This window comes from Borostomias antarcticus (genome assembly GCF_949987555.1).
Source record: "Borostomias antarcticus genome assembly, chromosome: 13".
NCBI classification, from domain to species: domain Eukaryota; kingdom Metazoa; phylum Chordata; class Actinopteri; order Stomiiformes; family Stomiidae; genus Borostomias; species Borostomias antarcticus.
Window position 1 is genome coordinate 8,733,503 of NC_140246.1, and position 51,795 is coordinate 8,785,297.

Consider the following 51,795-nt stretch of genomic DNA (forward strand, 5'->3'; position numbering starts at 1 on the left):
CTTCATAGGGTTGGTGAAGGCCCTGACTCCACAAGGGGTTGTAGATGATTGTTAAGAAGGGATTATTCCTCTTTTTCATATGAATGTAGGATACCATGTCTATAGACATGACAGTAATCCATCTATTCACCTATGTTCTGTTGAGACTCCACAAATGAGACTTTGTTGCAGCTTCTCAAAATTGTGAGTCACCCTTGATCTTGGCTCTCTTGATGGGCTAATTGGATGAACCAAACTCAACAGGAGGCCTGAAACCACATTTGATTCTTTTGTTTAGATTTTTTAAATAAAAGGAACCATTGTGTAATCGACAGTATAAAGGGAACTGATAGACCGCAAAAAACTGTCATCGCAGGTGAGATCAACTTAGTCCACCATTACTGTCACTTGCAAGGACACGGACAGAACAAGACAACACCATGATCTCCTTTTACTCAGTCATGTTCACATTGGTGCTCTTCTCTGAGTTCAGCACCCACTCCGTATGCCTGGCCAAACTGGACGACGGCTGGACAGATCAAGAAAACTTGAATTTGATACTAGACGACACGGTGATGAACGAGCCTGCCCTCCACACCCCTGTGTTCAGACAGAGCCCCATCCTGGACAACAGAATGGGCGATGATGAAGACGGAACCCCTAAGATCATCATTCTCTCCGTAAGTATCTCCTTCCATGCTCGCCAGATATTCCAATCCTCATTTTGGCTCCCGTCATCGACAGCAGTTTGTGTGTGTGTGTGTGTGTGTGCGCGCTCCACATGCTTCATGTATGTCCCAACGTGCGTAATTCCTCTACATAACCTTGGGATTTGAGGGCATGTGAGGGACTTTACAAGACTATAATCAGTTGAAAAGATCAAGACGGGGCAATGTTTTACTAGATGGCACAGTGGCAAAATGTAGCTATGATAGCATCTTTGATCCCTCATGGGTCTGGCAGGCTGTGGAGAGTTAGTCCAGCAGCTGTGTGTCCTTTGTGTGTCATGGACATGGTGGTTATCGCTGCTGTAATGGAACAGCACTGGAAAAGGACGACGGGAGGAACAAAGACACTTGGGCAAATCAAGGCTTTAGAGAAATGGACCCACTGTGATATAGTTAATGTGGTTTAGGTGAGGCATGGGAAAGTTTTGACACATTTCTTCCATGTGGGATTTTTTATGAGTTGGCCCCGGTCCAGAAAAGGCTGGGGTTTGGGACCAAGAGGTTCGGTTCTGCTACTTGATGTGCACTGTTGGGCTCAAATTGATAATCTTGCAAAGCTGTTACAGATTTGCTGCGGCTTGGACTCACCAGAGGATCTCTTGACATTGTTGCAGAACACTGAAATCACAGTGTGCGTGATCCGACGTTGAAGCCGGGTTGATATGATGTAGTGGAAGTCTGCCACCTTTCACACATTGACCCGTCTCTCCCTCCCGACAGGACATGGGACAGACAAGACACAGCAGACGTGGACTGAATCTAGCGTTTGCCCAAGCCCTTCCACGCCTCACAGACCATAGTGCAGAACACACTCCTGCTGAACACAGCCTGAAAATAGAACGCAGGGAGGCTGACCTTGACAGTGAGTATCAATTGTTGGGCTACATCATTTAAGCTTATACACAGACGCTCCTTGATCAATCGTGAAGATATGTCATTGATAAAGCCTAATGCTTAATATTTGTAACTTGCTGTTGAAGATTGATGTTTCTGGTGTCAGTGCTAAAAAAGCAGTGTGTGTACAGTATTTCAGTTGTCTCATGTTCTCTCTAATGTTCCTCTACTTAGTGCTGCGATGTATGATCGGAAGAGTCTACCGGCCCTGCTGGTAGGCCTAGGAACATGAGGCCCCCGTGTCTCAGGCCACCATCTCCCTCAAGATTCCCATCTAAACGAACTCTCCTCTGTGTTGCATGTTGAGAAAAAAAAGAAAGAACAAACACGATCATGTATGAAATAAAAAAATCAAATAAATCTTTATTGAAATGTAAATACTGGCAGAACATATGCATTAGTGTGTGCCCTTCATATCCGAAATGGAAACAACTCCATGTGCAATGGGAACAACTGTAGAAGATCTGAGACAGTGGAGATAAGATGCATACAAACCAAGGAGAAGTAGCTGGCAGCATGCCCACAGCTAAGAAACTGCATGAACCCAGTCCAAGAACCCATTGATCTGGTACCAAACAGATCTACTCAGGTTTCAAGTGCTCAGATTTTCCACATAGCCTCATGGGTAGCAGCTCTATTTTTTACACTCAGTAAAAGATACACACGTTGTGCACTTATCTTTCAATGACTGAGACTGAGGCTAACATCACAACGAGGAGAGTGGAGCCTCAGGAATCAGTCCCAAAGAGAATAGAAAACAAACACAGGTGCATTGCAAGTTCAATCATATAAAATTAACATCACCATGACCCTCCCTCCTCTATAACACAAAACAGCAGTTTTTTACACTCTGAAGAAGCTAGTGAGCTTGCCCTGCCCAGAAATCAGCTTCTTCTTACTGGGGGCTTTGGGCCTGGTCTTCCCATACGTTTTGCTCAGGACAGCTGCGGGAGGTTTCTTCTGAGGGGGTTGGTTCTCTGAGCTGCCATCTTCATTCCCGCTCACCTGCTTCCTCTTGCAGGCCTTGCTTCCTGTCTGGCCGGCGGACTCCTTAGTGCCCGCCCCTGCAGTCCGCCGCCTGCCTGGGGCATTCCCGCACCTCTGCCCCAACGGGTTAGGGCCTGGGTGAACCTCCGAGGAGCTCACCTCTGCTGGGGAAAGAGGAACACACGGGGTAGAAGAAGCAGAGCTGAACAATCCGGGTGTAAAAAAGCCAAACAAACAAATAATACCAAAAGAGAAGGAAAAAGGGAGGGAGAAAAAGAGTTATGATGAAATTGCTGATGTTAGCCTGCAGCTTAACAGCCGGTGTGTTTATTCTAGAGCTGAAACTGAACATTTGTCATGTAGGGGGGATTGGGAGGGAAGGAGAGGGACGGAGGGAAGAGAGCTGGAAGAAAGTGTGTGTGTTCTTCAAGTCTTTACTACAGAGTCGGGGGCAGCCAGGTTTTATAGAATGGGGAATCATTTTAAAGGTTGATCTTAAGTACCAGTCCCAAGGCTGGGACGGGGCCGGGTTCGAGACCCAGGCTAAGAAGGTGGGGCCGGGCACCGGTCCCGTCCTGTGGCGTCAGAGGGAATAGAAGCCCATCCCAGAAGAGAGAGAGGGGTGGGGAGCGGGCAGGGGGACTGGGAGTGCACACACTGCACCGTTCTGTGATGAAATCTGGACCTGGTTCTCAGCACGCAGCGTACTACACACAGCTAGAGGTCTCTGGTGAAAATGGAGATGGATGTAACACAGCTAGAACTTGTACCTGTGCCCGCGTCCTCCACCGCAGCAGAGGTGGACTTTGGCTCGGAGGGCCCCACTTCTGGCGCAGAGACGGGGGTCCGTTTGGGGGCAGGGTGCACACAGGTGGGGACCTGGCTGGAGCTGGGGAACTCCAGCACTCGGCTGAGGGGCAGGTCCTCATCCCGATAGGTACAAGAAAACTGGGATCGGATGACCCTCTTACTGACCTGCTGCAACAGACAGGAATGTCATTGCATCCCTAAAACAAAGCTCGGTTTTGAAACACACAGGACACCCGACAATCCAACGGACAGAAGCCCCCCCGACTCTCGTAGCCTATTAAAAAGTGGGGTTCTGATCTCGGAACATCCTAGCTGAAGTCGACGATCTCCGGCGGCCTCGGTTCCAGCCCCGGGGGTGCACTGATCCCCTCCTTTCATCCCCTGTTTTGATCTACGCCTGCTCGGGATTACCAGGACCCACGGAGGAATCCGAGGGGGGGGGGGGGGAAATACAGTGGTGCAGAGCTGGGTGGGTCTGTAAAGCAGGGGAGGGGGGGATCAAAGCCCTGAGAAGAGGCTGTTCAAAGAACTTCTCAAAAGAGCACCTAAAACAACAGCAACCCTGCAATAGCGGGAGCTAGAACGCAGGCCTGGCCCGGCCCCGCATCATGCTAATGAAACACACCTCAGGCCCCCAGAAACGAGGAGAGACGGAGGCGAGAACATGGCGGAGCAACGCTGGATGGGGTTAGAACACCTAATCCAATTAGAGCAGGTGACCTGAGGTGGAACAGTGTGTTCAGTCCTCGAGGAGGAGGAGAGGATGGGGGCTGTACTGTCCCTACATAATCCCAGCAGACTGATCGACTACAACACTCAAAGCAACAAGTCTGTCCCACTGGCCACATTCCTCATTCCACATTACTGTCGTCTCGCCGAAGGTCAGATCTCCAAGTCATGTACACGGTGTTCCTGTACTGTTGAAATCAGCTCTGTACCTCCGCATTGGAAGAGACCTGAGACCAATTAGATGTGTATCGCAAATGTGGAAGTAGTGTTCAAGATTGCAGGAACCCCATGAACATGATTTAACGATCTCATAATCTGAGCAATGTAGGCAACCTGAAACTATGCCAGTAGTGATTCTGGAGACACCCTTCCTGATAATACCACTTCCAGCAATAGCAGGTGTAAGCAATTTCTCTGGTTTTGTTTTGAAAAGCACACACAGTCTCACATGGAAACGTTTTTTGACTGGCCAGAAACATGCATCTTGCAGCAGAGAGGTTTAACTACAATATACACAAATTACATTATAATATCCAGACATTCCATTTGCATTAAGAAATACAAAACATAATGAAGACCTTATGAATTTGCATAATGATCACACTGCTTTACTTGGTTTGATATTTTAAATAGCACGGAGAGAGCCACAACTCGGAAACTAAATCTGGCCATCTTTGTGTGTGCCAGTTGACGTCAGCGTATGATGAAATTGTTGGGAGAGGACTGAGATAAAGTCATTCAGCAGACAACAGGAAACAATAACCTTTCAAGTTTCCCTTGCTAGTCTAGTTACACGACTGATAGGGCATCTTCAAAGTGAAATTGATGCAGAGAGCTTCCGCCCGCCGAGTTCAGGAAGCGGGGAGCTGTCCAGGGACCATTACATCGCACTCAAACAAGGAGACGGGCAAGATTATGGGGAACTAAAGTGACATCTGCTAGCGCAATCAAATAAAGAAGCCATTTCGCAAAATCTGTTTAGCATACATGTCTGAAAGGGTTCAAGCAGTTTATTTCCATGTTGAAGGAACAGCTCAACCCCTTAAATCTAAAACTGCCATTGTTAATCATTTTTGGATGAGTCAGCAGTTTAGCGCCTGCATAATTGAATGTAGAAGTACAACTACTGTGGTTGAATTGATTAATGCACACACTTTAATGCAGCACCAGGTCTCTCTCTTTAAACCATTCTTCTCCAACCACATAGTGAAACAGTTAAAGCTTATACTGTACAGTGGGGCAAGTCTATATCCCACACAGCATCCCGTGGCTGCCAACACCAAAGGCATATTGATTCCATTTACATCTAGGGGTACATTAGACTGTGAAAATATTACTCAATCAATATGCAAATCTTTATTCTGTCCATTTATCAAATCAACAGGGTGGAGCCCTGCTAATCATTAGGATAACAATTGTTTTATCAGGAGGTTGATGGTTTAAATCCCCTGTAGATGAGTGGTTTTATACCTCCGATTCGAGCAACACACTAAACTAACACTGGGAGTGAAAACACAGCTGTGCAAATGTGAATGGTGGAAGCCAGTTAAGACGAGGGCGTCAGCTAAGCAAATAAATAACATAATACCAGAGAGAAATTACAGGACGAAAAGACATTATTTTCAATGTTTGTACATCTGATTCAATTTGGTTTAACTGATGTTTTGGATTTGTGTCTCTAGGTCCTGATCTCCAAGGGAGCTGGGGGTATGAATACCTTGGGTTTGAGGGAGTCTTGTCGATCCTGGACGCGGCTGGCCAGGGGTTTTGGAGAGGAACCAGAGGAAGCCTCCGGAGATCTGAGGACACACAAGCAATCAAGAGGGGGAGAGAGAGAGAGCGTTTATGTGCCTAGGGTCTAGAAAGCTGAGCAAAACCACTCATTTAGCAAATTAAGTCTGTAAACGTGATGAGACAAGCACAATCTCTCTTGCGGTACAAGGGTGTTCTTGACTTGGCAAGACGAAGCTCAGAGAGTTGTGTGGGTCGTATGATACTGCACCCAGCAATGAAGGCTACCTGAACAGTGCGAGTACAGAGGTCCCCTCCGCCCCACTGAGGACAGCCTGGTCCTCAGACAGCAGGTCTGCTGGGTTCCTGCACGGCGGGACGAGGGCCTCCTCGTCCAGCAGAGCCAGCAGGACCTTCACGGTCTCCCGGCCTCCGTATGCCGTGGCGTGGTTGATTGCATATGCTTTTGGCTGACAAAACACAAAGACAATCGTTTATGGTTCCATATACGTTATTGTAAATTGATAAATTCATTAAGAGGGTCACCAGAACGCGGCGGTGTAAATGGCACGCCGCACCGCACCGTAACATAATCAGGGCTGGTTCTAGGTAAAGGCATGTGGTCATGCCAGCGCTGGACATAACACAGGACATTCTACAGCACGGTACAAGCGGAGCCCACGCGGGGTTCAAGGCAGAGACTTGTGTCAGATACCCTGGCTGGACTGATCCCTGTTTCACTAGCCGCTGCCCCTTTCTGGGCCTGGTGGATCAGCTGTATTCTCTCCTTCAGGTTCCCGGCGGTCTCCTCTGCTTCAGCCTGCACCGGGTCCCCGCTGCTGCGGCCCTTCACCAGGGCCGCCCTGACGCTGCCCACCAGCCTCGCTCCCGCAACACTGGAGAAAGACATAAGACGGCCTTAAAGACTCACAGTCCCAATCGTCTCAAGTGTCTGATTGATTATCGTGTATTAATTACATGGTAAGGTACTGATTTAGCTGCCAGTGCATAGCGATTAGAGATGTAATGGTATGAACATTTCATACCACGTTTAGTGACCAAAATGATCATGGATATCAGTATTTTCACCATTTCAACAAGTTTTATATTGAAATAAAATTAGCAGCACTATGCACTTTTTGTTTGCATAAACATTAAAATTATGTTGCTAGTGCTAGTTGCTAGTTGCTAACGTGACTATTGCTAGCTTTGAAAAATTCACTGTAAATACTGTCCAGCATCAACCGAAGTTCAGAAATCAAACCCGGTTTTAATGGTAATTGTATTGCAATAAATGTAATCAAAATGTATCACGGTTCATCATTATGCTGGTTATTGTTACATCCCTAATAACGATAGGGTTAAAGTAATTACAGCCTGAACGCAGGCCAAAGTGCAAAGAGAAAGCGTGATCCAAAACAATAACACAGCGCCAACAATAGGATCTTAAAAGTGGACCTCTACTGTAAAACCACTTTTTCCCCCCAGTGGAAAACTGATGTTTTAGGCTCATTTATACTGACGCATGTCCATCCTGGTGTGCATTTCAACCATCTCAGGGGAGCGTCTCTGTACTGAAGTACACTGCTTTCTGATGGGGGGACAAGAAAAGGCTAGAATTGGGGGGAAAAAGTCCCCCTTTAAAAGTTCAGTGGCTATAAACGTAGTAAGGTGGAAAATAAGCCGAGCTGAGTCCCCCGACCTACGTAGCTCTTCTACGAGGGAGTGAGGCCCAGTAACAAAATCATCTGGGAAAACAGATGTTAGCTGAACAAGAGGCCCTGAACTCTCTGTTGAAGGTGTTTGTGTGTGGAAATACAGTACTCCACTGAGGGTGTGAGTGCGGGGTGCAGGCTGTTGAAAGAGCCATTCTGGCTCTGATCGCCCTCAGTGTCTCATTCGAGAGGGGCCACACAGCAGTGCAGAGAGAAAACCCTCAGCAACCCTCACAGTCATAAACACCCAGCAAGGGCCTGCTACGGGGAAACTGGGAAAATGTGTCCAGGTCTCTGTAGCCTACCGCCAAATGAATGCCATCATGCGTCAAGTCAGGACTAGTGCAGATATATCGAGGGCTAGGCACTACTACAGTGAATCATGTCACAAATCATTACCTCACTCATAGATTTACTTCAAAGATTTTCATCAAATGACCAAACAAACACTTTTGTTGCATTGCCAAATGCTTGATAAAGGATATCTGTGTGTGTGTGTGTTGTGCGTGTGCGCGCAATAACACACACATCAGGAAGGGGAATCAAGGGAATCTCAAAGTTTCATGATAATTCAACTGTTCAAGTGATCAGACCAAGGAAGGACCAAATGGATCTTTTTGAGCAAAATTTGACTTTGATGTAGCACAGATAAACAGGTTTTAGCAATTGAAATGTTATCATGAGAACCTGACTCAAGACTGAGATTAGGGTTTATTTGAAGAGAGGAAAATGAGATCTGGACACTGTGATGGGACAGGTGCGGTCTGATGACAAGGTTATGCAGATCACAGGCAGTCATCTCTGTGGGCGTTCTAGGATTCAACACCAGCTGGCCTCAAAACCCTCATCCGTCGCCATCAGATCGGTACTGATGTTACCTTCCAAGTACGGGTGAGACAGGGACAGAAGCCGGTACACAGATCAGACCAGGTGCGGTTTACCTGGGGTCAGGGTTGTCTCCCAGTAGCTCTTCCAGGTTGTCCATGAAATGGACAAAGTCAGACAGTCCTTTCAGGTGTTTCCTCAGGGGGTCGGACTCAGCTGGGGCATAGCCTTTTCCTCCAAGCTGGATGGCCCTCACAAATGATGTCACAGCCTGAAACACACACAGTATAAAATGAAACACAATCATGCCATTGGTGACTGATTAATTAAATGTTTGTACAAATTACCATACAGACTGTATGGAAAACAGACTACAAACAAGAAAGTCTCGGGGCGTATTTGTTTACCAAGAAGAGCGATGTGTTCTTGTTGCGCGCGGCATGTTTTAGCTCTGTAAAAGCTGTGCGTCCAAGCGAGCGGTTGGGTGTGTCCAGGGTGTGTGCCAAGGCCAAGTCATTCTTCGTATTGACAAGCAGATACAAATAGGAGCAGAATACCCTCATCATCACCCTTTGAACCTATTGGGGATTGAAAACAAACACAACCCTCAATAACAGCTGACAACCATGACGACAAGTCCCATTTAATGAGTTTGGGTGGAATCAAATTTTATTTAAGTGTTTTAAAGTGGGCACTTAACCACTCTCAAATTCATAATCAAAGGTTAAGACAGTTTTACTTATGCCCATAAAAGTGAGATTCCTCAAGAATCAATCGATATAATGGCCCCACTACTTCCAATGGCCATTGAACAGCAGGTAGGTTTATGAAACCAAAATTCAACTCATCACCCCAGCCGGTTGTACGGTAGCAACCGGTTTCTATCATAAAACTACAGCTGTCAGAACACCCGGTTGGGGGGGGAGACTGGGCTGCAGAAGCCCTTGTCCTAGCCCACATTGTGTTGTGTTTTAAAAACATCTGCCTGGTAATTGAATTCACATTTCACACATAAATCTTAGTGATATGATTTAAAGTTCCTGTTAATAAGAGCGAGACACATTCCAGACGGTAAACGAGTGCTCAGAAGACTGGGAAAGCAAAGATGAATTAATTCTTGCCAGAGGGGAAGAAAACGGAGAAAGAACACACAAAGTTCCTCCTGTGGTACAATGACACTTGCCAACGTAACATTTCATGCTCTGGACAAAACCACCTTCACTAACATGAGTGCGGAGAGGGGAAATGGTGTCTTAATGGGCCATTTGTAGACTGATGTATAGGCTACTGTACCTGCGTGTTGCATTGCCGCGACTTGCTGGATGGTGTTGATGGGACTTGGGAATCCCTCGCCTCATAGGCCTGTGTGTTAACGTTACCTGACAGAAACTGGAACAGCTGGACCTTGGCAAGAAAGTGAACAAAGATTTATCGGTTTACCTTAGCCGGCCTCTGTGAGGGTATAACACAAGGCTCCGTTTCGGGTTCTCTAACGTGAGTCCTTCCTCCCTCCTAACCTTACAGAAATCACTTATGTGACAGGAATAGACTGTAGCCAATGTAGAGATGCACTTTTTTTTACCCCTCCAATCAAAGATCATCAGAGATTACTGTACCTCATGGAAGGGAGAAAGTAAGGTAGCATTTGTAGAGAAGTCAAACGTGGCCAAAGTGAACCACCCCCAACCATTCAGTATTCCACTCATTCTGGTTTCAATCAGGCCTACTCACTGGACTCAGGGGCTCCTCTGGGTCCGAGTCAACCTTCAGCTGGATGTACAATGACTGTATATCAATCAGGTCCACAGTGTTGGTGCGTTTCAGAAAGGAGTCATATGCTTTCCGGATGAGGTCATAGTTTTCTGGGCGTGGGGAGTCATGGAGGGACAGGTGAAGCTTGTCATTTAGTAAGTATTTCCAGGCCATCAGCACGTCACTCAGAGCCACAGTGAACTCTCCATTCTCCTGTCAAAGACAGAGCAAAAACAGACATGACTATTACCATCCGAGATGGAATCAATCAAAGATCAAAAAAAGTTTTTCTTTATTTTCACAGTTTAATTAGGACCTTGAGTTACAATATGAAATGTTTAATAATGTCATTGCCTTGCGTGAACTTCAGTGTTGATGTCATTGAGGCCCAAATGAGAGAGGCTATGGTTCAGTGTGTGTGTGTGTGTGTGTGGTTGTGTGTGCGTGTGTAGCGCTGTGGTAAGACAATCGGTCAGATTTGATAATGGTGAAGTTGGGAGTGATTTTATTTTATTACCTGTTTGTTAACCTCTGCTATGGCGAGCTGTAAAACCATTAACATGGCATCTGATCCGTGAATAGTTGTCCTCTCTGACTCTAGAACCCGGTGACATTCTCTCCTGAAGATTCTCACCATTGTCTTCAGACTGTCCTCCAGAGTAGCCATTGTTTCTAAACAACACAAAACGCTTGCATTTCCAGTTCTTTCTCTATTATATAAGAAACATATTTTTATGTATCCGTTATATTCACAGTATATTAACAGAAAGTCCTAATTGTGTTTGGTGCGACCGCACGGATCACATTACAGCGACACACGTCGTATTCCATGGACACCTACCAAATATGTAACATTACATTGTAACACACAAAAGTTACCTTCAAATGTAACCAACGACCTCTTGGGAAAGTTCGCTCTAACATGCAGGTTCAAGGAGCACGTACCAAAACAAAACAGCCGACGTTTTGAAAATTTAAATCGCCTCCAACAGTATTCAACTGACCAATGAGATGCCTCAGATCACACCATGCCCACTGATAACGAGGTCTGCATCATCGCGCAACGAATGATTTTCTTTAAGAAAATAATTGCATTTTAGAGCGTAATTCACTTACAATCTCTATACTTTAAATACATCAAACTCAGCACTGACTGATAATATGAAACGTTTCTGAATCCTTTGTTTCATTTGTAGCAAGCGAGTGATCCCCCTTACAAATGGTACGTTCCACTTCCGACCGGGAAGAGGTTTTGAATTGGTTTTGAATGCCCGGGCCACTACGCGGTTCATCGGATTTTCGCTGGTACTGTTCTATTACGGATCGGCCGGGTTAATAAACGTCTCATCTGGGAATTATACCAAAACGAGTGGACAGACGAAAAAAAAAAACCACGTTAGCAGCATGAATGAAAGGCGCGCTTAGGTATGGTTACGAATACGACACATGAATTGCTATTTGTCAAAATATATCTTATCCATGAATCAAGGTCAGTCGGCAAAGTGTGATTCTAAGCCTTCTTATTACCTGTCTAATGTTTTAGCGCGGTAGTTAGCCAGTTTACGTTAGGACAAGCTTTTACTAACGGTATGCTGCTAGCTACTAGATAGCTAACGTTAGCCCAGCTAGAGCGGGGGAATTCACGGAATCGTGGATATTGATGATTGTGCCATGTGTGTGACAGCTGAGACACGACTATCCCAGGATACTCCCACTTCCTTCAATGCATAGCCATAGGCTATACTCACTGGTAATTAGCAATTTCGCTAGCCAGAGCTATACACCAATCTAGCCGAATACAGTATCAGTGTAGCTATCTTTCTAGCTTTCTAGCTAACTAGCTGGGATTATATGATAGGTACCTAGGTACTTGCTTTATAAAGGCGGTTGTAACAGTTTAATATAGATACGATTAATGGATTTCACCAAAGGCTGTTTTATCAGTTTAATATAGATACGATTAATGGGTTTCACCAAAAGCATCCCTTTAATGAATCTCCTGCCTGTGTGTGTTTTGGGGCTTGCGTGTGTTAAAATGTTCAGTAACTGTTAACGTATCCGCCTCAAGCGGGAGAGCGTGGGTTCGAATCCCGGCTGGGCAACTCCTTACATTGGTGCCGTGACCCGGATGCTCAGTGGTGTGGAATGACTTTAGAGGGGTGAGTGTAACCGAGTGGCAAAGTGTCCTTGTGAGTCCCAGGTAGTGGTAGCAAGTGGGAGTGCTAACAGTCCCTCCAAGAGGGGTGTTCCTATTGGCAGAACTGTTAGCATATCCGCCTCCCAAGCAGGAGAGCAGGGTACGAATCCCACCTTGGGCAAGTCATTAAAGGGGTAGTTCAGAATTTTGGATATAGAACCTAATTTACGACTTACCCATAATATTGTTGATTGATGGGGAACATTTTCCGCTGATTCCATGCTGTCTCTCGTTCCGGAATTAGCGGCATGCTAATGCTAGCGCAATGCAGTAGAAACGGATAGCATTCAAAGAAAACTCACTTAAACAATCCACAGTGCCCAAAATCAAATATGAGGGCAATCTGTTGGGGGCTCATTTGAGTTTTTATATTATCATTTTTGACATTCAATCCATTTGTTTGTTCAGACCTTCTGTAAGGGAGGCTTGAACACCTCCGGGCCAGTAAATAATGCTTTTCAATGGCCTGCACGGGCCAGTGCAAATATAACTTTGAGATCATATATATATAGATATACAAGCTTACAATTGTCTTCCCATAATAAAACAAATTTTTGAGAGATTCGCGACTTTCCACAAACAAGGCAGAGAGCACAGAGACACAATGATCACGGGTGAGTTCAGACCCTACAAAACGTTTATGTTTTGCTATGCTTTCCAAGTTGAACAACATGTTTTCTCTGTGTTACCCAATCAGCAGACAGTTCCAACACACCACCGTTTAACGTTTGATACATTTGTCTGGGCTGAAGTTCAACTCGCCCCAGCTGTATGCTTTGTGTGACAAAAAAACAAACCTCTGAGCCTTTACTCTGATTGGCCGTGGTAACGCGCCAGCGCAAGAACTTGAATGTGAAGAGGAGGCCGAATACCTTGTACATAGCCGCTAATAAAATGTTTCTGAAGGCACCTGCTGCCAGCCAAAAACCTGGCAAAAAACAGAAAAAAGAACCCACCTTTCACCAGAAGCACTGCGCAATAATGACACAAAAGCGATTTTTCCAGTCTCACTGGCCAGATCGCTGGCCTTGTCGAGGGTATAATGAGGAGAAGGGAGAAGTACTTTGCTAGCTTTGCCGATCTATGCTAGCGTATGCAGACAAGTGAGTGAAAACATTAGACAGATCTTACGTGAAATAGCTAGCTAACTAGCTAATGTGTTTGAAGGTTTAGTTCTTAGTAATTGCTGACTAGATCCCATCATCACCAGTTATGATGATTATGATCAACTACTTGTAGAAGCACTCTTCACTTGGAAAAATGCTCGCCATGTATGTCCTGTTTAAGCATTAGCAAAATTTGGCTATATCTTCCAGGCTAGTGATACAACATGGGAGCCAGTGATACAACGTTGGGGCCAGTAACTTTGAAAATCCACTGTCCCCTTTTAAAGGAGTAGTAAAGGGAAAATGCATGTTTAGCCCTGTTTTAAGGTTACTTATGATCATATACAATGGTTCAGATCAAAACGTTGACAAAACTAGCACTTTTGAGAAAGTCTGATGCCGAGTTCACACCGGGCGTGAATTTTTCCTGCGGTGCGGCGAGTTTACATAGAAAGTCAATACAATTTGCACGAACTGGGCGGCGGGCGGTGCGTATCGCCGAACTTGGCGGCCAGGATTCGCCGTGCGGCGACATTTGCAAAAGTTACATTTTTTTTAACTTTCTGCGGCGGATTCACGCAGCGACCCATTGATCCCGCGGCGAGATTGGGTGAACTGGGCGGCGCAAATTTTCTCACCGCGCCCGGTGTGAACACAGCATGATAATTGCTCTACCACCGTTTTGGTCATACAATGGATGTGGGTGGGCACCTTCTAAAATTTCTAAAAACATGTTTAACTCTCAATTCAAACATGTTTAACTCTCAATCAAGACAAAAAACTCACCGAGGTGTTAGTTGGCGTTCTGACATATAATTCGCCATAAAGTAAGATTCTAGTTCATATGCAAAGGCTTTTTTAAATATTTAGCATATAACTATTTAGTCGCAGCACATACGTGTGTAAACTTCCGCAAACTAGGTAGCCTAGCAACATAAACAATAACAATAGCTACCGTAAGTAGTTCCACTTCCTGAATCCTCTGCGGATTGATCTACACATCTACAACGGTCGATTCAATACAAGTCAATGGATTTCATAAAATTATCAATGAAATCCTACAGGATTCATTCTTTGCGGCGAATTTCATGTCAGAACACCAACGTACACCAATTACCCCCTCTGTGAGCTTCTTGTCTTTGAAATTGAGAGTTTAACATGTTTTTGAATGATTTTTCAAGGTGCCCACCCACATCCATTGTATGACCTAAACGTCTTTGAAATTGAGAGTTTAACATGTTTTTGAATGATTTTTCAAGGTGCCCACCCACATCCATTGTATGACCTAAACGGTGGTAGAGCAATTGTCAAACTTTCTCAAAAGTGCTAGTTTTGTCAACGTTTTGATCTGAACCATTGTATATGATCATAAGTAACCTTAAAACAGGGCTAAACATGCGTTTTCCCTTTACTACTCCTTTAAGTAACGACTTGCAGTAATTCTAAGATAATCCAAAAAATAAAATAATAATCAAAACCAAACTGAAGCCCTAATCTTATTAAAAGCACCAATTCTCCTTCCATAGTGTTAGAACTGGCGCGTGACATGTGGAAGTCCACACAACGTACACAGCTGAGCAGGCTGCCTGATACAAGCTAGCTAGCTAGCTACTGCAGCGTTTATGTAGCTATGAAATGAAAACTACTTTACACAGGCCATAGCTTTTACCGACACTCAAGATAGCTCAGCTGCCTGTGCTAAAGATTAATAGCCTTGTGAGACCATCCTGATGTTGCAAGCTCACGTTGTTAAGCAAACCATCTGGCGCGTCAGGGTAAAAGGTTAGCTGCTGTAACTTTATGCGTAATCAAGCCTAACTTTGACATTGTGGCCCCAGGCTCAGACTATCCATCAGCATCTATCTGTGATTCTCTTTCTTTGTGATGACGTCATTAAAAGATGGTGTTCCCCCACTAAAAAAAATCCCCACTACACCACTGTTTATAATTGAGTTTACTTTGAATGTTAGCCATTTCGGTTCGCTTGCGCTAGCATTAGCATGCTGCTAACACCCTAACGAGAGAGAGCATGGAATCAGATGAAAATGTTCTGCATCAATCAACAACAGTATGGGTAAGTCATAAATGAGGCTCTATGTTTAATAATTCTGAACTACCCCTTTAACATGGGTTACGCATAAACTATTCTTACAGCGGCAGTACAGAAGTACCACTTAAAAACATTTTAACCATAGATTCCTTATATTTGGGTATTATGATTAGGGTTGATTAAGGTTTTGAGAGCAGAATTTCCCAAAAACAGGATGCAGAGTCATAAGAAGAGCGGGCGTGTCTATTCTTATGGCCGCCGCGATTGTGAGACTAGATAGGGCGGCGTAAGAATAGACTGTGCCCTATTATACATTTATTAATAACTTTATAAAAAGTGAAATTGCACTGTTACACCAGCAACATTCAACATTATTTCACATTATGTGTTCATCATACCAGCTGTCAACTATGCCCTTTTTCACACATTTATAAAGCTTCAATCTCTATAACCCCTTCCCAGAAATATTTTGGGTGTGAAAGGGGTATTGCATACCACTACTACCACTCCCTGGTAAGATCGGATGTCTGTCTGTCTGGTCAATCCCTTGTGGAATTGCAGCGTTTTGAGCTTAGTTTGTAATGACCTCTGTCCTCCTTGGAAACGCTGTCGTTGTAGATGTCATGAATCCCCATGACTGGTCTTGTCCAGAGACTGGTAAACCAGGTTGTGTCACAGTGCATGGCCAGCCCCCTACTTAACTTTGGCTCTAGATAATGTTAGTACTTTGTCCATAAATATGACCTCCATTATTTGTGGTTAACCTTAAAAAAGGCAGTGACTATTTTCAGTAGTAGAAGTAAATATTTCAAGCATTTTAGTCATGAATACCTTATATTTGGGTTAGGGTTAGAGTTAGGTATAGACTTAGAGCTGAAAGTGAGGCGGTAGATAGGGCGCCGTAAGAATAGCGGGCAAGTCTATTCTTACGACCGCCGAAAGACTAGACAGTGCCTAAAACATGTTTTTTGAAAAGTATCTAAACCAACTATAACTTTCTTCCTGATGTAGGTGGTAAAGAGAATCCGTTGATTTGACCAAAGTTTTCTGCCGGAGGTACCATGCAGGAGGACATGAGTCGCGGTGCCAGCTACACTGTGCCGTGTGAAGGTTACGTGAACGTAGTGGAATTCAGCCCCTTTGACAACGGCACGGCTGCCTCCCTCCTGGCCTACGGAGGGAAGGAGATGGTGGCAGTGGGCGCTTGCAGATTCCAGGTTAGAGTTGGTGCTCCCAGATTATGATGTCCATTTTGCAGAACGTTATCACTTCACTTGGCTTTTTTTTTGCCTTTTAATAGTGAACATTTACATTGTGTGTGTATGTGTGCGCGTGTTTGCTTTTGCAGGAAGAGGACCTGGAGGTTGAGGGGGTCGAATTTACGACACTGCGTATTTTCAGTCACATGTCGCGCACAGACGCCCTTGCCTGGAGTCCTGAGTCCCGCCTGGATAGGCTGCCCCAGCTCATAAGGTAGGCTACCGTGTTACACCGAAGCTCTGACGCAGCACACTAGAAAAGCCATTCTCTGATACCCAATACACGTTGTCTAAACGTTCTCTAAACGTGTATCGGATTCAGCTTCATTCAGCATGCATCTATTTTTTTCCATCATTTCATTCATTAGTATTCATACAGTGTATCGGATAGCAGCTGGGGTGGTTTATAGAGAAACCACTTCCTTCCACAGTTCTAGACAGACCGAGAGTGCATTGTTACAGAAGCAGACATAGCCCACATATACTGCATTAGCCCAGTCATCGTAGTCTCACAGTGTCACTCTGTAGCTGCCAGCCAAGTTATTTCAGGTGGTTAGTTTGGAAGTGGGGGGGGGGGTTGGGGAAGGTTTCCGTCCTAATTGGAAAGGTGGATGGGAGCGCCAGGATCCCTTGGGTGGTGTTCCAGGTTGCTGCGATTGAAAGGGAAAAAGCAGTGATACTTCCTGGCCCATCGGCGGTCAGGTCTGGAGGGGCCCTGGGGGACGGCCCTGTGACGTGCGCACATGTTATTGCACCGATGGCTCCCCCCGCTCAGGTTCCAGCCCTCCCCTTGTTTCGCACGTAGCCGTGCCTTCCAGGAAAAGTCAGCATTCTCACGGGCGTGCCTTAGGCTGGGGCCTGGACAGGGAGAGCCGGGGGGGGGGAGCAGAGAGAGAGGGTGGGGGGAGAGGGGCACAGTGAGAGAGGTGGGAGGTGGACAGAGAGAGAAGGGGGCAGAGAAAGAGAGAGGTGGGGGGAGAAGGGGCCAGAGAGAGAAGGGGGGGGGGGCAGAGAGAGAGAGAGAGAGAGAGGTGGGCAGAGAGAGAGAGGCGGGGGCAGAGAGAGGGGGAGGGGAGCTGAATGAGAGAGAGTTGGGTGGGAGGTGAGAGGGCAGAATGAGAGAGTTGGGTGGGGGGTGAGAGGGCAGAATGAGAGAGTTGGGTGGAGAGTGAGAGGGCAGAATGAGAGAGTTGGGTGGAGGGTGAGAGGGCAGAATGAGAGAGTTGGGTGGAGGGTTAGAGGGCAGAATGAGAGAGTTGGGTGGGAGGTGAGAGGGCAGAATGAGAGAGTTGGGTGGAGGGTGAGAGGGCAGAATGAGAGAGTTGGGTGGAGGGTTAGAGGGCAGAATGAGAGAGTTGGGTGGAGGGTGAGAGGGCAGAATGAGAGAGTTGGGTGGAGGGTGAGAGGGCAGAATGAGAGAGTTGGGTGGGGGGTGAGAGGGCAGAATGAGAGAGTTGGGTGGGGGTTGCCATGTTCTACCTGGCCAGTATCAGCTTGGGCGAGGTTTGTAAGACAAGAACCACCGGTCTGCCTTTGATCTCTCATCAAAATGGCCGTGTGAGGATAATGGTCTCACTTGGATAAAAGCACTATACTGCAAAGTGCAGTCCATTTACCATTTACTTAGCATATGCTCTCACAATACATTTCTAAAAGTAAAGCGATACAAGAAGATAGTGAGATTTATTCGGCCTATAAGCCTAGATGTTGAATTGAAGGGTTAGGGATCTTTGAAGGGTCACTGCAAAGGCTATAGGGAAACAACAGGGTTAGAAGCAGTGTGGAATGTCTTAACGTCCGTAGGTCTCTCTTGTGGGTTAATTGTCGGACACTGTAACCTACTGTACTGGTACGTACGATCAGGAGAATATTTCTCGGGTGTGTCGTGACATCATGCCAAATCCATCCATTGCTGCGACTGAAAATGTGTGAAACCCGCTGTGTGTTTTTCTTGTGTTATGTGTGTGTTTTTCTTGTCATGAGTGAGTTAGTGTAATTGTGTGAATAATTGCAGGCGCTGGTGTATACTGCGGCTGATTAGAAGGGAAGTCCCTGCCTCTCTGCTTTGGTTTCGAACAGAGAAATGCTCAAATGGCATGAGGATCCTTGATGTATTTCTCTGTGTTTAACTTTGCCGTGCAATTAGAATCTCCCTGGCAGTGTTTCCCTTGATCGATGTCCAGCTCCTCACCGCGCACGCGCGCTCACACACACACACACACACACACATACACACACACACACACACACACACACACACACACACACACACACACACACACACACACACACACACACACTCACTCATCCAAAGGTGTCAGACCGGCTGTGCAGTGTACTGTAGACACACACATGGACATGGGTGTGTTTCTAGAGTAAGACATGCTCGGTAGTTTAGGCTTTGTTTTGATGTTCTCTTCCATTGTTTATTTTTTTCTACATCTCTCTCTTTCTCTCCCTCCCTCTCTCTCTTTCTCTCTATCTCTCTCTTTCTCTCCCTCCCTCCCTCTTTCTCTCTCTCTCTCTCTTTTTCTCTCCCCCCCTCCCTCTCTTTCTCTCTCTCTCTTTCTCTCCCTCCCTCCCTCTCTCTCTTTCTCTCTCTCTCTCTTTCTCTCTCTCTCTCTCTCCCTCCCTCTCTCTCTCTCTCTCTCCCAGATTTTGCACTGCAGCAGCCGACTTCCAGCTAAGGGTGTTGTCTTCTGACCTTCAGAATAAACATGAAGTCAAGGTACAGGATCTTAAGTTGTGCATTATATTGACAAAGCCATGTCCTATCAGTTTGCATATAGTGATGCTATTTAAGTATTAAAGCAATCAGTATTGACATAGTACTTGGTGTACTTGCAGTGCAGGAGTAATGTAACTGTGGACAATTAGTAGAAGGCATTCTAATACAATTAAGATTTTTTTTTCTGTTGTTTGTACAGTATGTGGCCATTTATGTTTACTTAAATATGTACATCCCTGTATCGTCTAGGTGATTGGAGGCCACACCAGTTACATTAATCACCTGGTGTTTGAGCCCACGAAGGGGCAACAAATAGCTTCCGTCAGTGATGACCACACTTGCAGGTCAGGACCCCCCCGACCCCCCCCCCCCACACACACACACACACCTCTTGTTCATGGGCTGAAATATGGCTGAGACTGTGTGTATGTGTGTGTGCGTGCGTCAGTGTGTGAGTTCCCTGCTCTTGATTCTGTGTTCTGTTCTATGTTAATGGTGCAGAAAGTCCTGACTGTGTTTCCACAGTGAAACCCAACGCTAAGCACAACACGCCCCAGCGTTGCTGTGCGTAAGAGCACCACTGCTTCTCCGCTTTTCCAACTAATTGGTTAAATATGGAAATCCAATTAGCTGCCGTGTTTTTCCCCCTCCTGGGGGGAGGGAGGGAGAGGGGGGGGGGGGGTCTTAACAAAGTCGCCTAATCAGTAGTGGAAGAGGGAGAGAGAGTGTCAGTAGCCAGGGGTTGCCTCAGGGACACCCTGTGATCACACACACACACCTGCTATGTCTTACTGGAGGTCTGAGCTCTCCCTAAAGAATAACCTACTGTAAAATATTAATAATATGGGCTTTTCATCTCCATTCAGTAGTGTAATAATACCTGGCCGGAGGAGGTTAGATATGCATCTATTATGACTAAAACGACTGTTGCTCCTAGAGATCCTGGATTCTGTATCCTTGCTCCGGCGCAAACGTGAAGACGCACTGGTCCAATACCGCCACACAAACCAAGAAAGGCCGTTGACTTGAGGGGTTTCGGGGGCGCCATGGTAACGGCACTCTTCTGGGCCACGGCCACCACTCCGTTCCCCTACCTGTAATCTGAGTACCCAGAAGCCCTCGCTGCGGCGAGAACTTCTGGGAACAAGCTAGGATATTCGTTGACACCAATGGGAAGACCCTTGGATTTTGTGCACTGAGGATGAGGGGAGGCTGATTGTTCTTTATGATTGGCTGTTCGAAGGCAGCTGGATTTTACGATTGGCTGTTCAGATGCAGCTGGATTTGAAAGGAATGTGCCGGCTCCGCCCCTTTGTCCATGTTTTGTGGCGCTTGACTCCAGACTACCCTACCTGTAACCATGGGATGAGGGACGGGATGAGCACCGCGGGGCCGGTGGAAGGATGAGTCTGTGCTGTGTAGTGAACATCCGCTCTCTCTCTCTCTCTCTCTCTCTCTCTCTCTCTCTCTCTCTCTCTCTCTCGTGCGCTCAGCCTCGCTCTACCACCCGGCCAGAGAAAACAGGGGTGCGCTCCATCTGCAGAAAGATTTAAAACTCTGTCACGTTGAGAAAATATGGGACGCAGGAGGAGAAGAGAGAGGCGGAACGAGCGAAGGCTGGAGTTTACAGGACCGGCCCACACAAACTGAGCCTCTGATAGGAAAAGAAGAAGAAATGGATCTGTGTGTGCGCGCGTCCGTCCACAAACTTGTCGTCTCAGCGTTTGGCCGACTGCTCTGCCATATCTATGCATTGCTCTCGGTAAACTCTCTCTCCCCTCCAGCGTGGGCAATCTAGAGCCCGCATGGGTCCTGACAGAGCGACCCCAACCGCCTCTCACCAGGGACCAGAATGCACCGCCTGCCTGACTGCACAAATCCCCTGGGCCTGGGCTGTGTCTGTTATTAGCCTACAGGGGTCAAGTGCCGGTGTGTCCTAGTCTGTCTGGTGAAACCTTAATTGCGTGACCAGCTTCGTCGGGCAGCATAACATAGTGCCACCTAGAGACCAACGAGGGGAGTGCAGGTTACTCAAGGGTACCGTGAGTTGACTGAGTTCACTGATGAACTGGAATAAAATGAGTGAGACCCACCTGCAGCAGCTGCTTTCGCAAGCGGCGGGGGATCTGAACGTTTTATGGCCAGAGCGTAAAAAGTACATTTTGATGTAATTTCTACAATCATCACAGCGCGGGTCGAGCTCTTCTCAACACCTGTAGCCCATTCTCACGCTCCGCCACAGGCCCTCTCCCCAGGCCTGTTCTCATCGGCACACGTTCTCATGCCTTTGCCCCCCCTCCGGTGTTAGGGGGTCCCACAGTAGAGGGGAAGGCCAAGCTGATCCAATAAAAATTACTAATGGCCCAGATAATTATTTCAACAGTCCAAATGTCTGATGTCTTAAGACAATGTTATTGCGAGAGACACTCAAGCAGGTCCGATGAAGATGGATGCCGGCGCAAAGGGGAGGTGGGAAAACGCAGCGCACCTCCTGCCCCGCCCCCTTGAGACGACCTGGGCTGGATCATTTGTTTTCCTTGCTCAACCCCGCTCACTCCCGGGAGGGTCACCACAGTTATTTACTCTGCTCCCTCAGATAAATCAGATCACGCGGCGCGTCGTTCCCTCCCCCCCCACTTGCGCGCCGCTTTCGGGAAAACATTGATGACCAGGACCCACCACCCTCCCCTAAAAATGGCCCCAGCTGTTTTCTCGCCGAGTGCTGGAGCGTGGTGACTCCGAACGCTTCGCCTCCCTCTCGCCTTGCGTTACTGTCAGCTGAGCGTTCGACGTCCAGCGAGTTCGGCGTTCAGCGCGCTCGACGACGCTGCGTCAAGTCGTAGTCTTATGCAATTACACGCCGCCTGGTCAGTCGAGGCGGTCGCCCCTTGTTTTCGCCTCTTCATGCCTCTCGCCTTTCGCTCTGCAAGGGTTACGTTTAGCTGGGCAGTTCTCCCCCAACCCCCCCTCCGTTTGAGGGGCAGAGTGGTTGACCACGGTTTGGCTGGCGGTGGCGTAGCGTGCGATTGAACTCTTCTTGGCGACTGGCCTGAGAGGAGAGGGTTTTTAGGCTTGTTTGTCTGCTGTGGTCTGAGGGTTTCAACCTCACTCACGCTCCATGGAAGAGGGTCTGACTCTGCACAGGGTGAAGAAGCCCAGAGAAGAGGCCCGGGGAGCTCTGACGGGGGAGGGGGGTGTGAGGAGGAGATGAAGGGAAAAGTTGAGTGTTTACCGAGGTCTCCTCCTCTATCTCAGCCGCCTGTACCACCGAGGACATTCATCTCTTCAACAGCCCGCTCGACATTTAGACGGGCTTTGGGAAGACTCCGGGCTTTATTCGATGATGTCTTCTGCATGACCTCATCAGTCAGCGCCTTTGCAGGGCATCGTTCCCCAGTCATGGGGGAGGAGGGGGCGGGGTCTTTCTTTCCTAAAAAACCCATCCAAGCACCCCACCCCTCCACAGCCCCCTTGTTCAGGGAAGATGTCAGGACAGCGTGCAGCAGCGGAGGGCCTCGGACGAGATGTTGTTCAGAAGAGTAGATCCTGGTCTCGGGAGAGGGCAGCCTTCGCCATCCGAGTGATTTATTCCACCCGTGAGCAGGTTGTCAGCTTATGGAGACAAGGAGACAGCTTATAGACAAGATCCCTTTTTCCCAGGAAGAAGGGAGGGTACTAGGAATTTCTGGCCAGGACTTGATAAATTACAACACGAAAAGCACTACGTACCCTGATGAAAAAAGATCATCATTATCCTCTGTGTGTGTGGGTGTGCTGCAGACTCCTAGCTAGTGTGCTTGGAACACAAGCGGACACACAGTCCAAGGGGGAAAGTGAAGTTTGCCTAGACAAGAAGCTTTAAGAGATCACATGGCCATCAAGATGTGTGTGTGTCTGCGTGTGTAATGTGTTGTTGTCTGTGCTGTCAGTGTAGGGCTGTGCATCATCTCAGCACACACAGATGGTGGCTAGATTCTAGAAGCTATTATTTAGAACTCCCAGTAGGTAATCGAGAGCTTATTAATTTTGTATTTTTAATTTTATATTTAAATATACCCCAACCCCCTCCCAAAGCATCAAACACAGCAGTTTGTTTGATTCCCAAACTTCCACTATGCTTTTTTTCTCTTTAATGGGACTGGTAGTGGTACTAGGTTGAGGACAGTAGCAGCACTGTCACAAAGTTTTAAATTCAGATATAACTAGAAGGGCAATCGGAGAGCGCAGACCCTCGCCCCATGATGCATGTCGTCAGCATGTACAGTGCAGGGTTTCTGTTAGCCGGTAATTACTGTTTTTTGTCCGGAAAAATCCATTGAAGTCCGATATATTAAAATCTCTCCGGTCATAATGTCCGGACAAAATAATCCCTCCTAATTGTATACAAAATTACAAAATTAAATTTCCATATATTATGATTCCTTCCATCGCAGGCCTATGCGATGCAAAAACGGGTACGAAGCTTGAGGCGAAAATGGAAAGGCCTATTAATATCGAATGGAAATTAGCCTATGCAAGTTGTAAGTTCTTACACTTATTTAAGTAGGCTATATTTAGACTATAGGCCTAGCCTATGAATTCCAATCAGCGCAGCCGTAGGCCTTAAATTAAAATGTTACGAGAAGTCTACATGTTGCCTAACCTCTTGCACTTTTAAATAAAAATGTTATATATCTAGACATGCATTGTGGCATTTCTTTATTTAGCCCAGCCCGCCTATCAGTTGTTTCTCAACAGTTATGTCCTCCTCATCCTCATAGCCTACTGCTATGCCCGTGGTTATAATGACGCTGTTTTATTGATAAAAAGGGTAGGCTAAAACTGGAAAGAGAAATAAGAAAACACATATTACTGTCGCGAATCCCAAACCAATTAGCCTACATCCTCAAATCCGATTCATGCAATTGAAATAAACATTCATGTTCTAGCCTACAGTCGCAATTCAAAGGTGACTATTTTTGTGGCTGTGCAATTACATATAGGCCTAGCGCATGGAATCATGACAGCCTATCACACATTCATTTTACGGATGCGAAATAAGACAATAAATGGCATATATAAGCTACACAACGGCCAATCACCCCGACAAACACCTATAATAGGCCTGATATTATATTATAATATAATGACTGGAATTTCTCCAGTTTGTCCGGAAAAGTCTAATCTTCCCGGACACATTGACCGGTACCGATTTTCTCTAACGGAAATTCAATTTTCCATTAAAGAAAAGTTATGTTTTATATGCTGTCAATTATACTTCTTAGAAATAACGAAAAATCGGAATCTGACAAAATTGTAATCGGCAGGTCAGACTCTTGAAGAAATCGGACTCGGCCAAGAAAAGTGTAATCGCTGCATCCCTAAAATATGCTAGTGGTCCAACACCATTTTAGTTTATGAGCAGCTGGGTTTGACACAACTGTGGTCAGCAGCCAAACGGGTGCTCTCCGGCTCTGCTCTCACTCTGATGTATCTCAGCTGCCTAGCTAGCTAGCTAGATATGACAGGGCCGACAGCAGTAATCGATAGTAGCTAGCTACAGTAAGAGCATAACTAGCTAATTCAAAGCAGTTGAACTAATGGGTGCTTCCTTGGCCATGATGTCATGATTAAGCTAGCTAGCTAGATATGACAGGACCGACAGCAGTAATCTATTTCTAGCTAGCTACGAGCAGAACTAGGCAATTCAAAGAACTAATGGGTGCTTCCTTGGCCCATGCTACTCCCCTCCACCCAGTTTCATGAAAATCGGTCTGGTAGTTTTTGCTTAATCCTGCTGCGATTTCCTCATAGCACAAACAGATCTCTTACGAGCTTTGCCAGACTGATGAGTGGAGTGAAACAATGTGAGCTAACAAGATCAGGATGGTGTCACGAGGCTAAAAAACACCTGACATGCATTGAGCATTATGACACGTGAATCCTGTGTATAACCATCCTCTGGTTCCTTGTTTGATATTCTCTGTGTGATTTTCTCTGTGTGATATTCTCTGTGTGATATTCTCTGTGTGATATTCTCTGTGTGATATTTATCTCTGTGATATTCTCTGTGATATTCACTGCGTGTTCCCACAGGTTGTGGGACCTGGAGGGTAATGAAGTCACCCGTTTCCGGCTGCGCTCCCCAGGGATGAGTGTGTGCTGGCACCCCGAGGAGGTCTACAAGGTGCAGTGGCTTCCACCATAGCCCTCAAACCTCACACAACTCTACCTGAGCCTAGTTCATCATACTGTACACAAGGTGGCGTCTGTGGTGTACATGCAATTTTTAAATCGCGCAGAGGCGCTCAATCCAGTTTAATTCCAATGTATCGTTTTCATGGTATCAGGTTTTACTAATACATGATGATCCAGGAGACTTTGCGGTTGTGATGCTGACATTGCCTCTCTCTCTCTCTCTCTCTCTCTCTCTCTCTCCCTCTCTCAAGTTGATGGTGGCAGAGAAGAAGGGGACGATTCGCTTCTACGACCTGGTTACCCAGCAAGCCATCATGTCTCTGGAGTGCGGGCAGTCGCCGCTCATGTCGGCCGACTGGTGCCTCACCAACACCATCAAGGTGGGCGCCGTGGTGGGCAGCGACTGGCTCATCTGGGACATCACCCGCTCCAGGTGCGTGGGAAGTGAAGGCGATGGTTATCTCCAGACAAATATGTACTCTGTACATTGCACTACTATTGTACACTGTGACACTAGTCTACACCCCCTTTCAAAATCTTCACTTTTTTATTGCTTCACAGCAATTAAAATGTGTTAAATTAAACTTTCTATGCAGTTATTTAGTCAGTTATTTTTTTCCTCCTGTAGTTACCCACAAGAGAAGAGACCCGCCCACCTGGACCGAGCTCCCATCTTCCAGTAAGAGCTTTTGTCCATTTCTTCAGTGGTCATTCACCATGGTGTCCTACACATGCAGTATGTCATGCAATGGTCCCAGTCCCACCCTCAGCTACTAGTTATGATGACCTCCGTGATAACTGGGGGGACAGTAGTGGTGATGGTGCCGCTAATCCTTGGCTCCGTTTGCTGACGCAGGTGGTCGCGGGTCAATGAGAACCTCTTCTCCACCACCGGATGTCCAGGAAAGATCAACAGTCAGTTGCTAGTGCACCATCTTGGTCACCCGCAGGTCAGTAGGTCTTTAGTATGTTTGTATTGGCACTCGGTCAATGTTGAGTAGCTGTGTTGGATATATACGTTGCTAGGGACTTACTCTATGTTGTATGGTGATGTCGTTTCAGCCAGTTGTGATTGGATCAGCCAAGGTGGGGGCGGGGCTGAGCTGGCACAGGACACTCCCCCTCTGTGTGGTTGGCGGCGACCGGAAGCTCTTTTTTTGGATGACAGAAATGTAAATAAGCTCTTCCCTTGGTATGGATGGTAGACAATGCATCAGATGTTCAAACCAATTCTTTGTCATATAGGGTCCTATATTTCTATTTTGATTATTTTGTGTTATAATTTAAATTAATAAACTATTTTTTGTCAATGCACCGTACGCCTTGGTCACGTGCGTGACATTTGTTCTTCATGGCAAAGCACCTCAGACAAACAGAAGGGGTTGACCTGGCTTCTGTGAAAAGCAAATTTTTCATCCTCTGAAGCGTTTGTATCAGTACACCGGTGTGATGTTCTGCCAAGCCTGGGGTGAGCTCCAGGTCACAGGAATGAGTGAGCTCTGCCGTGCCAGCACACCACTCTGCCTCCGCTGTGCTGGTCAACCTCATAGTCTGGTAATCACTCATCCAACGCTGCTCTCTCTTTCTCTAAAACACACTGACAGATACAGCACAGACAACAAGACACCTATAGGTCCAGCTGCACCTGCACATTCTAAGGCCTGGAGATGTTTTTTGGGGGAGGAGAGGGCTACCGTAGCAGCCTCTGAGCCCTGCCTGGCTCCGCTCCAGATACTACAGTAGGTAAACCCTGAAGATGAGCAGGAAACGGGGCGGGGGGGGGGTAAATAATTGAGTTTTTTCGAGAAAAGGAGGAAAAGCTCAGGAAACTGGGGAGTTTGAGGTCCTCCCAGGTCAGACTGTAGTAGTTGGCAGAGGGGATGAGTAAAGAGAGGAGGAGGAGGATAGATGAATAACCAGAAGATGAACCACCATGTGAACCACTCATCCCACCATCACTGAGAGTGCGGTGGGAGGTGTAGGGCTGCCAACAGCCGGTCTTGCTCAGCGGTTGAAACAAGGCCTCATTGTCCCGTACTGGATGTGTGAGAATACCACTTACTGCTGTACAAGGTGGTTATCTGATAGACTGCAGAGGGCACGCGCTTCGTTTAATCACCAATCATTTAAAGTGACAGCTGATAACTTGTTTTCACAGATGTGCTTTGGGCCCGAGGGCGCAGTGTTGGATGGAGTTGTGTGCGTGTTGAGCTGAGTAAAGTTAACAGCAGTTTATTGTACTCCATTAATGTATCTTAGTCTCAAACACTGGGTTTTATTGTGCAGTGATGTTTCTGCACGACAGCAAGACAGGTAGAAAGGGGAACGACCTCCACTCGTTCAAACCCCTTCGACAGCCCTGTATGTTCCTTGGACAGTGCACAAACCACCGTCCACTACCATAACATGTTACCTCTGCTGGGCCACTCTCTTTGTTTAAACAAGTCCAGAGACTCTCTGTCAGAGAGAGACACTGCCACATCTCTCCACGCACACACTGGGTATTTTTCCAAAGGGTATAATAACCTCTTTTAGTGAGAATTAGAATTTCTCAGAAACTGAGTGATCATGAATCTCTCTTGATCAAGTGTCCCGGCTAATTAAAATGGCCCCGGAGCGCCATCTGGTGGTGGATCCTGAAATGCTCACAAGTGTGTTTACCTCCTACTCCAAGACCCCTTTAAACATGAGTATTTTCCTCAAGATTAATTGAATGTAAACTAACCACTTTCAAATGTTTGATATTGGAAGCTAAGCTCCGTGTGCTGTGATGAACCTTCTTGTGGCCCATCAGGTGCGAGTTAAAGCAAAAGTTTCCTTGTGAGTGCTTGGCCTGCTGCCTCATCGCTTGCAGTGATGTGATAACAAACATAGAAATGGATCATAGAGAGATCAGACAGATTTAAACTCTACACCTCCATCCCTTTAATCTCCACCAGCACTGCAGACAGCCACACCTAAAGCCAGGGACTCAAGAAAAGGAGCGCAAATGCTTATAACAGGGAAGTAGGAGTTGAAGGAAAACAAAGGGATGGATTAGCCGTCTTTGAGGCTAAGTCTCTGGCTCAGTCTCTTCAGTAGTTGTGTGATGTAATGGTAAAACCAGAGGTCTGAAGTGCAAGAAGTCATTGTCCTCTTTAAAGTGTGAGCATGACTACAATTCATAAACTGCTAGAATATTCATTATACAGTAGGTGACATACATAACACACCCACTCACCTATTTCCATGAGTGTCCCACCGGCAGTTTGTGCTTCTATGCTCGCTTGGCCCTGAAGTCTTGGGGAGAGTAAACTTGATGACCCTGATGTTTTCAGCTTGGAAGACGGGCGTGCCGAGGTAATGATGATGATCATTATATTAACAAGGGAAACACTTACACTTGGAGGCAGGATGACACTGGGGTTGGGATTTGCGGGTAGTGCGTCAGGCACAAGAATTCAGCTGGAGCCCGCCGTGGTTATCTTTTTGCCATGGCAACGCTCTTTTGTTTGGGGCCCAGCAGATTTGGATACCATCGGCGGTTTCAAGGGGGATTTGTGGATTTGAGAGTGCAGGATGTAAGATGAGCTACTAGAAATTATGAAGTGTTCAACTTTTGGGGGCTGAAAGGAAGTGGATGTGTGTGCACTGCTGCACTCCCAGTCAAGCAGTAGATCACTCTCCCCCCCCTTCTCCGTGCACCGTTCTCTCTGAAGCGCAAATGGAGGGCTTGGGTTTCCCTGAGAGGGTGAAAGAGGTTTGATTTACAGTGGAAACGTGGTAAAGGAAGGCCTTCCCACACAAGGTGGCTGGAAGCTGGAGGCTTTACCAGTCAACATATAGGCTACATCATGATGTTTTATGACCACTGTACATGGGGTGATTTGTGCTCGGGCTTTTGAAGTGAACTCGCACCACAGGCACCATGTCATTTATATGGAAATTAAATACACCTGACACCCTTAGAACCCCACAGGCTGAATCGCAGACCGAATGCCCAGGATAGAAAGATGGAGTGAGGGGAGGAGGAGGGAAGGGAGGGGGAGGATTTCTGTCAGCTGTGAAGCCCTACTGACCATGCTGCGTTGTACTGTGAGGTCCCAGTGACCTGGCCCGGTCCAGATCTACCATTGGCTCTGACTGCAGCCAACCGAGGAAACATGATACTTAAATCATTTATAATTAGCTCCTTCCCTTTTCTTAATAACACGTGAAGACAAACAGGCTCCAAGAATTTTCCGAATGGAAACAGTTGGTTTGGAATGAGAAGCACATGGCTTATACAGTATATTGTAGTAGTCCCACCGTCCTCTTACACTCTGTTACCCCTCTCTCTCTCTCTCTCTCTCTCGCTCCTTCAAGCACAAATACACAGAGACATCGGATCCCCTGCGTCTCTCCTCTTTAATGTAACCATGTTCATAGGGTTTTTCACTTAGACACACATCCTGTTTTCTTGCTCCATCTCTTTCAGTCTCACTCCCCTCCCTACACACACACACACACACCTCTGTCTTTCATCAGTTCTAGAAGGAGTACCTTTGGACAAATATTTCCAAATAAATATATAGATTTATTGCTTTTTACATTCTCCACATTATATTTTACTGTACAGATAGATGAATAACAGATATTTTATGAATCTTGTGGATGACAAATATGCTGGTGTGTTGTGTTTTATCAGTTGAATGAAGGAATCATTACAATGGTGAGAGAGAGAGAGAGAAACAAACAAACAAACACCCGGCCTACTGTGTGGACTCAGCCTAGCTTCTCCAGGGCCCTGTGGGAGATCTTCAGCCTAGCTTCTCCAGGGCACTGTGGAGGATCTTCAGGTCTTCTCTCATCTGGCTCAGGGCGTTCTGGACCTTACTGGGCTGGTCCAGGATATCCAGGCTGCAGGTGAACGGGTCGTACCGCACCGAGAAGGGTCGCCGGATCGTTGCCGAGTACCTCCTGAAGCACAGTTGATGTCTTAGTACATACTCACACACACACCTTACACAACATTAGTGCATGTAACACACTTGGTTACTTTCAAACTCAACATACAACATACTAAGGCAACATACAACATACTAAGGCCACTCATGTACCTCATCTTTATCTTGGCATCCTCAAAGCTCTCCGACACAAAGTAAACAGGCTGGTAGGTTTGGTCCTGGTAGGGCTGGACGACGGCCTCCTCAGGGTTGAAGGGCTTGTACTCCGGCTCGTTAGAAAGCGCATACTGAAACAGAGGTCAGAGGGGTCTCATTAATTAACATAACTGAGAAATGAGGTACGGTCCTCTCCTGCAGTGAACATCGTAAAGAGATATAGGACCGAGTAGACACAATGTAATACCATAGTGAATCCAACTTACTATGAGTTCTCCATAAGAGGACAGGAGACCGGCACCGTATGCCTTCACTGTTCCGTTCTGCTTACAGAGTCCGAATTCCACCGTGAACCAATACAGCTGTGAAGGAAAACACAACGAGGAATGATCATGACCAGGTTCAATGCCCCTCATCGTACTTCTCATAACCTGGGACATAAGGCAGCAGAAAATCATATTGTGCATTCGCCTACTCCTTCCACTAGATGGCAGAAAAGTGACATTGCTCCATTGCACTCAAATTCAGTCCAGCACAGACAGTGTGTTCTAATCTGAGAGGTCACTGCTTAATGCTCGTTTTGAACGCACAAATGTTGACATCTCACCGTCGAGAGTCTCTCGATATCTTCATCTGACGCTCCCAAAGAGGCAAGACCAATCTCCTGCAATTGAAAATGAGATGATGACATTAATTCACGATCCCTCTGAACAATCACAGTGACAAATTTGAGAGTGGAGAGAACCTCACCTGGGAATACTGAGCAAATTCTTTGTCGGCAAGCATGGGGATATGGCCAAGCAACTCATGACAGCAATCTCTGTAAGAAGGAATGGCAGAGACAACGAATTGAGCGTTTCATTGTGCTGTACATGGTGCCTGCATCTTGTACTGTATGAGAAATGAACATCCTTGAATCATCTTAACAGCCTACAGTTAATCATGAGAATTGCCTTACGGCTCAGGAGAGTGCATGGGTGCTGAGGCGTGGCGGATGTACTGGGTACACTGGAACACCCGGAAGGCTAGGCTCGCCAGAAAGTCCCTGGCTGACAGCAGACCTGCTACCGGCCGCAGCTGGAAGCCTGTCTTCTCTGAAATCACAGCACAGCTGTCAGTCAGACACATTCATGATGGAAGCAAGCTTTTACATGGCACCCGTATTCTTAATAAACACAAATGAGCATCATTGAGTCCTTGACTTTGATGCCGAGACGATTTGGTGCCAGGGAGACTGGCATCATTCCTTCAAGACAATCTAGAGCTGTTGGTCATGATTCATTCTGTTTGACAGAGAGGCTGCTCTCGCTTAGCTTTGAGGTGTCCCTTCAGCACAATTCAACCATTACTCATTCAAGCTTATCAAATGAAATTCGAATTAACAACAGTCTGAGTGAGTATACAGTGACCAACAGAGTGGACTGTCCAATGTCGGCCTGGTGAGAACAGATGTCCGTAGTAGTGCTCTCACTCTAGGCAGAAGTGGACTATTTTCTCACCTCTGAGGAAGGCCGAGACCTCCGCGAGCTGTGGGATTTGGTCCTCTCCGTAGCCACACTCCCTCTCCAGCTGCTGTAGACCATCCAGGAACTGTGTGCAGGCCAGGCTGGGGTAGATGTCTCGCAGGGTCCGGTACACCTGTCTCCTGTAAGGGGACAAGAACCAGAGGCATGAAGACGGTTGCATCCCATGTGAAGACACCTCGTCGTTGTATGTTACATACTGTATGCGCCTTGTCTGTCACTACGTGAATAGAACAGCCTCACTATGTCACAACGTGTAACAACCAGCCCCACCACCTTGTCTGTCACTATGTAATGACCAGCCCCTATATATTTGCTATGCCCAACATGGGCTTCGAGCCTGTGCCCATGAAATTTATAGTGACTGAGCTGGTCGGGCAGCATGAAGGTCTCACCATGTTGACACCTCCTCTGGAGTGTAGTCCACCCTGGGTAATGGGTTCCCTCTGTGGAACAGAAAGACAGCCATGATGCATTAGGCATACGGCACATCATGACACCAGTCGTTGACTAAAGTACTGTAGCTGGCAGAATAGATAGACCATCCATTGGATTTACTGTACATCATGACACCCCGATCATCACTCACTGTTTGTAGTTGAAGGCAAGTTCAGAGATGAATGCTCTTCTCTTCCTGTATTCTGGATCTGTGAATCCCTGCAACAGAGAGTCCTGGGCATGTTAGTGGATTGATTCAGCAATCAGCGTCATCAATTATAATTGATGCAAAAATAATTTATGCATTTGTATATGAAAGTACTAGTAACACTCACGGGATGATCTTGATCCATATCTGGGTCATATTTTGTTATTAATAGGTTGCATTTGTCCAGATCTTTTATTTTTCTGGGAAACCAGGGAACTACAGAAAGGAGGAAGTAGCCTACATAGCATGAGTACATGGTTTTAATCTGTTAAATTCTGCTGTCCCATTAATGATCATTGTTAAATATAAAGGCCAATAATAGCCTAATGTTACCATTATTCACACATTGTATAAAACATCACACATAGGCCTACATTATACTCTGCACACGCACTATATATAGGCTACACTCACCACACTCCATTCTGTGTATACGTATTGTGTATTTTGCATTTGTACTTTATTGAATATATTGTATTTTGTATTTGCACTGTCCTGTCCTGCACCCTGTCTAATGTCTCCATCAATGTACAGTATGCACCATCGACAAAACAATATTTGCAAAATACCATGGCAATAAACTGATCTGATTCTGATTCAAGGCCTCACATTTTCCAACATAAAGTATAAGGAACAAAACAACAAAAGTGGAAAATATTGACAAAATAATTGCCTTTTTCCTCTGTGACTGTGCGCACATCATCAGCAACTCGTTTCAGAGAGTTGATGAATACGTCGATGTCAGAGCTTTGAACTTCACACTTCATAAAGAACTCTAAATCCGTCACACTGTTCTTCGACTTCCTCCCAGGTCGGCTTTCAATGTGTAGGAGTTTAGCTTCAAACGTCTGCAAAGCAAAAAATAATTAGGCCTATTTATAGCCTGTCAAAAACGAGTTTAAACTCACGATTGTAAATAGATCAGCCTTTTTTATCTTACCTCAAAGACTTTGCCCGTTTTAAAGAACCCTGCATTTTTCTCGTTGCTGAGAGCAAAAAGAATGTTCAGTGTCACCGTTCCATCCTTCTCCTCAAACACAAAGTTGTCTCCGCAGCGCGAGGGGCCCGGAGAGGAGGAGCCGCTCGCGCGCTCTTTGCGGGCATCTTCGATAAGACTCCGTTTTCTGCCGGTGAACGGAGCATTTTGCACCACACTTTCCGTCTTCATTTAGGTCCCTGATTGTTGTACGAGTCCTTCAAACTAATATTCCTGACTTGTTCAATTATGATATTGTTATGATTTGATATAGCCTACACAAGTGTGCTGAATAAGGAGCCAAAGGCGCACCGGTGTGATCTCCTGTATTCTGTGCCATCAGTCGGGAGACAGGTTTATATGCCATCAGGATTCCTTATGGAAATTACTTACGCAAATGCCTGCGTCTGATTTTATGAGGTGTTTTGCGTCATACAATCGCATCTTCTGTTATGGAACAAAAATAGCTGATTTATGAAACGATTTCTGATAGGTCGGTGCACATAGGCAATTCGTCACCGAAAGTGTTTGTTTTAAAAGTAGCCCACAATAATAGTCTATCTGAGATCATTTCAGCTAGACCTAAGCCCATTCTCATCTCTTTGGCTGAAACCGTTTTCTACACAGTTTAGTTATTTTAGTATAGTCTACTGATTGAGAATGGTGATATGAACGGTTCTTATTTAGTAGCCTAATAGGCTAATGGTGACTATTAATCGATTTAAAATAATAGGCTACATTTAATAATAAAACGATAATAGGCCTAATACCTAGCCTATAAATAGGCTCTAAATCGAAAGATTTTACATTTCCAGCATAAAATCACATGCTTAGAGGCTACTGTAAAGATATTTATTTAGCACATCAATTACAACAAATTCCATGCATATCATTCAAAATGTTTAAGTGCTATCATAGAATAGAAAATAAGTCAGTAGGCTAGCCTATATACCATGCTCAGAGATCAGTTATCAAAGGAAAATACTTGGCTAAATATTGTTATTGTGTTCCCCGTTTACAACAATTGATAGCCTACATGTTTTTTCTTTCAAAATAAAACACTTTCACAAATAAGTGATCTTCACAGGCTCATACTGTAATAAGCGAATAATGTTCCTCAAGCAAGCAACTCGTTCTTCCAAGTGGTCTCAGCTGGTTTGAGAAAATTACAATGATAACTGGGGAAAGACTACAAAAGACGGCATAGGGTGAAGCAAAAATCACCAACATATCTTACAAATCATTTTAAGAAACATGTTTCTTTAAAAATGTAGCTAGACTATTTACAATGTGCGATTAGGACTACGTTTTTTGATTGCCACCAGACCATATAACTATTGAGTATTGAAGTATGATTATCATTCTATCTACCTTTTCTACTAATTTGATTATGATTAGTTTTCTATATGGATAGTAGGCCTATTAGGCTATGTCACTAAATGTGAAGTTGCACTAAGCCTATAGCATATTTCGTTTAACTAAGGTAGGCCAGGTAGCCTATAGCATTCAGCTGTAAAAATGTTACAGCGAAGTTGAAATTGCATGCGAATAACAAGCATGCACATTGCAAATATGACGGCAGTAACAGGTTTCCATCACAGAAATGAAAGATTCCATCGATGTGCGCGTGAGCTCTTATGGATCCAAGCAAAAACATTTTCTTACTCCAATTTCCGCAGGGCATTGCACAAAATGCCGATTTCACCTGAAATAAAAAACAAAATAAAAGAATAATAAATAAATAAATAAATAAACTCTTGCTTAAAACTTCGTGTCACTGAGGAAAAATACAGAAAGTGGCAAACGAATTGACACATTTGAGTAGGTATGACTACAGACAAAAACGATATCGTATTTGAATTTCTAAATATTGTCAGTTATATAATTTATATAAGCCTAAGTATGATGCTGGTTTGGTTAGAGACGTTGGGTACACTGTGAGATGTAGCCTCAAGGCAAAACAAGGGCATTCGTTAGTGTCACCCACCACTGATGTTGTCAGCCAGGTTTCTGAGCTGCTGGGTGTTATCCAGGACTTCAATGCTCTGAGTGTAAGCATTGTAGCACACACTGAATGGACGAGGGATAGTGGTAGCAAATTTCCTGTAACGGGAGTCACATAACAGGTTGTGCTTCCCTGAGTACATTAAATTGATGAATATGATCAAGAGATGTTTGAGGACAGTATAGGCCTACTGTGAGGTTGAGGAGCCAGAACCCAATAATGTTACTCCTCTGTACATGTACAAAGGGCATAACAATAAAGGAATCTGAATCTTAATCTACTGTATTCGGTTCTACCTGACTCTTTCCTTGGCATCCTCAAAGCTCTCAGCGACAAAGTAAACAGGCTGGAACTCTGTGATTGGGTACTTCTGGAGGCTGGTCTTATCAGGGTCGAAGTTCAGGATCTGGGGCTTGTCACTCAGACAGTACTAGGAAACACATCAAAACAAGTAAAGCAAACGTGATTCCTACTACTCTACTTCAAAAACGGTGTGTCTGTAATGGAAATAAATTGTTATAGCCACAATGATCAGCATGAGTGCAAGTTATCAAACAATCCTCAAATGAGATTCATTTCCACAAGCCTTGACCAGTAAACAGGAAGTGCAGTGTGAAACAGGCCTCAGTGGGGCACCGTCTAACTGATGTGACTCAGTGAATTGCACATCCTCCACTGTCTGGCGGGCTCTGATGTAACCAGAGACCTGTGGAACATGCATTATGGATCCTGTCTTCCCCAGTGAATCACTAACCCACTTCCCCAGTGAAACTCCCCAGGCAGTACTTTCCCCCAGTGACACATTTAACCTGAGCCCAGGCTGGACCACTAACCTACAGTACTGCCAGTCTAATGGAGCAGCAGCACAGGCTTGCATAACAAGACAAGGTCTAGAGAAAGGAGGACAGAAGTAGCCTATATTGTCTCTCTCTCGGAGGATGACTTAAGTCTTCCAAGTTATGTAATACAGTAGATAGACCTTCTGTACTGTAATTGGACCAAGCAGTGATAGGCACCAACCTGCAACTCTCCAAATGATGAGAGCAGGCCAGCTCCGTAGGCCTTGATCTCAGAGCCCTGCTTGCAGAGACCAAACTCCACAGTGAACCAGTAGACCTGTAGGACAAAGAGAGATCGTCATATACGTTCACATCCTCCTGATAAGAAATAATAATCAGAGCTCAGCGCGTTTGGAACACTCACGGTGGCGAGTCTTTCGATGTACTCGTCAGGGGCACCCAGAGAGGCCAGACCAATTTCCTGTACAGGAGATAATTGAGTAAATAGTTTGAATTGACTCTTGCATAGAGATCAAGGTTGGCAAGTAGCTGACCATCTACATAACTCTCCGGAAATTGTGCACAAAATACCTAGCCTTGTGAGACCATCCTGATCTAGTGAGCTCACATTCAGTTCTGAAAGTGGTCTCACAAGACTACAAAATATTCCCCCGGAGCGATATTTCATTAGTTTACTTTTCCCATGATGATATTGAAAAATGCCATCTTAGAAATATTCCTGTGCTTTTGCTTTGGGAGACTTTACCTGGGAGAACTGGGCAAAGCCAGGGTCGGCAAACAGAGGCACATGCCCCAGGAGCTCGTGGCAGATATCCCTGTAGACCGATAAAGTTATCAACCCAGGATAGACGTTACATCACTGACTGCATGTCCTTATAACCTTTCATATGTTCACATTACTTCTTTAACAGCCAGCCTCCCTTATGAAACAAAAATATATTGCAATATATTGGAAAATATAATGTCATATATCAAACAATACATTTCCATATATAGGAAACTAGTGGTTATATTTTACAATATACTGCAATATATGAAAAGCAGCAATTCCTTATGTATTATTCAATATATCATGTATGTATATATTATTCTGTATATTTCCTCCACACATTTTACATACTATAATATATTGACAGCTAATATATAGGGGAATATATTTTCTTTGCATAAGGGCTAGCTTAGTCCAGTAAGCGATTGTCTCCTAGGGTGTGACAACTCACGGCTCGGGGGTATACATGGGCTTGGAATGGTGACGGATGTACTGTGTGGAATGGAAGACTCGGAAGGCCAGGCCGGCCAGGAAGTCGCGGGAGGACAGCAGACCGGCCACCGGGCGCAGCCGGAAGCCCGTGCACGCTGCGGTAGAGAGACGGAAAAAACAACATTACATTACATAACATTACAGTCATTTAGCAGACGCTTTTAACCAAAGCGATTTGCAATAATTGCATTTGACGGAGGTCGTCAGCGTGCTACTACTCGCCTGAACTCACAAGTGCATCTCCTTTCTGAACAAGTGACTAAGAGCAAAGTCTAGTGCTGAGGCCAAAATGCAAGAAAGGATGTCATGTGAGCGCATGAGTGTATATGGGACACTGATAGACAGGAGAGGAAGGAAGTGGGGCATTTAGACATGCCCCATGTCCTCACATCCCCAAAATGGCCCGGATAAGGACGCTGCTACGCGCCATGATCCCGAGCTAGGGTGACTCAGAGTACATGGCTCCTCCATTATGGGGCAGTGGGGTTTCACAGTCATGCAGGGACTCTAACAGTGTTAAGTGGAGAGGAAACCGGCACGCTGGCGTACACTGCAGGTACTTGGAGATGTCTTCCAGCTGGGGAATGTTGTCTTGCGTGTAGCCACAGTACTTCTCCAGCAGGGGGAACACGCGGTTGTGCTCACGGCAGGCGTGCGTGGGGTACAGGGTCTTCAGCTCCTTGAACACCGTGCCCCATGTCGCCTTCTCTACCGCCGTGTACTCCACCTTGGGAATGACCTGGCCGCTGGGAGAGGGATACGTCGTTAACACACACACAGACACACACATACACGCATATACAAGCACGAGCGCATGAATGGACACAGACACACACACACCGTTTGGGTAGAGGGAGGATATGGGAAACCGGATGTGATGGTGAGACGTGGGCGACCAGTGTGATCGCTTCATCCGTCGTCAAGGTCCCCCCCCCTCGCCCCCCCCCCCACCGCCACTATGCAAATGAGCAGCTCCTCTGTGGGCGTTTCACTGGGTCTCTTTGTAGTGCCCATGAATAATATGTCTCAATTATGTGGACAAAGACAGAGGCTTCAAATCCACCACTGCTCCCCTGTAATTTGACCACCCTCTTTTGTTTGTGGCCATTTTGATTATAGGGCAAACAGGAAGTGGGATGGAGAAGAGTGGTGGGGGGACGGAGCAGGGCCCCACGGTGCAGTGCTAAGGGGCTACGACAGCCAGCGGAGATGCTTGGCATTTAATGAGTTTCAATGCGCAGCCTGTCATTTGTTGACGCTATGCCTCTTATCTCCCTAGAAGTGCAAAATGCACAAGTCGAACAGATATTTACTGTCTGTAGTTGAAGGCAATGTCGGCAAACTCCTTCCTCCGAGATCTGTACACTTGGTCTGTGAAGCCCTGGCGGAGAGACAGACAGACGACGGCAGACAATGTCAGATCTCATGAACATCTGCACGTCTCGTATCAAAGGGTGGAAATCCTCAGCTAGGGGGCTAAGCCCTGTGGCCTTTGACAGCATTATACACTCCCACTCCAATAAGAACACTGAGACACATATTCAAATGAAGCCTTTGTAGGGTGTTTTCAGCTTATGGTGAATACATTTCACTTTAATGGAGCTGGCAAAAGAGAGCAATTATCTATAATTATAGGGGCTCAATTAAAGCAATGACATCAATTTGTGGGCCTGGACAGTTTCCATTGCAAAAGATGTCAGAGTGGGGCTGTCATCTCTGCATTAGTCTTTCATAAAAGATGTGTGTCCACACAGAAGACAGACACGCACACGCACACACACATCCACAGACAAAAATTACGCGTGCTCGCGCACACACACACAAACACACACAAACACACACAAACACAAACACACACACACACACACATCTACAGACAGGATGTCATAAACAAAGATAAATGGCTTACCGGATGATCGGAATCAAGCTCCGACCCATAACTCAAAATCTGGTTTGCAAAGCGATCCAAGTCCTGGATGTCATTGGGAAACCATGGGACTGTGGAGAAAGCAACAACAATCATCATCATCATCATCATCATCATCACCACCACCACCATCATCATCATCATCATCATCACCACCACCACCAAATTCATATTAATGGATATTGATGTGTATCCTTTAGCAGGGACTTGACTCCCCAGTGTTTTGTGCTTTGGGAGACATTTTGACGCTGAACAGAGCAGCACGGGAGGTCGTTTCTTGGCTGGATGTGGATTTATGCCCAGTCAGAACCACTGGGCTCTGCTCATTAATCTACATTTGGGCAGTGTGGTCCAGCCCCAGGCACCGAGAACAATACGGTCCAGCCAGGCCCCTCTAAAAACAGGCTGTCTCCATCGCAGGCCATAAATACAGATATCTCCCCCCATACACTTGACCCCGTCCGGTAGGGTCTGTCGGCTAGGCAGAGGTCATGGCAGGCAGACTTGATGGTGGCCCTGTCTGTCTCCATCTATCTGTCTGTGTCTCTGGCAGGGGGCCTTGACCTTGTTAGGGTCTCCCCCAGGTCCGGGGCCCACACACTGGCCGTGTGTTCTGCCGGCGCTGGGCGACACTGGGGCCCTCTGTTCGTCCCCGGGGCCTGTTGGTCCTCAGTAACTAAACTAATGTCATTCTGGAAACAACTAATAAAGGGCCCGGGAGGAAGGGAGAGGGCCACCCGTCACTGCGGCGACACTGGCTACCGATTACAAAGTCTGTCTGGTGGCCTGCTGAAGCGCTACCCGGAGCTTAGCTGCTGGGACATCGCTAATGGGAGTAATTGATAACAATAACAGCTTTTGTCTACCTCCCTCCTCAACATTTCCCGGGTAGATGGAATTTAAATGGAATAAACTGAACCCTATGTGTTTGTTCATAGATAGAATATTGATATTAGAGGGGGGGAGGGAGCATTATCTTGCAACAACCACAGACACACACACCATTTACATTAACGATGGCAATTACAACTTCCTCACACACACACACACACACACACACACACACACACACACACACACACACACACACACCTGTGTCCTTCCTTTTGTCCCGTGAGAGCTCATAGACGCTGCCACTGATCTCTTTGCGGAGGCACTCGATGATCTCCTCCAGAGCCTGGGAGCAGTTGTGGTCCACGCTGATGAAGAACTCAAACTCCTCTTTGTTCATTCGGGACGGACGTGACTCGATGTGCGTCAGGTTGATCCCCTTCTCCTGTCGTTCACAGAAGCACAGGAGGGAGGCCTCAGCAGTTAAACCTCCTTTCATTTTAACCTGAATAAGCCTGACTTAATAGCTTGGCTTCACAGAATGTGAGCTCCCGTGATCAGGATGGCAACTGACTTTATTCCAGTACATTCGTATGAATAATAATCATTTCTGATTATACCATCCATCCATCCGTCCATCTTCATCCGCATATCCGGGGTCGGGTTGCGGAGGCAGCAGCTCCAGCAGGGGGCCCCAGATATCCCTTTCCCTAGCAGCATCAACCAGCTCTGCCTGGGGAATCTTTAGCCGCTCACAGGCCAGTGCGGAGATGTAGTCCCGCCACCTAGTCCTGGGTCTACACCGCGGCCTCCTCCCAGCCGGACACGCCTGGAACACCTCCCTAGAGAGGCGCCCAGGAGGCATCCTCACTAGATGCCCGAACCACCTCAACTGGCTCCTTTCGACGCAAAGGAGCAGCGGCTCTACTCCGAGTCTCTCCCGGATGACTGAACTTCTCACCTGATCTCTCAGGGAGACCCCAGCCACCCTCCGGAGAAAACTCATTTTGGCCGCTTGTATCCGTGATCTCCTTCTTTCGGTCATGACCCCTCCTTCATGACCATAGGTGAGGGTGGGGACGAAGATAGACCGGTAGATCGAGAGCTTTGCCTTTCTGATTATACTTATATCAAAAAGAAATGACGGCAATGCATTGTTGCGTTTGATGATGGGTTAATACTGTGGTGGTTGGAAGGTCATGATGAGTCATTCATATTATTTCCAAAAATCTGAGTGTCTGGATCTAGTTTCTGCTTTACCACTAGAGGGCAGTATTAGCACACGCAACCACTTGTCACCTGACAGACTTTCTGGAGCCTACCATGCCCTGGGGTCACAACAAAGAGAACAATCCCAATGCTAATCAACTGTTGACTGTTCCAGAACTGACCAGAGCCAGGCTAATGCATGCATGTACTGAATAGTTTCACTAGACATGCAGCAGCTGCATTTTATTGGTCTATACAGAAAACAACAATACAAAACGGATCCAGATTTCCGGACTCCAGAGTTTGGAACAGACTCCCTGTCCACATAGCTGACAGTCATTGGCTTGGTATTTAGAAAACATGAAACAGAAATCTTGCGTGTGTAGTTGCAAATAAAATGGGTTTTGTTTATGTAACAGAAGAGAGAGGGAGTAGAGCGTTCTCTCTCTGTCATAGGCCCAGCGGAGAGGCGGGCTCGGGGGGCACTCAGCCCTCTTCTCTCCCTCCTCTCTCTCTCTCTCTCCTCTCTCTCTCCATCTCCATCTGGATCCTATTCTCCCTACTGTGGCTCTTTGAGGCCATATGGGTCTGGGGTTCAGTGAGTGGCTGCCCTATAGGGCAGATCTCTGGACCTACGTGAACATGTCCCATGCTTCTGCTCTGAGTGCTGAGCCTCACTGGTCCAGGTCCAGTCGGAAAGTGCTTAAAAGATGCTCGAACTGATTCTCCTCACATGACAGCCACACAATATCACATGCACTGGGGTTCCCAAGGGATAAACAGTGGGTGGAGTTGGGTTGTATGACTTATGTCACACCTCTCTTGACACCTAGAAAATACTGAGAATATGCATTCTGGTGGGGATTAAAAATACTAGTGAAACACACACATTGTTTTGAGAAAAATAAGGTGCTACCTGATTGGGTGCTGTACAGTATCTGATTAATTGACTGCATAATTCTGCTACTGTCTGACTTAAAATCTCTAATGAATTTGTTTACAGACCTGACTTTTTCCAGTCTTCACACAGCTTGATAGAAGTGAAAATGATGTGTGAACTGTAAAACAAACTGTAGCATGTGCTACCTTGATTTTTCACTCCACATAACTGAACATTAACAGACCCATATTCGTAATTGCATTTCTGGACCATCCACCAAAATATGATCTCATTCTGGCACTGAGAGCCAACGTGTTACGGTGGGTTGACTTTTTTGTGGAGGCTTATGGCCTATTTTATATAAAGAGAGACATGGGAAGGGGTGGCGTGCTGGACTAAAGCTGAGTTTGGTGAGAAAAGGGGGTGGGAGGAGGAGGTGGAGTAGGGGGTGGATCTGGGGAAGGGGAGCTCATAGGTCCAGAGATCTTTCCTTGTGTTTTCAACTGTGCTTGGAGTGCAATACTTGGCAGACGCAGACGCAGACCACATCAAACACACCCACGTGCCCAGTTCATACATGCATACAAACAATAACACAGAGAGCGTATCATTCCAAATGTTTTGACCAGGACATCCAATTTGTACTTTGATTTCTCTGCATTGCTGAAGGCTGAACCATTCGATTGCTGCCGGTTACTGTAGAAAGTGCGGAGCACGTAATCAGTTGAGTCAACAGAAAATAAAACCTTGGCACTGGCTGACCTGGCCTAACAAATAGCGTGACTGACCTTCAGGCTGGTTTGACTACAGCAACATGTCTAACCTAATGTCAGACACTCTACACACTCTATGCATGACATCTGCTGTGTTGTGCCAAAGTAAGGTTTCATGCCCGCCCTCAAAGGTTATTCAAGCGCCAACAGATTATCCTTCCTAGAGTCATGCACCCTATATATCTTTATCTGATTCCCCTTTGGAGTAACACTAGATAATCCAGATGGCTAATACCCTACTGAGCAATAAGTGTCTTAAGAATAGACATCTAAGGAATGGACTTGTGGAATGGATAAAGTTTAAATTGTTGTTACTTCCAATATTGTTGATCATGCAGTACTTCTATAATGAATAACATTGCAAGCAGTGTTAATCTGGTGTTATAGGCACTACTGAATACTCAATGAAAAACAACACTTGCCTTGCGGGTGATTTTAATGATAACATACTGTATGTAAAACAAAATAAAACTGGCACAGGCCTTTCCAATGCCTTGCTGGAAACTTGCCTCCAACTTTAGGCTTGTTAAATGTGAACATTTCTCCCATAAATTATCTAGTCTAAAAACTTGTCTGCTGGAAGGTCCATTATTTCCACCCCATGGGGAGTACGGTACGAGTAGTACGCATCAGCAATACTGGGGCAGAGCTAAACGCAGAGCAGCACAGGCCCAGGGGGAGAGATTTGCTGGTACTGAATTCATCCTTACCAGCCACAAGTCCTTCACTGACAAATATCATGGGGCAGCAGCATGGTCAGGAGCTTTCATCTTCAGCAGCTAAGCAAAACCAGGCCGCCTCATGGAGCGCTTCATGTAGCTTGTAAATCCATATGTGGTTGGAGTGGAAGAGAGGAATGGACGGGCTAACCCAGCGTGAAGCCCTACCTGTCTCTTTAAGTTGAACCCTTCCGACTGACGAATGGCAGGTAGTAAACCCTACGTCTGATCTGCCCCTCATCAGAATTAGTCCTGCCAGCCAGCTGATGACAGATTCCCTGCTGGTCAGCAGAAGGTGAGAGAAGTGTGTGTGTGCGCATAAGCCCTCCTGTGGTGCAGGTTGTGATACAGGTAAGGACTATGGATGGTTCTCATTTGAGGAGAGAAGTGTGAATCTGATCTTCAGATTCTTTGATCTAATTTTGGAGAAACTCAAGTCTGTTTTAAGGAAACGTCCAATTGAAAGGGGAGCAAATTTCTTAGATTTCATTGTTGTTGAAAGTCAGCTCATTCAACCAACACAAATATACAGAAGAAGAGAAAATATATAATTACTGTGAATGAGTCAGTCCTGCTCTGTGGTCTTGTTTGAAGAGATCAAGCATGTTGACCGTCTGAGAAAGGAGAGACAGTGGGGGGGTTTACCTCAAACAGTCGGAGTGCCTTGGCCAGTGCCCCCACCTCCTCTTTCAGGGAGAAGAAGCAGGACAGCACCCCAGACTTGTTGCCAGGTTCTTCCTCGAGGTACATAGAGCCTCTTCTTGGCTGGAAGAGAAAAGAGAGATCAGTGTGGCTGGCCTTGGCAACACCACTACAGCCTAATTACAGTAGACATTCTCATTTTGAATTTGCTAGTCCATAGATTTATTCACATAATAATGTGCAGTGGGTATCGAGAGACATGGCATTCTTTCCTTGTTGTTGTTTGTCCTTGTTTTATTTGTTTCTTTTAATGTCTGGCCAATGGCAATTTGGGGGTAAAGGAGCTCATATCCTGTGACGAAGCACAGTGGACGTTTTATTGCTTTAAGATGAGAGATTGGCAAGACTTTGCTCTCCTAAATTGAACCTCCCGTTTGAACTAAATTGAACAAACCCATGTTGCTAATGTAGACCATGCAATTTCACAGTCCCAGTAGCCTGCCTTCTTCTTGATAGTCCCTAACTGAAATCGTTCACTGGAGATTGTTTTGTTGACGCTCCCTAAAAGAGGTAAGCCACATGTGACCTAGTGAAAAGTGAGTGTAGCTGGTGACATTCACTCCTCAAAGGAATGCTGACAGTCCCTCCAAAAGAGACGTCCCTATTGGCACAACTGTCAGCGTGTCCATCTCACAAGCAGGAGAGCTTGTTGAATGTGGGTTCGAATCCCTCCCTGTGCCAGTCCTTAACATGAGTGGAACTGTTGAAGACAATGCAGAGTACAACGGTTACATTGGTGCCGTGACTTGGATGTCCAGTGGTGTGGAGTGAGTTTAGATTAGTTAAGTGAGTTAGTTTAGTTTAGTGTAACCGAGTGAAATGTGGAGTAGCTGGTGAAACTCACTCCTCAAAGGAATGCGGACAGTCCTTCCAAGAGGGACGTCCCTATTGGTAAATGGTAAATGGACTGCACTTATATAGCGCTTTTCCACCTTAGCGGCACTCAAGGCGCTCTACAATGGCCTCTCGTTCACCCATTCACACACACATTCACACACCAATGGCGGTAGCTGTCATGCAAGGTGCTAACCTGCTCATTGGGAAAGGTCATTGGGGTTAGGTGTCTTGCTCAAGGACACTTCGACATGTGGACAGTCGGAGCTGGGATTCGAACCACTGACCCTTCGATTATTGAACGACCCATTCTACAAACTGAGCTACAGCCGCCCTCAATTTGGCACAACTGTCAGCATGTCCGCCTCACAAGGGTGAGAGCTTGTTGAACGTGGGATCGAATCCCACCCTGGGCAAGCCCTTAACACGGGTCCAACTGTTGAGCACAACGCAGACAAGAGTACAACGGTTACACGCAGCAGGCATTGCAGCATCAGAGTACAAGATTTGACGGAAGGACAAAATAATTAGAAAAGTGTACAGAGATTTGAAAGAATAGAAATGAGGGAAAGGATATCATGGAAGAAACAGAAGATACAGAGTAAGATTTGACAATAGCCTAACGTTACCTGACAGACAGAGTATTCTGGTGAGTTAACTAGCCTTCTGCTAGCTAGCTAACTTGCTAGTGCTACTAATATTGAGCCCTAGGTGAAGCCAAATGTAGCCTACAAATAAAACAGTCAGGATATTGGAAGACCATTTATATTCAAAGACATATTACCGAACGGGCCTACCGGGCCCAGGGGCCCAAGACCTCAGGGGGCCCTTTGCATTTCTTGTTGCAGGGACACCGATAGAAATTTAGGGTGAGATTCCTTACACAAACATTAAAAAACATTAATATTTTGCACAGTTTATAGGGGCCGACGTCTTTTAAAAAAAGAGAGAAGCTTGTGTGGGCTACATATTTTCTATAGGCTACCTTTCCATAGATAAATTAGTAGGCTATAAAACTAGTCTATAGAGGGCACTAGTAAAGTTTATGAACTCGAGACAGATCACACAGGTGTAGGTCACAAGGTCAATGGGTTCAATCTGTTTAATCTTGACAAAGAACCGTACATGTAAAATGGAGCACCGTCACATATTAAGCGGAGCAGCAAAGTGAAAGACCCAAAAAGAAAAAGAGTCAAGGCAGTAAGATGCTTTACAGCAGGTTCCTCGCATTTCCAGTTTTTGAAAGAAAACAAACGATGAGAACAACAGTATTTCGGCGGAGGCTAGGGGGGTGGGGGGAGTTGGTAGGGAAGGTGCCCTCTACACATCCAGGCCCAGGGGCCCATATTTTCATGATCCGTCTATGTTTATATTTTATTTATGTTTGCCACATAGCATTGGAGGTGAAGACTAAGAAGACTAAACTGCACTGATCATATATTTGAATATAATATATTTAGATAATATAGGCTAGTACAGGTCAGGCCTATTAACACTTTGTTATTTACAGACAACACTGATACCTGCTGACTCGATCAAATATGTGTAGATGTCCAGATAAGGCACTGTGTCTTGGTTTACTTACTTCGCCACCTAAAGGGAAGTCAGTGACATTTGGCCAGAACTATCAAAAGAACAGCTGTATGTACACCCATCAGCCATCAGCCAGGCTGGACCTGGCCTGGTTCCTATTGAGCTGATGGTACTCAGTGAGACTTTCTGTTTTTTTATTATTTGATTTTTTTTTCTTTTTTTCTTGTGGATCTTATTTTGACACAGTGTGGTTGCTATTGTGGTGTGCAAATGTTATTAGGCCTACTTTTAGATAAATGGTCAAACGTATGACCCACATACCTCATATGAACCCATAAAGGTACAGTTCATCAAACTGTCAAATAGATCAGATACCTATTCATTCTTCCCATGCTATCGTGTGTGTGTGTGTGTGTGTGTGTGTGTATGTGATTGAAACCCATGACATTTTACATTCCAATGGGCTTATTTCAAAGCTCACACTCTAACCTCTGCTCTCTGACCTCTGTAGTAAATTTGCTTTTAAATGCACTTTTCTCTACTCAGCACTAACAGCCTTATGGGGGCTCTCTGGGATTACGTGTCTTCTTTTGACCTTTTATTCATTTTTATTTTATTTAACCTTTATTTAACCAGGCAAGCCATTAAGAACAAATTCTTATTTACAATAGCGGTCTGGCAAGAGGCAAAAGCCTCTTTTAGGGCTGAAAATGATGTCAAAGTTGAATGTCATGAATGTCAAAACCAATATAGTTAAAGGACAACAGCACACATCCAAGCAATCAACACAGTTAACAGACAGCAGCACAGATCCAATCATTTCCTGCACACCCTCTACTTACACATCACCAGGCAATAACTAAAAAAGCAAATAGAATAAAGCATCTCCCTGTAATTGTCAATTCAAGAAAATTAGCAAACACAGTAAGTAACCTAGGTTAACAGTGTGAATCCTTTGATGTGCTGTTAGTGATATCTGGAGATCAATTCAATATTGTTTACATTTTAATGTTTAGTGTGTCAGCAGACTGAGCACTCAGTTCAACAATGTTCCTCTATGAGGGGATTACAGTTAACTGATTCCAGAATAGTCCAGGCATGGTGACAAGGACATACTTGGCATTCTAATGGTTCTTAAAAAAAAAAAGGCATGGTTGTCTTAACAAATGCTACAAATATTCACAAATACTAGGCAGACTGTCCAAAGGAGTTGTGATCCTCTAACTTCACTTTTCTCTCATTTAAGATGCTTCTCATTTGATATGGATTATCACGAGAGTATATGTACAGTAAGTAGTAGCCTAGTGAAAAGGAATCTAAGTACCTGCCAATTATATACCCTGACCACTCACACATAAATAGCATCAACTTTTATAACACACATTATCACATGCACTTTATTGATTGATTAATCAAGGTTTACCCCATTATCAGCATGGTCCCCGTTGACCCTCTTGTACACTGCGTCCATCCTCTGGTCTTCTTTCTGCACAGGTATGAAGCAACTGGTGTGGAACAGACACAGTGGTGTTTTGGTAGGAGTTTGTTTCAGCAGCTCTTACCTCAGCTATTTAAAGTTGGGCCACGTGACACCACACCCCCTTAGGATCTGGAGCCTGTTGTGAAACATAATGACGCATCTGGTTATTGTTGTGCTGGGGTTTTGCAGGGGTGGCTAGCCGGGTATCTGTTCAGAATCAACTTTAACGAATCCATTCCCTACCTACTTCTGCTGGTCCAAACACTGATAAAAGAGATAGAGATAATATTGGAGACAAAAATATAGACGTGTGGTATTGTGATATTAATTACACCTACACGCCACCAGGTGGAGTGTTCTAAAATTGACTATGTACCAGGTATCAGTTGAATATTAGAACACCCCATTCCCCATTTATCTCATGAGTGCATCTGCAACTGCAAGCCTGTGCTACCTTGTCCTGTGATAATAAACAAGTAAGAGATACTCCCTCACTTCGTCCAGGCAAAAAGAGTTCCATGGGTCCAGGCGTGTCGTCGTTGAATATGAGGAATGATTCAGACCAGCTGCCACTGATCAATATTGTAACGGGGCCCAATGGAATATATTTTCCATGGGGCCCCAAATTCCTGGCAACCCCTCTGCATGGCTTATTACAAGGTGGTCATTGTGAACCATACAAGCCCATGGCAAAGATCATTTGCCTGTAGGCTTAGCGTACTAAGAAGAAAAACATCAAACCATATTGCCTTGGATATTTGTCTAACACCAAGTGACATTATGTCAAACTAGGTTACTTAGCTTAATCCTTGGAAATAATATTAATTATTAGGCGCGCTACTACCACTCGAAACCACTAGGTGGCACCAGACTACCATAAAAAGGTGGTCAAGGTGTGACTCAGCAGCTTACCCCAATGTAGTTCATCATCAGTGCTTGGCCATCGCTTCATGCAATGGCACAGACCTTAATACCTTAATTTTCTTTACTACGGAATAACATTAGGTATGCCTACTTGTTGTTTATAGACCCACGTTGGGGGTCACAGTTATGCTTGGAAAGTTCAATGTCACTTCTCACCTTTATGACGACTGTTGTCGGCTGGCAATTAGTCGTCGAGGTTTGGGGTTGTGCCACTGGGGGGCAGCAACGCACGACCTATCCATGTTTGTGAACATTTTATAACATTTAAATGCTCCTTATATTTGGTCCAACGGTAGTAGCCTATGCGGTGTGACGATGTCACATTAAATAAACGGCACAGGGAACATTTAGGCCTATCTTAATAGCGGAGCAAACTTTGAACAGGTGTAGTGCGACCTGCTTAGGCTACTGGATCCCGCCGGAAACTCCCAAAGAACACGGTCAGTCAGACAAACCTGGGTTCCGTCTTGTTTTCGAAAACATGTGCCCCTTTACATGACTAGACATCTGTTGAACTCCATTCCTTGTGCGCACAGATAGCCAATGAGTGCTGTAATAGCGTACTGGTGTCATTAAACCTCATTAAAGTTTCCTCAATGTCCTCCTCACACCCTAGGATTCGCTGACTGCGTAATTTGCCAACAGAGGACAGAGACAATTGCTCGTTCATCAAGTCAAGTGTGTCCAATGCGTGTCTACGAGCCTCGACCCATAGAGCCCCCAGTCTTTTCTCACACTAAGGATCTATTCTCACCCACTAGGGCTTAGACAGATGTGTTCTGGGGCAATTGACAATGGTGCCTCGTGAAAAATTGTGAGGAATGAGGACCACTCTCATCATGCCAGCTGAGACTGTAAGCCTGCATGGCCTATTGTCTCCCATAATTAGGACCAGCTGTGGTGCGCTGCTTAAGCAATTTATGGGGAAATCATTCGTACTATAGTTCACAAAGTTCAGTGCTGCTGTTATATGGTGCTGTAGTAAAAGCAGAACTGAGCTGAGCTGAACTGCCAATTCTGGATGGTCAGGAGCGACTTGAATAAGAGAGGGAGAGCAGACAAGTTGTAGGGGAGTTGTGTTGCGAGAGGAGGAGGAGAAGGAGAGACCGTAATGACCATTAACCTATAGAGTTGTGAGGTCTAATTGTGTCTTCAGATGTTGATTTATGGACTAGTTGACGGACAACCTGTGAATGCGGTCCACATGTGCACTGTCTCCCAGCTCCACGGTCCACAGGGGTGCTGAAGAATCCACTCCAGCCTTCGCCTGGCATTGTGCAACTTTCTGAGAGAGAGAGAGAGAGAGATTGGAGCGGAGGAAAAGAGAGAGAGAGAGAGGGAGGTGCAAAGAAAAGAATGAAACTTCGAGGCTTTTCAGCAGGGCTGTTGTGCAGGGAGTGAATGGGAGCGCAGGCCGCACGGCTAGCCACATGGGCTGTTCTCACTCCGGATAATGGGGGGGCCTTTCTGTGGCACTTAACCCCCTCGCCGCACGCTGGGAACTGGCGGCCGCGCGCCCGCCGCTCACAACGGACACGCTCAGACACGCTCGCCCACTGCATAATTGAATTTTACACCCAGGAGAAAGTCACCCCCCCGACCCCTCCCTCCCCCAGGGCCACCTCCCCGCCACCACACGTGGCCGTGACAGCAACTCTCCCAGGATCACGTCTCCCCCGGGACACCCTGACCAGCGTGGAGAGGGAGAGCAGAGGAGGACGCAGAGAAGGGTACCCCGGTCCACACACACAGCAATAGAACGGGGATCCCCCTAGGAACTTTTGTGCGTTTCATGCCAATTCTGTTCGTGAATTCGACACTTGAGAATGAGCCTTCCTCCCAGTGGTAGATTATCCCCACCAGTGACAGCGGTATTGGATATGAGCTGATATCTGATACGGGCTGATGGTTTGTGAATTCTATCTGTAAATTCTGAAATTCTATCTGTGAATTCTGAGAAAGTCTGTTTTCTCATGGCAGTTTTATTTCAGCCAGTGATCAGCCAGTGAGGCCCAGCCACGCAC

At 45.9% G+C, this 51,795-nt stretch overlaps 5 protein-coding genes across 7 annotated transcripts; 2 read left to right on the top strand and 3 right to left on the bottom strand.

Moving 5' to 3' along the window:
• Positions 1-419: 419 nt before the first annotated feature.
• Positions 420-1,819, top strand: pmch (pro-melanin-concentrating hormone; the record flags this gene model as incomplete). Its single annotated transcript, XM_084447741.1, has 3 exons — positions 420-659; positions 1,428-1,569; positions 1,776-1,819. 3 exons carry the CDS (start codon positions 420-422, stop codon positions 1,817-1,819), a joined length of 426 nt encoding a protein of 141 aa, XP_084303867.1.
• Positions 1,820-2,444: 625 nt separating this feature from the next.
• parpbp (PARP1 binding protein) lies at positions 2,445-10,817 on the bottom strand (the record flags this gene model as incomplete). Its single annotated transcript, XM_084447742.1, has 10 exons — positions 2,445-2,749; positions 3,359-3,563; positions 5,845-5,926; positions 6,147-6,328; positions 6,574-6,754; positions 8,515-8,669; positions 8,806-8,976; positions 9,692-9,802; positions 10,130-10,363; positions 10,668-10,817. The coding sequence occupies 10 exons, from the start codon at positions 10,815-10,817 to the stop codon at positions 2,445-2,447; spliced, it is 1,776 nt and encodes a 591-aa protein (XP_084303868.1).
• A 734-nt stretch (positions 10,818-11,551) lies between these two features.
• Positions 11,552-26,906, top strand: nup37 (nucleoporin 37). 2 transcript variants are annotated; one of them, XM_084447963.1, is made up of 10 exons: positions 11,552-11,639; positions 16,515-16,720; positions 16,852-16,976; positions 19,418-19,490; positions 19,740-19,834; positions 25,566-25,656; positions 25,919-26,100; positions 26,296-26,346; positions 26,524-26,617; positions 26,730-26,906. In XM_084447963.1, the coding sequence occupies exons 2-10, from the start codon at positions 16,565-16,567 to the stop codon at positions 26,841-26,843; spliced, it is 981 nt and encodes a 326-aa protein (XP_084304089.1). In that variant the 5' UTR covers positions 11,552-11,639; positions 16,515-16,564; the 3' UTR covers positions 26,844-26,906. The 2 variants fall into 2 exon arrangements, with proteins under 2 accessions (XP_084304089.1, XP_084304090.1); XM_084447964.1 differs by lacking the exon at positions 11,552-11,639 and adding an exon at positions 11,773-11,900.
• A 3,190-nt stretch (positions 26,907-30,096) lies between these two features.
• th2 (tyrosine hydroxylase 2) lies at positions 30,097-34,597 on the bottom strand. Its single transcript, XM_084447908.1, has 12 exons — positions 33,858-34,597; positions 33,591-33,765; positions 33,045-33,133; positions 32,861-32,928; positions 32,667-32,717; positions 32,248-32,393; positions 31,707-31,842; positions 31,499-31,568; positions 31,356-31,412; positions 31,015-31,110; positions 30,746-30,879; positions 30,097-30,605 (listed from the first exon to the last, which is right to left on the bottom strand). Exons 1-12 carry the CDS (start codon positions 34,083-34,085, stop codon positions 30,446-30,448), a joined length of 1,410 nt encoding a protein of 469 aa, XP_084304034.1. The 5' UTR covers positions 34,086-34,597; the 3' UTR covers positions 30,097-30,445.
• A 134-nt stretch (positions 34,598-34,731) lies between these two features.
• pah (phenylalanine hydroxylase) lies at positions 34,732-48,923 on the bottom strand. 2 transcript variants are annotated; one of them, XM_084447907.1, is made up of 14 exons: positions 48,791-48,903; positions 46,031-46,270; positions 44,944-45,063; positions 40,979-41,162; positions 39,869-39,957; positions 39,273-39,340; positions 38,509-38,705; positions 37,919-38,054; positions 37,444-37,513; positions 37,102-37,158; positions 36,919-37,014; positions 36,195-36,328; positions 35,881-35,996; positions 34,732-35,598 (listed from the first exon to the last, which is right to left on the bottom strand). In XM_084447907.1, exons 2-14 carry the CDS (start codon positions 46,049-46,051, stop codon positions 35,555-35,557), a joined length of 1,332 nt encoding a protein of 443 aa, XP_084304033.1. In that variant the 5' UTR covers positions 46,052-46,270; positions 48,791-48,903; the 3' UTR covers positions 34,732-35,554. The 2 variants fall into 2 exon arrangements, with proteins under 2 accessions (XP_084304033.1, XP_084304032.1); XM_084447906.1 differs by lacking the exon at positions 46,031-46,270 and having other exon boundaries at positions 48,791-48,923.
• Between the last annotated feature and the right edge of the window lie 2,872 nt (positions 48,924-51,795).

Coding starts and splice junctions, on each gene's coding strand:
- nup37 (XM_084447963.1), top strand. CDS start 16,565: ATGCAGGAGGACATGAGTCGCGGTGCCAGCTACACTGTGCCGTGTGAA. Junction 16,721..16,851: donor TGGGCGCTTGCAGATTCCAG/GTTAGAGTTGGT, acceptor TTGCTTTTGCAG/GAAGAGGACCTGGAGGTTGA. Junction 26,347..26,523: donor GACCGAGCTCCCATCTTCCA/GTAAGAGCTTTT, acceptor TTGCTGACGCAG/GTGGTCGCGGGTCAATGAGA.
- th2 (XM_084447908.1), bottom strand. CDS start 34,085: ATGAAGACGGAAAGTGTGGTGCAAAATGCTCCGTTCACCGGCAGAAAA. Junction 33,766..33,857: donor AAACGGGCAAAGTCTTTGAG/GTAAGATAAAAA, acceptor TTTGCTTTGCAG/ACGTTTGAAGCTAAACTCCT. Junction 30,606..30,745: donor GATGCCAAGATAAAGATGAG/GTACATGAGTGG, acceptor ACTGTGCTTCAG/GAGGTACTCGGCAACGATCC.
- pah (XM_084447906.1), bottom strand. CDS start 48,838: ATGGACGCAGTGTACAAGAGGGTCAACGGGGACCATGCTGATAATGGG. Junction 39,958..40,978: donor GGACAAAAGGAAGGACACAG/GTGTGTGTGTGT, acceptor CTTTCTCCACAG/TCCCATGGTTTCCCAATGAC. Junction 35,997..36,194: donor GATGCCAAGGAAAGAGTCAG/GTAGAACCGAAT, acceptor CTCCCGTTACAG/GAAATTTGCTACCACTATCC.